Here is a 72089-nt window from a genome sequence, read left to right as displayed (position 1 = left end):
TTAAAGGAAAAAATTCTATTGCAGTAAAACATCTCTTCCTTGCAGGAAGGAGCCGTCAGTCTTGTCTGAGCTTCTTGGGCAGGGTCTGGTCCACAGCACAGACTCCAGATTTCATGACTGCCATTGCCTTCCATTTCTTGAGACATAATTTTCCTCACTAAAGCCGGAATTAGGTCAGAGAAACCAGAGCTTTGTTACTAAGGAACAAGAATTATAAATAATTTCTTTTAATTGTGTGAGTTTTAAACTTATTACATGTGGCACGCATGCCTTCAACAGCACAGAATAAAATCGAGGTTATTAACTCAGCACAGCCAGTTAGAATGAGGCCAAGGTCAGCCAGTATTAGGATAATAAGTAACACCTTACACTGCTTCTCTGAAGCCAAGCATTGCTTTTTACAGCTCTGGTCTTCCCTAAAGTTGGTGAGTAGGGCTCAAGGACACGGTCCTGACTGGAACTTCTAGAGCCCAGATATTCTTGCACCATTTTTAACACCGCCACACACATGATGCATGATGTCCCCATGAGGGTCAGACTCCACAAATGTACTCCAATTATGGGCAGCAGCAAGATAAAATAGGCCATGGTTTATGTGCAATTCCTAGAAATTCCTTTCTCTCCTTCTCAAGAAGGCACATTAAAGGCAAATAAGATGGGAGGGGTTGGGGGTGGCTACAGCGCAGTGGTAGAGTGCATGCTTAGCATGCATGAGGTCCTGGGCTCAACCCCCAGTACCTCCATTAAAATAAATAAATAAATAATAAATAAATAAACCTAATTACCTCTCCCCTCTAAAAGAAGGCAAATAAGACAGGTTGTAAGGGGGAAACCTGGAAATTTCTCTGATTTTTAAATGAATTAGATTGCTCAAAACTTTACACCTTTCTTACAGCAAATCATTACTGTCACAAGAGCACAGCTGAGCGTGTTACTCTAAATATTTAGCCTCAGGTGGCAGCTCTTCCAGTGACACTGCCTTCTGATGGCAAGAATACCCTGCTCTTCCCAGTGGTCACAAATCTCCAGGAAGAGCCTGAACTGTCTCTCTCCCCTCCCCCACTCCCTTGGTGGCAGTGGTCACTTCCAGCAGGTGCCACACATTTCTATATCGCTTGGTAACTCTCATCACGATGTCTAAATGTCACAAGACGAATTCTGAAGTTTGGAAATCAAAATCCTATCTGGATTGAGTTTAGGGTTCCCTGGTTAAAAGAGGAAGCAAGAATCTTTTGGTTCAGTGGCACTTTTCAAAAGAAGTTTAATTGAAGTCTGAAATGTTGCCTAAATGGAAGATATAAGTTTTAATTGAAAAATAATTATAACCACTTAATCATTTTTAAATGAGGGCTGTAATTGCAGTCAGCGCACAATAGCCACATACAGACACTGAGATTTGCGCAATAAAGCAGGGATGGTACGGCTTGATTTGCTAATAGCACTTCCACTTCTCCTCCCTTTGTCTCAAAGATTAATTCAGGCAAGGGCTATTAGTGCTGTTAATTGGTTCTGCAATTTAGACCTTGTGCCTGTGAATGAATGACGGATGTACTCGCTCAGCCAATAAATGGGAACACTCCGTCAACCCTCTGCATTGTCCAGCAGGGCATCGCCCCGCCACCGAGCCTCCCTCCCGCCAGCCTTTGGGGACAAAGGGCCCGGCGCCTCTTCTGGGTCACAGCTTCAGTAGGACCCGAGATAGGTCGACAAGATGTCTTTGAAGTGAGGCTGACTTATTGAATCTAATGGATATTCAACTGGCACTCTTTCTCCCTCACCAGAGGGAGGGTTGGGTTTTGTTTTGTTCTGAACCCTTCTCTCGCTCTGTTATGAGACTGCGAAGAAATAGGAGGCCCAGTTGTTATGAAGCTTTGGCAAAAGAAAGCACCAACTGTAACATTAGCTTCAAGATAAATACACCCCAGAGCTCGGGAAGAAAACCTTCTTTAATTGCTGCGGCGCCTTCTTGGCAAGGGCAGAACCCCCAGGGAGGCCTTGGAGTGTTATCAGACCCGATGGGGGACCCTACAACTGTGCCAACCCCTGAGGACTCTGGAGATAACTGCAAGCTGAAACACCACCGAAGAGGCATCCTGATTGAAGACTCACTCACCAGCAGTCATTTGCGGAGCCCTGTTGGATTTCACGACTCGGGAAAATTTCCATTGCTCCACGAGAGAGCACCCTGTACAACAGCAGGCCCCTCCCTCTCTGCCCCAGACATTCAGATCCATGCTTTTCAGAGTGAAGATATTGGAAATCCACAGCACCTGCCGTTTTAGCTCCGCAGAGCAGCCTCAGGCCAGGGGTTGCCAAAGATGAGGGTGTGGAACACCCTGAAACGGGGAGGGAATGAGGATGAAAGGCGCCTCTGTGATCCCCTTGACACTGAGCGTGGACGTTCCCTGAATTCTGTGTAGATTGCGTCTCGAGGTACATACGCATGCTTCTGCCCTGGGGGACATCCATGTTCAGTTTGGATCCCATTCACGAAGTGATTCTTCCCTCCACAACAAGAGTTGAAAATCTCTTCTATCCAGACAACAGGAACTGCACCCTCGGGGCCCAGGTGAAAGAGAGAAAGGGAACGTCACTGCATCAAGCAGCAGTTTCTGGAATAACAAGTTACTGCGTACAGATGTCCGACTACAAACCCAGATGTTTAAGAAAATAACTTTGTCCATTTTTTTCATAGCTAAGCATAACGTTTACTTTTAGCCTCATTTCACTCAATGACTGAAACTCAGATCTTCTTTCTATGTTTTCCTGAGCTTGAATCCAAGCTCCAGAGCTTATACGGTATCAAGGCATCAGGGAGGCATTGTCTGCAGAGAATGTAAAAGCAATAATAAAATCTACACCATATCGAGCTGCTTTTTTTATCATCATGTGACTATTCTGTACAATGTCAACGATGAACTTCTCCTCAAAGATATCTTTTGTTGGTCTAATATCTAAACCACTGCTGTGGATACTCTTGAGTATTATATATGGAGGCTCCAAATTAGGACTTTTTATTATTTCTCTTTCAATAAACATTTTCTACATTTAATTCAGGAAGTTTCTGCTGCCCTGTTGGCACCAACACACTCGAACTTAGCTTCCTGCATTCATTTTAAGGGTAAATTTTAAAGGTGCAGCATCATTGTGTTTTTTTGTTCCAGGTAGAGTTTAACATCTCCAGCTCCTGTAGGACCACATACCCCTGCATTTAATCAGTAGATTTAAATAAGCCATGACAGCACAGTTATTATAAAGACAAAGAACATGTGTTATTTCAATTCTGTCATACTAAGAGACCACTTAGAGGTTTTCTAATTTCAAACTTTAAAACAGAGTGCAAACAACAGTATGTTTTCTTTCTTCAAAAAAGATCCTAATGTAAGTAGAAAGTATTAAGTCGTTACTTTTCCCCTTTTCTGTATTTATTTTTATTTATTTTTTTATTTATTAGCATGATATGGAAGTTTGAGAAAAGTAAACTCTCACTGTTCATATTTTTCCTTTGGCCACTGTTATTGTTTCCTTTCATGATTATACTGAAAATAATTTGGTCACATGCAGGGAGGAAACATTAACAAGTGATTGTGGTGTCAAATATACTGGGCACACAGCAATGTTAGCGTTGACATACTAATCACTGAAATAGCACCTTTTTTTGGCCTTTAGGGGAACTTCTGTTTCTAAGGATGACTGGGAAGGCTACAGGGCCTGCCTGGGATGTCATCCGTGAGCAGAGAAAAACTATTCCAAGACTGGGTTAAGTGAACATCGGGGAAGGAAAATTGTCTTGGGCTTGCAACCTACAGATTCAGCTCCTTCACTGTATTTTGCAAAACATACCAGAGAGAAGAGAACACCTGAGCTGTACTCTCACGATTACACTGAACTGAAACATGACAGAATGAGCGGGGAAGATCAGCCAACCGCAAGTGCCACCATCACACCTCGTGTGAGGACGTGCCTGGGCACAGCAAGACCTGTGGAGACACACAGGGGGTCGCCAGAAACCTGGTCACTGCCAAAGGGCGGTGAATGGGCATTCGATTCCTCATCCCAGGTAGTGACTTTCAAAAAGCTCCTTCGTGAAGGGAAAATTAAAAGTGATCACAGAACCTGTCTCTATGTGCTTAATCAGATGGCTGTATTTATATGTAACCGTCTAGCAAAAAAAATTAAAAAATTAGAAAAAGAGTTCAATCTCATTAACAAACTTCTTTTTGGTCTTTCTAAACATCCCCAAAGACTGCTTCAAATAGATGTAGACAGTCTGGCTTTTAGAATCAGTGAGTCCTGCAGAGAGGCAACTCGTTAAGAAGCTCCCTCTCCCACCAAAGGCCACATTAACAGCCTTATTTCTGTCTGACGGAGCTTCAGGCCACACTCACATTCTTCTAAAAAATAAATAGAAATACCACAAAACCTTGATTACACAGAAGATAAGAATCTGAAAAGTACTCTAATCTAAAACGGTAATGGAGGCATTAATTTTATATATAATTGGAGGGTAGAGACCTCTGCCCACCAATTTGACATTAATTTCACTAAAAGAAGATATTAAGACACAACCTTGTAATGGAATTATTAATCTGATTAAAACTTTACTCATCAACGTGAACAAGCAAATCAAAAGAGAAGAAGTAAAAATGTCCACAAATACAGAAAAAGGTGCTTACTGGCAGGTAATCATCAAAGAATTGTAGGTTAAAATGGGGTACCACTTCCATCTATTCTTTCTCAAAAGTAATAAAATATTGATAAGCCTCAGTTTTTGAGAATATGGAGAATTATCATTTAAACATATTGTTTTTAAACATAGAAAACAAACTTAAGGTTACCAAAGGGGAAAGGGTGGGGGGAGGGATAAATTAGGAGTTTGGGATTAGCAGATACACACTACTATGTATAAAATAAATAAGCAAGGTCCTACTGCATAGCACAGGGAACCATATTCAATATACTGTAATAAACTGTAATGGAAAAGAATCTGAAAAAGGATATATATGTATATGTATAACCGAATCACTTTTCTGCACACCAGAAACTAGCACAACATTGTAAATCAACTATACTTCAATTAGAAAAATAAAAAATAAAAAAATAAACATACTGGTTTGTTAGCAGTAGTATAAGCTGATCTAACTTTTTGAGAGAACAATATGATCAAAATTTTAAATGCATTACTTTTTTATGCTTATACCAGATAGTTCACTTTAGGGATTTTATCTTAAGGGACTAATGAAACAAGTGGGAAAAGATGAACGTTCTACAATCTCAGTATCATTGATATCATTATAAATAATTATAATTAAAAACTGGAAACAAACTAAACATACATTATATGGAATTGATTGAATAAATTACCATATAGTCAAATGATGGAATACTATGCAATCTTTTAAAAGACGGGGGTACCACTGCTGACATAACAAAAATGCAATTTTATTTTCGGTCTGCTATTGTCATTTTAAAGTTTGGTCCGTGGGTGTAAATTTCTCCTGCAACTAGATGGAACCGGCAGCGAGCCATGATTTTTCTTCTCACTCTTGGTTAGACAATCCCACAGTCACTTTAAGCTACAATTACTGTCTCAAGTGAAAAATCAAAATGCCTGGTCCACAATATTAATCAAAACTGCAAACGTGATTTAATATCATTTATATACAAGACCTATTAAGATACTAACCTTTTGTCATTTGTCTTTTAGTTTCGTTTTTGATACATTTGCTGTAGAGCAAATCTGTTTCAGGCCAGAAATCTGCAACTGCAAAGGCTAGGGTTGTCTTCTTTGCTCTTTTCCACATAGAACTTCTCCTCTTTCCTTCCCCTGTGACACCCACGACCTCCCAGGAAGACCTGTCAGCTAAGTCTGGCTCCTTGGGGTTGAGTGAAGTGGGGTGGCGGGTAGGGTGGGAAAGGGTGGTGAGTGGACAGGAAAGGCCTTATTTGAATTTGCCCAATGATAAACTCATGGCTCAAAGAAAGTGAATCTGAATTAGGGGTTGAGGATTAACAGACACACACTACTGTCTATAAAATAGATAAACAACAAGGACCTACTGTATAGCACAGGGAACTATTTTCAATTTCTTGTAGGAACATATAATGGGAAAGAATCTGAAAAGAAAATATGTATGCATATGTATCACTGAATCACTTTGCTGAACACTGAAACTAAACACTGTAAATCAACAACCCTTCAATTAAAAGTTTTTTTTAAAAGAAGAAAATGAATCCAAAATCAGGGTGGAGCAATAGGGCACTAAAGCCAGAATCCATTCTGAAGTCCAAAGGAAGCAGGTAGCGCTGTTGGTTAAGCTGGCCCAGCTCTGATGGAGAAAGGAGCAGAGGGCATCTCAAGTAGCGGGAAAGGTACGGAGAGGCTGGGAGGCGAGGCAAACAGCCTGTGCAAGAAATAGTAGGTAGTCCAGGGAATTAGGAAAGAAGGGGCATTGGAGTTGGGGGTGGGGGGCAGGGACCATGGCTGCCCAGCCCTTACTCTGCCTTGTATAGCTCACCACCTCCTGAGCAAGGTGTCTTATGTGGTCTCCTTTGACAAATGGCAGAGCTGAGGCTCAGAAAAATTGAGTAAAAAGCAAAGCATGAAGAAAAGCCTAGGATCCCCCAATTCCAAATCCCATGTTCCTTCCACATGTCAATGATTACCAAACAACCCACAAAACCAGTATCAGGTTAGCTTCTCAGAATCTTCTGGAGAACTTCTCTAAAACTCGTAATCCATAATCCCTGGCCTCATCCCAGACCTACTGAATCAGAATCTCTAGGAGGATCAGAAAATGAGATTTATTCATCAGCTCCCTAGGTGATCCTGTGGTATAGCTGAGTTGGGGAACTAACATGTTAGGTGTGTCACATGACCTCCAACAAATCTGCAGGGTAGGGGATGTGGGGGAGTGAGCCACTGTTTCCTGGGCACCTACCTTGCTTTGCTTAATTACAAGCATCTCCTGGGTACTGCTCTAAGTATATTATCATATGTTGTCCTTCCCCGACAAGCTTTTGAGATTGAGAGTATCTCCACCCTAGTGAAGGAGCTGCCAACAGTTATGTGGTGCGCTGGAAGTGCCCTTAGCTGGTACGCAGCACAGTTGGGATATGACCCCAATCTGCTGGACCCCTAGTTCTCAGTCCTTGTGACTTTCCACACTCCTACACGGGGGAAAGGCCTTATGATGGTGGGAGAAGGGAGGAGAGATCAAGATGAAAGGGATAATTCCGGAGAAATTAAAGAGAGATGTGAAGTAGCGGCCCAGACTGTGGGAAACCTTGGCAGGGTAAGTGAGCGTGAGGGACACTGAGGAGCGGTCCAGCCACTGTGCTTGTGGCCTCTCCCAGCCTTTCCTGAGTCCCTGCCTGGTGAAGACCTTGTGGCTTTGAGAAGCCTTTTCTCCGAGGGGCTGGCTCCCTCTTGTGGCAACCGCTGCTCATCACAGACTGATCTGTGACCAGGCAGCCTTGCAGAGCGGAGGTGGCACTGGAATCATCTGGGAGGGCTGCTCACTGGAATCACCTGGGAGCTCTTAAAACCCACAGCCCAGGTCAATGAAATAGGAATATCTGGGGAGATGTGCACCTGTGCTGTCCAACACAGTAGCCACTAGCCACACATGGCTATCGAGCACTTGAAATGTGGCTAATTCAAAATGAAACACAAGTGTAAAATACACTGGATTTCAAAGACTTAATACAAAAAAGAGAATGTGAAATATCTTGTTAATATTTCTATTAATTACATGTTGAAATGGTATTTTGGCTATATTGAGTTAAAGAAAATATATCATTTAAATTAATTCACCCACCTCTTTTTACTTTTTAAAATGTAGTTATGAGAAAATTTGAAGTCACCTATGTGGTTTGCATGTGTGGTTCAGATCATATAGAAGCTCGGCAGATTTAGGAAATGAAAATACTGGATGCCCAGGGTCAGCCCATGAAAGGAGGTGCACACCTCCTGGCCCCAGAGTGATTGAGTAATAAATAAATTCAAGAGCAAATAGGAAGAAAAAAAAGAGCAAATAGGAGGATGATTTGGTGGACACACTCGTAGTAAACTGCACCCAGCTGAAGGAGGCAGTGGCTCAGAAAAAATAAATTAAGTGAATGAACACATAAAATGAATTGAATGAATGAATGTCCCTCTGTCTACCTGACTAAACTCTGGCTTTACTCCTTCTATCTTTCCAGGACTTCAATCTCTCAACTATTCCCTCACTCTTCTGAACCTCTATTCCTCTTCCTGTCTCCTGGTTTCCACTTACCAGCACTTACATGCTCCAGCCATGCCTTCTCACCCAACCCCCCCCCCACATTCTTTCAACCCCATATTCCTTTCTCATCTCCCCTTTCATCAAACTTCTGGGAAGAGACACCTACTGTAATTCTCTCCTTTTCCCCACATCCTATTCACTCCTCCACTCCCTGCATCTGTCTTCCCTGTCTCTCTACTGAAATTACCCTCAGAAGAGGACAGAAGAGAACCAGCGATCTCTTTTTCATTCAATCCACTGAATACCACTCAGTCCTCCATTAGCTTGACCTCCAGCAGCACTCGACAGTGTCCCACTCTCTCTTCTCCACTCTTTTCTCTTGCCTTCCATGACCCCACGTTCCAATTTCCTTCCACCTCTCTGCCTGTCCTTTCCCAGTGTCTTTGTCAGTGCCCCTTGCTCTGCCTGTCCTCTGGTATTGGGAGTATCCCAGGGTTCTTGTCTCTGGCCCTCCCAGCTACTGACACTATATTCCTTGTGATCTCATTCCTCTAATGACTGTCTCTTCTCTCTCATCAGGTACCGTCCATATGCTGATAACTCAGAAACCTATACCTCCAGAGCCCTACATCTCACTGTCTACGGGACCCCTCTATACGTACAACCCACAGATAGCTCAAAGTCAGCCCCTCCCCAGATGAACTCAGCTGTCTCCTGTCTCCAACCTCCAAAGAGTTCTCCTTCTGCCAAGTTTTTAATTGTAATAAAATCTACCATTGTACCCTCAAAATCTAAGCTAGAATTTAGGGATCTTTCTTAACACCTTCTTCTCTCTTACCCTCTTCAAAATCACTCACCAAAGCCTATCAGCGCAGCCACCGTTGAAACAGGTACTGCAAGTTGACTCATTCAAAGCCATTCCAGTTACTTTCTAGCATGAGTTCCTGTACAGAGATTGTACACTTCTGTTGCTTCCTTGCCGCTAGGGGGGACCTAGTGATGTTACTGAGTCTATTCTGTGAGTCTTCCTATACGTTCTGCGAGCTACCTAATATCTTACAATAAATCCTTTCCTGCTTACATCACCTGAAATGGATTCTGTTTTCTGCAACTAAGAACCCAGACTAATACAACCTTTTAAGTAAACCTCAAATCCATCTACATCTCTGCTTTGGCATTGCCACTCCTTCAGTCCAGGCCACCGTAAGTTCTTGCCTGGCTCACTCAAAAGCCTTCTGGATTGCCTGCTGTTAGCAGTTGCCCACTAATCAGTTTCATTCTCCCTATGCAACCAAAGTAAGTAAGATGTAAATACGAGCATGTCCCTCCACTCTTAAATCCTTCATTGGCTTGCCACCACATTTGGAATGGAGTCCAAAATTCTTAACAGCCCTAGAAGACCCTCCATGTTCACTCCATGGCCTACAAGTCCTCTATGTCCTGGCTTCTGCCCAGCTCCCCAACTCCCTAGCCCCTCTCTCAAATTCACCCCGCTTCACTCTGGGCTGCAGCTGTTCCAAACCTCCTTTAGCACCTGGTCCTCCCACCCTTACTCTTCATTCCCAGCTTTGCACAAACTACTCTGTACCTAAAACACTCTTTACCTGGCTCTTCCCACTTCCCCTTTTGTGGCTCATTTCCAATCATCCTTGTTGCCATTTCATTCAGGAAGTTTCCTTAAATACAAAGATCAAATGATATTTTCTGGAGTATAATCCTGTACTTCATCTATGTCATGTTTTTGGTAATTTCATAACTATCTACATCCTGCCTCTAGACCATGAGTTCTCTGAGGGCCAAGACCACATCTGTATTACCACTCAGTCCCTAGCACCTTCCAGAATTATTAGTATGCTTACTAATTTTTAAAATAAATTAATGCTTTAGCAAATACACTTGAACATAAATTGTACCTAATCTCTCAGTGCCTCAGTTTCTTCATCTGGAAAGCTGGGATAGTGTTGTTACGAAGATTAAATTAGGCAGTACCTCTGCCGTGTTTATAATGATGCCTGGCACAGCATGAGTGCTCAGTAAACGTCAGTGGCCATTATTATTGATTCTCTACATAAGAATGCTCCGTGTGAGTTAGTGCCACGGAAATTGAGGAAGACACTGAACTGAGATCTAAGTGTACACGGTATGGAGCAGGAACAGCTTCAGAGGAGCAGGATCCCAGGTGCAAAGGTGACATGAGAACATAAGACTGTCAGGAAATTGCAGAAATGGTGGGCAGGGCTTTGTAGACCCATGAGCTGTAGAATGAGAGACAGAATTAGTCTCTTAAGAGACTAAGTGCTCTGGGTAATCACGTTAACATACTTGCATATCCATATCCCCGGGAAAAACAAGGCTTCGGGCAAAAAGCAGTTTCATTTCAAAATGAGAAAAACTTTTTTTTTCCACTCCATTAACTTCTCTTTACAAAAAAAAAAAAAAATTCTAGAGACAAAATTCTGACTCAAGCATACAGCAAAAAAATGTATCTTACCCATCAGGATACTTGGCCTCTCAGTCTACAAACATCTATACTATGGTTGGTGGTGATGACACCACATTTTCCCCAAGAATTGTAAGTGAGCAAGTAATTTGCATGTGTGTGATTACATTGTTAATTCCAGTGGTGCCTATAACAAAATACAGCCTGTCTTGAAGCAATATTAGAGTCTCTTATCTCTGGTGAAACAAAAAACTACTTACAATTTAAATGTTAGTTTTTTTTTAACTTCTACCCATCCAGATTTCAAAAATCAGAGATTCTGGTTTTTCAAAAATCAGATTACACATAAAATGTAAACACGACAAATAGCCTAAACACTCAACAGTGGGGGAAAGGTTAAACAAACATGGTTCATCCACATAATAGGGTGTTAAAACTTATAATTACAATAAAATTTTGATAAAGAAAATATTATAGACAAAGTTAAATAGAAAAGCTTGATAAAAACTACACGTGTAGTACAATCCCAATGGTGTAAAAAAATATGTATTCAAGGAAAGATGACTAGAAGGAAATAAAGCCAAAATGTTAATAGTCGTACCTTTAAGAGGTAGAATGACAGTTTATTGTTTTATTCTCTATGCTTTTCTTGTTTTTTGGATTTTTTACATTTTATAATTTTATTTTAAAATTTTTTATTACAATTTATGTTTTAAAGCAGTATTAGGTTCACAGAAAAACTGAGGGGAAAGTAAGAGATTTCCCAGGTACCCCCTGCCCCCACACATGGATAGTCTCCCCCAGCATTAACATCCCCCACCAGAGTGGTCCAGTTGGTACAAATGATGAACCTACGTTAACACATCAATATCACCCAAAGTCCATAGTTTACATTAGGGTTCACTCTTGGTGTTGTACACTCTATGGGCTTAGACAAATACAAGCTGACACCATAGTACCACACAGAGTAATTTCCCTGCCCTAAAAATTCTTTGCTCCACCCATTCATCCCTCTTTGGATTAAAATTTTTTTTATTCTTTAACATTTTCTACCATTTCACATTACTCTTTCGATAAAAAAAAAAAAAATACTGTCATTGAAAGAAACTCTTCTGTGAAGGAAAATGCAGTTTGGAGCTTTCCTCTTTCCATGACTCAGAAACACTTTGAGAATATTTTCAGCTCCCCCATGTAAAAGCAGCAGAAGGTGAACAAGCAGTTTCTGTGCTGAGTATTAGGAGGAGTCAGGGGCCTTGCGGCCCCCAGCTAATCAAACAGAAACCAGCCCTCCCCACTTTGTTTGCTCTCTTGCCTCATTCTCTTCCTGAGAGCGGGAAACACGGAGTGCCACGGCTTCCTGATGTGAGTGTCGGCTCAGATAAGGCTGCGCTGGTGGTAAATGAAACCTCCTATGACCATCACTCCAACCACGCATCCTATAGGGGATTTCTTCTCATCTTACTGCAGACGTTAACTAAAGATGAGTCAACTTTATCTCAACTTTTTTTCATTAAAAATTTTCATTTAAATCAAAAGCCAGCGGAGGGTGCAGGGAGGGAACCCTCCTCAGTTCACGTACACATTTTCTTTAGTTGGGAAACAGTCATTATCCAGAACTTTTATCAGGAATGTTCCAAAGCATCACCGTGCTCGCTTTTACCAGCCCAACCTACAGAAATCTCCCTGGGAGGACTAGCAGTATATTTTCCTTTAGCACATCTCCACTCTTCAAAGTGAAAGCTTGACTTTAAATTCTTAAAGGAGATAATTTCCCACCATTTTACCACATTCCATTGGTTCTTCTCACTTTCTTGATGGTGTCCTTTGATGCGCAAAATTTTATTTTGATAAAGTTCAATTTCTCTCTTTTCTTTTGTTGCATACGCTTTTGGTGTCATATCTAAGAAACCATTGCTTACTCCAAGATCATGAAGATTTATGTCTATGTTTCCTTCTAAGGGTTTTTATAGTTTTAGCTCTTATATTTAGGTCTATGGTCCACTTTGAGTTAATTTTTGTACATAATGTAAGGTAGGGGTCCAACTTCATTCTTTTGCATATGGGTACCCCAGTTGGTCAACACCATTTTTGAAGAGATTATTCTTTCCTCTATTGAATTGTCTTGGGACCCTTGTCAAAAATAAGTTGACCGTAATGTGAGGGTTTATTTCTGGACTCTCAGTTTCATTCCATTATGCCTACACCACACTGTCTTGTTTACTGTAGATTTGTAATAAGTTTTGAAATTGAAAAATGTGAGCTCTTCAGTTTTGCTCTTCTTTTACAGGATTGTTTTAGCTATACCAGATCCTATGAATTTCTGTATGAATTCTAGGATAAGTTTATCATTTTTACAAAGAAGTCAGCTGGAACTTTTAGAGAGATTGCATTGAATGTGATGATCAATTTGAGGAGTATTGCTACCTTAACAATATTGTTTTCCTTTTCATGAACAGGGGATGCTTTTCTGATGACAATGATTTTTCACTACCTGCACTTCCACCCACCTCAGTCCCCGCCCCTCCAAACCAGATCACCCTAAGTCCTCAAGATCTCCCATCTCTGCCCCTCTATATCTCTTCCCCAAACTAGCACCTCCCTTCAGTATCACCAAAATTCCTGCCCTCATCTTCTGCTCAAGGATCATTTTCCTGGAGTCTATATCCTAGCATTGCTCCCCCACAACAAATCTTGGCAGTGAGCATCTCACTGGCTGTAGGACAGCTCCCAGTCCTCTAGCTGCAGGTTTCTGCACCCATACTGCTACATGGACCATGTATGTCCATGATGATGGTTTTCCCATCTAAAAAGAATTGAGGGAAGAAATGAAGACCGTGTGGAACCTACATAGCCTAGCTGTCCATGACTGTCCTTTATTCTGAGATTGTGGTTTTCCATAATTTTTATATCAAAATATTTTTCTCTTCTAAATGATGGTGATTCTAATAATTAGTTTTTGTCCTTACTGGGCAAAATAAAAATTTAGTGGTCTTCTTTGGGGCCTGGAACCTTTTATATGAAAATTTACTCATTCACATAATCCTAAAGTCTGGAGATCACCAAATCATTAACAAATACAAAATGTGTTTTGTTTTATTTGTTTTTAAGGTGGAGAGAGGAGGAGTTGATTCATGGGGTAAAATACAAAGAGTCCAGAAGAGGTTACAAACTAAGCTTTGCCATTCAACCATCACGCCTTAGCATATCTCTTTCTTAATAGCGGATTTTAGAGCTGGGAGTGAGTGTGAGGAGCCTGGGGCACTAAGCATCAGTGAGGAAGAGGGACAGGTGAGACGGGACATCTGTGATGTCATCACACCTGTGCAAGGGCTAATTCTGCCCTAGAACTCTGGCCCTAAAAGAACTACCTATAATTCAGGGGACACCTTGATATTGGCATGTGCTGGCAACAGGAAAAACATGGATTTTGTGGATAGCATCCATATTCCTGCCACATTTTGCTTTATCACCAAAGGGAGCAAGATTTGGATTTCCCACCCAAAACCTTGCTTGGCAAACAAATAGGGACCTGAAATGATGCATACTGTTCAAATTCTTTTCTGAATATGCTGGGCACTTTTTAAAATTAAAAATCCATATATTATTAGTCATTCCAACTGGGACTCAAAAACATAGCCAGGTCTAGAAAGCTGATGAATGCTGGGCAGTATTTTGATTAGTCGCGTTTACTGGCTTTCAAATTGAATTTTGAGACTCAAATGAGATGTATATTTGAGCCATTTATACCTCCTGTCCACAGTCAAGGGATATTATCTTGTTACTCCCACAAGCCAAACCAAATGGAAATGAGTCACTGCATGGCTGAGTCCTGTCCTTGGAACACCCACACGAGGCTGAAACTCCGGGTTCAATCGTCATTTTTCTTAATCATATCTGATTCAGCAGCATAAGCATATGACAAGGACATGCTGAGTTTCTCCTGCAGAATCTGGGATGGACTTATCACCAGGAAAGAGCAGGCTGGCTCTCCCGCTTCTGAATTTGTTTTTTCAGAGCCCACACTCAGGGCCGAAGATCTCTGGACATAGTGGTATTCAGCCTGTTATTTTTCAAAAATATTTCTATACTGTGGATAAGAAATATTCCTTATTCCTCTGGAGGACAGAGACCCAGTTTTGGTGCAATGATATAAATAAAGTCCCACAACGCTAGAGTTAGGACATGAACTTCTTTGTATGTTAGTGTACATGCTGAGATCGTTTTACCTCTGAGTTCCAGATTTGGTGAAAAAAAAAGTTTCTACAAGTTTTTAAAGAATCCCTTACCACTGACCAACTAGAGAGAAGATGAGATACCAGGCCTGTGCTCTTGGCCACAGGGCTGAGGTGTACACCTGGCAGCCAGAGGGCCAGAGCCCCAGGGAGCCAGCCTCGCAGTCACTGCAGGACATTTTGAGTCAGAATTCTCTCTTCCCAATTCAGGCTTCACAACTGCCCCATTACTGAGGGTTTGAACGTGTATTCTGACTTCATTCCTCCCCTGACTGAGCACATCACCAGGATGTGGTCCCTGCTCCTCCTGCTTATCATGTAACTGAGATTTCCCCGAGGGGTTCCCCTGTCCCGGAAGACCTATGTTAGACTGGTTTTTGTTTTTTTCTTCTTTCTTTTTTTTTTTTTTTTTTGAAGGGAGGGGTGTAATTAGGTTTATTTATTTATTATTGTTATTTTTTTAATGGGGGTAGTGGAAATTGAACCCAGGACCTCATGCGTGCTAAGCATGTGCTCTACCACTGAGCTATATCCTCCCCTCTATGTGAGACTGTTTTGAGCCCTCATTTCACACCTTGGGAAAGTCTCCTGCCCACTCCCAGATTTCCCAGAATTCCCAGGACCTACTGTATAGCACAGGGAACTATATTCAATTTCTTGTAATAACATATAGCGGAAAAGAATCTGAAAAGAAAATACATATCTATGTGTGTATGTATAACTGAATCACTTTGCCATACACCTGAAACTAACACTGTAAATCAACTACACTTCAATAAAAATTTTTAAAAATAAGAAACTACAGAAAGTTCCCATGTAAGTCCTACCTCCACACATACAGTCTCCCCTACTACCAACATCCAGCATCGAAAATGCACATCTGTTACAATCAATGAACCTACACTGATACATCGTTATCACCCAAAGTGCATAGTTTACATTAGGCGTAACACTTTTGGTATGGGTTTCCATAAATGTATCATAGATATCCACTCATTATGGTATCACGTAGAATAGCCTCACTGCCCTAAATATCTCCTGTGCTCCTCCTATTCATCCCTCTAGAACCCCAAGCCCCTGACAAATCACTGATTTTTTTTTTTTACTGCCTCTATAGTTTTGCCTTTTCCAGAATGTCATATAGTTAGAATCACATAGTATATAGCCTTCTCAGGTTAGCCTCTTTCACTTAAAAATATGCAATTAAAGTTCCCTCATATCTTTTCATGTTTTGATAGCTCGTTTCTTTTTAGCAGTAGATAATATTCCTTTGTCTGGATATACTACAGTTTATTTATCCATTTACCTACTGAAGGACATCTTGGTTATGTCCAGGTTTTGTCAATTATGAATAAAGTTTTTATAAACATCTATGTGCAGGTTTTTGGTGGACTTAAGTTTTCAAACTATATGGGTAAATACCAAGGAGTGCGACTGCTGGATCAGGTGGTAAGAGTTTGTTTCCTTTTCTAAGAAATCGCCGAACTGTCTTCCAAAATGGGTGCACCATTTTGCATTCCCACCAGCAATGAATGAGAGTTCCTGTTGCTCCACATCCTCATTAGAACTTGGTGTTAGTGTTTCGGACTTTAGCCAATCTAACAGTTATGTATCTTGTTGTTGTTTAAATTTGTAATTCCCTAAGGACATATGATGTTGAGCATCTTTTCAGATGCTTATTTGTCATCGGTATATTTTCTTTGATGAGGAAGTCTTCAGATCTTTTCTCCATTATTTAATCAGGTTGTTCGTTTTGTTCTTGTTGACTCTCAAGAGTTCTTTGTATATTTTGGATGAGTCCTTGACCGCAAATTTTTTTGGATAAAAAAAAATCTTTTACAAATGTTTTTCTTTTGCAAATATCTTCCTTTGGCAAGTATTTTCTCTCCATCTGTAGCCTATCTTATTGTCTTGAGGTGGATAGTTATTTTTATTCTCAATTTTTAAAGATACAATTCTGTCACCTGGTTTCTATGGTGCAATTGATGTAATGGCTGTAATTCCTTTCTTTCAGGTTTTTTAAAGATTTTTCTCTTTGGTATTTCTGCAATACTACAGTACATTCAGATATGGTTTTATTTTTGGTTCTCTTTCCTGGAACTACTGTACAACCTTCATATGGGATTAAAGGCTTTCATCAATTATAGAAAATCCTTAGCCAATAGCTTATCAAACATTGTCTTTCTCTCATTCTCTTTATTCTCTTCTTCTGGTATGCCTATTGGATGTATGTTGGAACTTCTCATCCTGTCCTCTGTGCCTCCTACTGCTATTTCATGTTTTCCATCTCTTTATTTGTGTCTGTATTTTGCAAACTCTCAGTTCTATCTTGTAGTCTATGAATGCTAACTTCAGCTGTATTTAATCTGTTAATTACCTGTTGTTGGTTTCCTACTGCTGCCACAACAAATTTTGAGAAACTTTGCAGCTTCCAGCACCACCCTTTTATTATGTCACAATTTCTGTAGGTCAGATGTCTGGCACACTGTGGTTGGCTACTTGATACTTAAATCAAAGTATCAACCATGGCTGTAGTTCTCATATGGGGTTTGAGGTCTTCTACTGAGATTGCTGTTGGTTAGAGGAATTCAGTTCTTTGCAGCTGTAGATCTGAGGTCCCTATTTCTCTGACTTGTGAATCCTTTCATCTTCGAATCAACTGGTGCATTGAATCCTTCTCATTCCTCTAATCTCTTCCTTTTGTCTGCGTTTCTCTCACTCCCTGTCCTGCCTTCCTCTTTTGCTTCTCAGGGCTCATAGGATTACACTGGATTGCCCTGAATAATTAAAGATAATCTCTCTATTTTCAGGTCCCCTGATTAGTAACTTTACATCTGTAAAATTCCTTTTGCCACATAACATAATATAACTGTGATATAACATAAAGAGGAGGAAATCATAGGGCCCAAAATTGTGCCTCCTACACTGTCCACTGAGTTTTTTGTTTCAATAATTATGTATTTAATTCCTAAGAATTCTAGGTTGGGGAGGGTGGTGGTTGTGGTAAAATCTTCCTGTTCTTTTTTCATGGTGACTTTTATTTACTTGTAATTTTGGTTCCTTCCTTTATGTCTTTAACCAGTATTATTTGATTTTCTTGGGGGGGGGATCCATTATAACTATTTGTTAAGCCTTGTGATCTTAGTCATAACCAAGTGATCTGCAGGAGTCTCCTGTGGGAGCTGATTCTGTACATCTCTTCCCAACTCTACATTCAATGATCTCACATTTGGTAGCTTGAAATCAGCCATAGTGAGAGTATTTATGCCACACAAACTGGCAAAAACTATAAAGTCAGCAATTGTTTTTTTCTTTTGAGAGTTGGCTTACCACCGTTTATCATAGATTTTGAATTTTGAGTTTTGAGCTCAAATTTGACAGGGCTTTAAATGCAGACATTTATTCAATCTACACTGCGGGCTCGTGCAATTGCTTCTACAAGTCATTCTTGATGTGTTATCAGCCCAGAATCACCTTTTCATGTTATTTTCTTAGTATGGGAGTTCCAGGACTGTGATGCAGGCTGTGTCAATTCAAACCCAATCGTGTATGAAACATAAACTCATGATAATATATTCTCAGAAGATTTTTCTTTTTTCCTGCATAGAGACCAGGTTGGACTAAGCCTCCTTGTTTTCTCCCTGGGCCAGTGAGCTGACTTTTCTAGTCCATCCCTTCACTGTATAAATTGATGAATACGTTATTGAATGAATCTTGTCTACTTGTTTTCAAATTTTGTCCCCTGATGCTCTGAGGGATTCTAATAAATGACCCAAGCAGCTACTTCAGGGATTAAGAGAAAAGTGGGAAGATTCTTGCCTCCATCCTGTGAACCAGGTGTACTGCCAGTGCTCAAGGCCTAGCGGGTTCACTCGGGATTCGAGCAGGCAGAAGAACACTCTCAGAGCCGGAGGTGTCTCCGACATGCCTTTATCACGGAGGAGTACACAGGCTTCAATGGTGGCGGCGAAAAATCCCATCTGCCTTATGTATCAAAGCAAACAAAGCCAGCACCCAGCCAGCTATTACCTAGGAGCGAACCAGTGTGCTTGCACAGTGCAAATCATGCTTACATAACACTACGTGGGTCCTGCGCATGCAGGATAACACAGCTGAGTCACTGGGCACCAGATGTCCGGCAAGGGAGACTGAGTGACTCCATTTTCCCTACACCAGGGTAGCACACCCCTCTCCTCCCTTGCACTGCCACACAAGCTCGCACACAAACACACTTTTTATCTACATCCCACATTAGTCTTTCTGACGATACCACAGACAACGAAAGGAGGTTCCTCTTTTTTTAATTATGAAATTTCTGGGATATCCTGAAACTTTTTCTTTATTTTCTTTCTGATACACAACATAGTGATTCACTACTTCTGTTCATAACAAAACCTTTACTTTAATAATGGGGAAACTGAGGCACAGAGGTATTAGCCAACAATGTATAATATCATCCTATGATTTGGTAAAGAGGATTAATGTATTGATGATTTGGGGAAGAGTGTTTGGTGGTATGCTGTTAAAAGAGCTACAGTGTCGGAGAATCTCTTTGCTGTGTCATGTTGCAGGAAGCCCCCATTGCTCTGCAACTTCCAAACCAGTTTGAATCATACAAATGTTCTCTAAACTTTTATTGTATTATTGCAATAAACCTTTTAACAGTAAAAAATAAATTAAAAAAATAAAACTTGAGACTTGAATCCAGGTTCAAGACAGGTAGAAATGATATTTGGACCCCCCCAATTTTTAAACCTCTCCATAACTAGGGACAGTGTGTGAGAAGCTGGAGTTTAGTTTCTAATCAATGTGAAGAAACACCATGTGAGAGTGATCTGTCAATCACCAAAGCTTTTAATTCTGTTACTGTCAGTCTGCCCTGCTAATGTTTGCTATTATTTTCTGAGTTCAGATCTCTGTATACAATACTTAGCATTTCATATGCATTAGCACATTTATGCTACAAACCAATCCAGGGAGATGATTGCTATTACTATCTCATTTTACAGGTGAAGACAATGAGGCTGGTAGAAGTGGAGTGATTGAGCTCTCTCACACGGCCAGCCAGCAGCGCGGGGAGGGGGAACCTGGCCTGTCTGGCTCCAGAGCCCGCGGTGTTCCAGCTCCTTCCCTCCGGCGTCTTCCCTCCTCTGTGGTCACTGGGCGAAGGCGGCGTCAACACCACGGAGGCTGCAAACAGCTTGACCACGTTCACTGCTCAGTTCCATCAAACCTCTACAGTCGATTATTTGCAGATTCCCATTTGCGGATTCGCCTACTTACTAAAACGTATCATAACACTGCAGGTGCCCGCTCAGCCATGACTGGACACGTGCACACGCGGAGGGCGGAAGGCGGCGGTTGCGGGTGCTGCGTGCTCCCAGCTGAGGCTGGCAGAGCAAGGCGACCCTCGGCTTCCTTGTTCGGTTCATCCTGTAAACACGAGTCCTCTCGCACTCTATTCAGTGCCATGTTATTCACATTTGTGTGCTTTTGGTTGCTGATTTTTCTACTTAAAATGTCCCCAAGCGTAATGCTGAAGTGCTGGCTCGTGCTCCCAAGCGCAGGCCGGCTGTGATGTGTTCGCGGGGAAAAGGATGCGTTTGGTGAGCGTCCTTCGGCGCGGGTTCTGGTGCTGTAGGCTGTGAGTTCAATGTTAATAAATCAACAATGTCTATTAAATAAGGAGTCATCAAACAGAAACACATAAAACATGGTCTTACATTGACCGGTTGATGAAAATGGGACTAGAGGCTAACAGAAACGGACATCTGCATCCCCTCAGGAGCAATGATTCCATATTCGCTGATTCAGTGACTTTCATAGACCCTTACGACCGTGGTTGATGAGAATCAGCTGTACTTCATCCTGCCTCATAACCTGCCTTACCTGGGTGTTTAAAGTGGCAGTGGGACGTTGGTAGGGCCACAGGGATGAAGCCCTTTCACCTCCAAGTATTTTGAGATTTTAGCCGCTGGGGGCCCTGCCTCGCCGGCCTGCGGGGTCTGCAGGCAACGCCCTCTGCTCTTGCTTTACCCTCCACAGACGGGAGCCTGGCTAATCAGGAGTGAAACTCCCTTTGAAGGTAAATAGTGAGTGGAGTGTACATTTGGTGGGAAACAAATGGCTCTTGGTACCATGTTGTGGAAATTATCTCACCGAGGTAGATAAAGGGGCAGGGTGAGCCCAGGTGGCACTGTGGAGTCCCCTCCTCCATCACATGGCTCGATGGTGACGTGGGTGCCAGCTTCTCGGAGAAAACTCCATCCGATGCTCAGCACTCTCAGAACTGGTCTGTCCCCCAGTCCAGCGGCGCCCCGTGTCCACTCTGCACCCCGCCATGTCTGTGACCGCCTGCCAGGGCTTGGGGTTTGTGGTCTCACTGATCGGCATTGCGGGCATCATTGCAGCCACCTGCATGGACCAGTGGAGCACCCAGGATTTGTACAACAACCCGGTGACGGCCGTCTTCAACTACCAGGGCCTGTGGCGCTCCTGTGTCCGAGAAAGCTCCGGCTTCACCGAGTGCCGGGGCTACTTCACCATCCTGGGGCTGCCAGGTAGGCGCCGGCCAGGCAGGCTGGCAGGGAGCCGGGGGCTGGCAGGAGGTGGCCGCCTCTGCCAGCGGCCCTGCAGAGGGACCCAGGTGGGGGACGGGGGGAGCAACAGCCCCCACCACCAAGGTAGGAATAAAAGTGCAGGGGACTTCCGGAGAGCAGCTTCCTGGAGCCGGGAGGGCTCCTGTACCCCTAATTGGGTGGTACCCATTTTTCCTCAACGGGCCCATTTTAAAAATAACTCTCACGTGAGCAATGGCATTGGGTCTTAATCACCCACAGGAACAGCACTCAGGAGGCCCAGACTGTAGCCACTTCCTTTAGCCCCAAGACCCTCCTTCCCTGAGTTGGGGACTGTGAGTCTCCGGAACAGAGTTCCACCTCCAGGCCCCCTTTTCCCTGGTCCCTTTTTCCAGGGGGCACCTACACACGTGGCAGCAACAGAAAGGGGAAAGAGGAAAGGGACAGAGAAAAAGAACTGAGTGGTGTGTTTCTTTGGGGGATGCCAGATGGGTCCCTCCCTTCTCTGTACCTTTAGGCTCGTGACCTCCAGAAAGTACTGGCCACATGGAACCAGATTCAGGGAGCTCTCTGCACAGAGGACCCTTGTAGAAAGCGTAGGGCAAAGGGATGCAGGCTGTGATGCCCGCCTCCCCAGACTGGCATGTTAGCCTCACAAGGATTTGCTTGCTTGGTAGATGGGCTGTGTTAACTTGAAGAATGAGTAGAGAACGTTAAGTGTCTTTCACTCAGGTAACAGAGTATAAGATCATGAATACACTTGTCATTTTTATTTCTTAGTTCTTTTTTCCTTCCATAAATACACATCGAAGTCTGGAGAGGGGCTTTGATCTAAGGGGGTCACAGTAAGGAGTATCAGAAATAGAAATTAGGGCTTCCCCTCCAGGAATTTCCCATTTGGCCGTAGGGTCAAGACAGACAGGCACAGAAGGTGAGCAGTGTAGACTCAGTGATTCAGTCTTTTATTTATTCCACACTTATGGATGGAGAGCTCACTACAACCTCAGGATTCTGTGGGCCTAGCACCCCAAAACATGTGAATATGCACCCCAGGCTGGGTAGGGCAAGATACCAAGTAGGGAGGACAAAGGGTGGTGCTGCAGGAGATGAAATGAGGGTGAACCACTCAGGAAGAGATCCAGCCAAGAGGGAATCCCACAGGGGAGCCTTGAAAGGTGGTGAGGAGTTGGAGGGGCAGCATCACAGGAGGAAAATCTTGGGCAAAGACATGAGGGTGCTTCCACCCGAGTCCTTCTTAGGAGAAAATGAAAGAATGACCTTGGTTAAAGGAGAGGGTTTATGCAGAGACGATTATAAAGAGCATCGAATGCCAAGCTCAGAGAGGAAGGTACCGGGTATCAACGGGAACTTAAGCCAGGTCCCAGCTGCTGATTCAGTGGGGTCTCCCTCCACCAGGGACTGGAGGAAGATGAGCCACTCCCACGTCGCATGTCCCGCTGATCCCTCCTTAGATCCAGGTTGAACCACCTGCCCTTGGGATTCTCCCTCCCTTCAAAGGCAAAATGCCCAAAATCCCTTTGGAGGCTCAAACCTGGGTCCACGAAGGAGAAAGTCAGCTTAACACTGACCTTGCACACACCGAGAACCAGCCTGACCTCTGAGGGGTTCCAACTGATTCATGAAGGAAAGATAACAGTGCTGAACCGAGCGCTAGCACTTGAGCCAACAACTGCCTTGCAATATTCTGTGTAATCTCTACGAATCACCCCGGGAACTTGCTGCTATCATGACCACCTTTTTAGAAACAGGAAACAAGCTGGGGTAACTTGCCCAAGGTCACACGCACAGGTATCTGAGCTCACTGTGCCAGTGTGACCAGGTGGGGAGAAAGTCCCCTGACTGTTTCTGTTTGAAGCTATCACTTCACCGTCTCCTGGTGTAAACATGATCATAAACACCAACGTAAACATAAACCGTAAGTGGGCAGCCTGAGGATCTGGAACATACTTGTTTCAATTTCTTTTCCATTGCCACTGAAATGAAAGAACAGAATTTTAAAATTCCCATTGAGAAGCTACGTGTTCCCAAGAATGCAAGCACAGACACTCAGGCTCAGAGGGAGGGAGTCAGGCACAACCCAACTCTCTAGAGAAACCAGAGGCATAGGACAGGCAGCCACCCTTCCTCAACAAAGTCATTTCACCAAAACTATAACTGGCAACCAACCTGTCCTGGGCAAACCAGTTTTGGACAAGATCCCCTCTTGGCAGGGATGAGGAAGGAAAGACAAAGTCTTTGGTCCTCCCACACTTGCAGAAGTAATAGGGAAATAAACAGTAACACAGAAATTGTGGCATTAGGGAGGAGAGTGTAGCTCAGTGGTAGAGTGCATGCCTAGCATGCACAAGGTCCTGGGTTCAATCCCCAGTACCTCCATTAAAATAAATAAATAAACAAACAAACCTAATTACCTCTTCCCTCCTCCCCCAAAAAATGTGGCATTAGAAAGAACTTTATTGAGCACCTACTATGCCCCAAGCTGTCTGCAGATGTGGGACATAGATATCAAAAGGCTTACAAATCTAGAAAGAGAGGCCAAAGGTAAACAAGCCATTGCAACTCAAAGTTTCTCAACCTTGGCACTATTTACATTTTAAGCCCATTTCTTCTATCCAGGATACTGTTCTGTGCAGTAAAGGATATTTAGCAGCATTTCTGTCCTCCATCCACTAGATGGGAGTAGAAGCACCCTCCCCCTTCCTGGTTATAACAAAAATGTCTCCAGACTTTGCCATATATCCCCTGGAGGCAAAACCAGCCCCAGTTAAGAATCTCTGCAGTAAGGCATAGCAAATGCCCTGTACAGTCCAAGGGGCAGACGTGAGGAGAGGAAGACTTCCTAAAGGAAAGGACAGCTGAGCTGAGTGAAAGTCATGAATGAGTACCCAAAAAGATGAAGAGGTAAAGTATTTTCCAGAAGGAGAGAGAACATCTTTGGAAAAGACACAGTGGCTTGTGTAGTGTATTAAGAGAATTAAAATAACTTAATTCTCTTTGTGTGTGATGAGAACCGGGGAGGGAGCCAGTACAGCACAAAGATATGTGTTAAACACAAATGAATAATATCTTTAAATATTTGGCAAGAATCAAAGCGAGAAAAGAGGTTTAGCAAGAAAAATTTAAGTCGGTTAAATGGAAATATACACTACAGGTTCCTAGATACGATGATTATAAAGATGTGAATTTTTTCCTAATTAATGTGTAATAATAAATAGTATAAGTATACAATAATAATAAAATGTATTGAGACCTTAGTATGTGCTAAAGCATTGGTTCAAGAAATTAGCGTGTGTTAATTTACATTTTTAAATATAATTGACATACTTGTATACATTTACATAAATTACCTATACTGACTTTAATTTTCACAACAACCCTGTGAAGTAAGGAGTAGTATTATCTCCATTTTATAAATGAGGAAACTGAAGTACAAAAGGGCTATAGAATTTGCCCAGTGACACTGTAGTAGTAAGCGGAAGGTGAGGATTCAAACCCAGGCAGACTTTCTGCACAGCCCAAGCTCTTCCTCATTATAAGAATTCTGATCAAAATACCAGTAAGCATTTTCCTTTGGGAACTTGACAAAGTGGTTATCTATAAGAAGTAGAGGAAATCGATTTTTAAATTTTTTTTAAGAACAAAACAAAAGTAGGGGAATAACTCTGCCAGGAAGATATTAAGCCAAATTCTAAAGCTGCAATAATTAAAAGGGTGCTTTGGCCTAAATGTGGACAGACAGGTCATGGAATAAAACCTTAAAACAGAAAGACATATACGTGAACTTAATATAGACAGAAGATTTTACAAAGCCATGGGGAAAGGGGAGGTTATTCAGTATAAGTGCTGCAAAAATTACTGATTAGCTTTTTTGAGGGAAAAAAGAATTACAGCATATAAACCAAAGTAGATCCTAGATAATTAAGTATAAAAATATATAAAATACTTTGGAATTTTCTAAAATTCTAAAATAATTCTAATATAATTTCTAAATGGAAAATAACTTCCTAAGCATAGAAATGATGGAGAAAAACAAAAAAAGAAAAGATTTCACTACATCATTCAACAAATATTTATTAAGCACCTATTATGCACCAGGTACTGTGGAGCATATGAATGGAATACAGTATTTTTCTCTAAAACCATGAAAAAAATTAAAAAGCAAATAATCAATGGGAAAAGTTTTTTGTCATCTTAGCAATATAAGATCCTTAACAAGTAAGTAATTCATATACATTTATAAAAAAAAGTGCTAAAATTCCAGTAAATAAATAAGGAAGAAGTACAAACTGACAACTCAAGAAAAGGGAAAAACAAATGCTCCATAAATATTTGTTTAAAAAAATAGTTTCAAGCTCATTAAGAACCAAAGTAATGCAAATTAAAACTTACCAAATTCACAGTGTAGGGAAGGGTGCAGTGAGGTAAGGGCTTTCAAATACTGCTGCTAGGAATAAAATTCATAGACAAAAATCTGGTTCTACATAAAAAAGATATTTTTAAGCTTTACTCCCTTTGATATCTTAATTCCACTCGTGGGAATCTGTCCTAAAAGAGTAATCAGAAATGCTAGCAAAGAGTTATGTGAAAAATGTTCATCATAACACTGTTTTTCATACCAAAAAAAATTGGGGCAGGGGAATGATCTAACTATATAAGAATAGATGCTGTTTAGGTGAATAAGAGCACTTCTACATAATGGAACACTAACATACTCATATTAAATTAAATGTTTAACATTGAATATATTAAACAATGTTTATGAGGTGCCTTAATTGCACATGTATGCAGTTAAGTGAAAAGAGTCAAAACATTAAATGGTATAATCTCTTAATCATGTAAAAATATATATACAGAGAATGGGTAAAAAGAAAGTATGCAAAATACTTTCAGGTTATGAGTGATTATTAAAAATTCTCCCGACTTCCAAATTTTCTACTGTGAACACCAAAAGGTGGAGCCGGAAATTAGGATATGTAGGATATATATACGATACCACTTACATGTGGAATCTAGAAAATGATACAAATGAACTTACTTACAAAATAGAAACAAACTCACAGATGTAGAAAACAAATTTATGGGTACCAAAAGGGAAAGCTGGGGGGAGGGATAAATTAGGCATTTGGGATTAGCAGATACAGACTACTATATATGAAATAGGTAAACAACAAGGTCCTACTGTATAGCACAGGGAACTATATTCAGTGGCTTGTAATAACCTATAATGAAAAAGAAAATACATGTATAATTGAATCGCTTTGCTGCACACAGAAACTAACACAACACTGTAAATCAACTACACTTCCATTAAAAAAAGAAAAGAAATTTGGAATATTAGGTGTGTTAATATTTTAAAAGAAAAAAAATCAATAGATGTAGCAATTATTTTTCTTGCTAATATACTAATTTTACTCCTCCCTAGCTGTAATATTATATAATATTATATTGCTAGGTGACCACCATTTTGCCTAATTACCATAGATGGTGTTATATTAATATTCCTATAAAGAAGTAAAGAAGAGGTAGGGGACAGGTTTTTGCCAATGACAGTGAAAGAATGTAAGTCCCTGGAAATGCACAGCCTGACATGGCACTACCAGAACCATAGTTAAAGCTGAATATATTCTCCCTACAGGTGATACCCCCTAAAAAGCTAGCAAAAAATTTGCTCCATTTTAAAGGTGATTAAACAAAGTTGTAATAACCCCATTATTGTTCAAAAGAATTAGAACATGAATTATCATTATTTTATTATATATTATTATAATCAGACCATGAACTGCCACTATTATTAGAGATACATTTAATATATTTTAACAAATTCTATTTACATGAACAAGGAAGCCAGATTTTCCTCTGTGGACCCCCATTCACTCTTCGGCAATGACAGCTAAAGCAGTGGTCCGCTCATTCCAGCGCACAGAAAATTTGCCAGGAAGTGGAAATTCCCATTGTTAAGATGTTTTAAAACATGTCAATATTTATTTCACATTTTTTTTTAAGTGTGTAGACTTACAGTTTCCCTCTACTCATTCAATATTCTGCCTAGGTAATGGGAGATTTAGTTTAACCTTTATAATTAACTTTTCCTTCCTCCAAAAAAGGAAAGTCACTGTCACCATTTCAAATAAGAAAGAAAGCTTAATTCATTATTACCTAAATAACTATTTTTCCTGTTTTGAAGTTTTGCATAAAAAAATTTGCATATGGAAATAGGAGGGAAAACTGTCATGAGTGAGACTCGATAACTATAATAACCTTTTCTTTTTAATTTCTCCATTTTCAGTCTACTGTTTTGGTGGCATTGTCATCAAGGCGGGGGAGGGGGGCAGGGTTTAGACAAATGTTATAAATGAACAGCTGGAAACTAAGCCCTTCTAGATCTCTTTGTGAATATAAAGCCTGCCTCTCAGTTGAAATAGGAGTAATATGAATTCTGTCCACAGAAACGGTGGCATAATCACTCCTGAATGATTCCAACATTTTTCAATCAAATTGGTCAATCACCCCACCTGGTCCACCAGCAGAGACTAGGGTCATTTTGTCTAGCTGCCCTGTCCCCACCTTTTAGACTTGGCCTTGTAGTTCAGTTCATGGGATACAGAACCACCAACACGACTTCACCTTAAGTCATACAACCCTTTGTTGCTCTCTTCTTTGGGGTTTTCTGGATCATTCTTTGTCCACAAACACTGATCACAGAACCGAGAGCAAGGTGTAGGTTGAGGGGAGTGTTACCTCCATTCAAATCAGAGGGGCGAACTTGCGTATCTGCTTTCTGTGTTTGCTGGGAATAAACTCGTGGGAGTGGTAGCTGGGTGCACCCAAGATAACATTGAAATGTCTAGATGCACAGGCTTGTTTCCTGGAGAACCTGCACAGGTTAGGGTTGGGGTGTGGGTGGGTGTGGGTGTGTAGCAGGGCCTTGACAACCAGATTTGGGGAAGGTCTCATCAAAATGTATCTGAATATACTTCAGTTTATTTTTTAAAAAAAGAATAAAAGGTATCTGAATTCAGAGGCTGCCACCCATGACCCACAGGCAGCAGCAGGTCCATCCACGCACTAACGTAATTTGAAAACCAAATTATGTAGACAAAGTGCAATGGCTGATCTCCGGCCAAGCCGATCTTTTTCATGATTGTGTTATTCCTGATATTTTGGCCAACTGTAGTGAAAACTTTTCTCCCAAATGTAGAAGACTACAGTGTGTGAGACCTGCAAGGGAGCTAAGATATTCTAGTTTAGTCTGCCCGTGCTAGAGATGAAGGAACTGTGACCCACAGAGGCTGAGCAGTTTGCCCCAAATCACCCAGCAAACAGCATGTTAGGGTCAGCGTCGGGAGTGGATCCCAAGCCTCTCAGTAACCAGGTCAGGGTCCGGAGCCCAGCCTGCCCTGCTCTCTCCTACTGACTTTGTGGAACTTCCTTGTCTGCCTGCCACATGGTCTTCATGTGGTTCTTGTAGGAGGAGTGAAAGGATGAAGCAGGGGTCCACACGATGCCTGCTTCTCCTCATCCCAGTTCCATGCCTGTGGACCAAGAGCCTATCTATAGGATTTGGCTTCCTGTTCTTGAAAATAGGGACAACTTTGCCTGCTCTTGCCACTCCATATGGAAACAGAGAAAGAGTTGAGGTGCAAGCCCCACTTTCGCCATCTTTAAAGCATCTGTGGTTCAAAGTACTTGGACAAGTTCCTTAACCTATTTGTACCTCACTTGATTCACCTCCCCCCACCGAAAAAAAAAATGTGGTGGATAATACTGCCCTATCCATTTCTGTAAGATTAAAATGGAAGATGTCAGTGAAAGGTGGTTTATGAGTTGTGAGGTAAAAATGTGAACGTCTGCTGTAAGCGGAGATTTCCTGGGGCCATTGTTTTTAAGTGAGGTCAGGCCAAGTGGTTTTCCGTGGTGAGCAGAGCCTCAAGGACGGGCTTGTGGGGGCTCTCAGCGGTGCCTTTTCCCCAGGTGGTGGCCTGCTCGGGCGCAGCCCGACCTGGGATGGGGCGGAGGTCCACTCAGACCGCCGCGCCCTCGAACTAGCTGAGACTGGGCCGCTCAGCGGGACAAGTGCCTCTTGGGCTGCTTCGCTAACAAATGAAAAAATAATGCCCTTGAATCTGGAGTGAAACTGAACTATCTAAGGAAAACACTGTGAGCAAACACCAAAGGCCGAGGGAAATCATCTGATCAGAGCAGCTACCCCAAGAGCGTGGCAGGACGAAGGCGGCAGCTGGGACGGGGGCCGAGGCCATGTCCACCACCGTTTACCAAGTGGTGGGCTTCCTCCTGTCCGTCCTGGGCCTGGCCGGCTGCATCGCCGCCACGGGGATGGACAGGTGGAGCACCCAGGACCTCTACGACAGCCCCGTCACCTCCGTGTTCCAGTACGAGGGGCTGTGGCGCAGCTGCGTGCAGCAGAGCTCCGGCTTCACCGAGTGCCGGCCCTACTTCACCATCCTGGGCCTGCCAGGTACGCGCGGGGCAGGTGCGGCCGGAACGGGGCCTCGGAAACACGCGCAGGGCCTGACCCTCGCAGCAGCGCTGGCTCAGGAGCAGAGGTGTGAATGAGAGAAGCTGGCCCCGGGTCAAGGAGGGGTATAGTCACAGGGGAGAACAAAGGAGAATTCATTCTCAGGACAAAGGAAGCCAGCCCTGAAAAGACTGGGTCTATGGTGAGGGCAGGACCGTAGTACTGGAATAGACAATGATTCTCAAAGAGGAAAGTAACTGTGTGCACGTACCTGCGTGTGACCTGCTCTTGCCCCCACATACATGGGAGCAGGGATGTAGGATGGTGACTGTTTTCTTACGCCGAAAACGTTTTTTGGGAGCTAATGTCATTTCATTTGCATGTCAATGCAATTTTTCTTTGAAAAGTTGGAGTCTCCGTAGGTGCTAGAAAGTCTATATTGCCATTAAATTATGACTATCCTTTTCCTGCTCTTGTGGGGAGAGGTTCTGGTTTGCACGCCTAAAACACAAGGCGTGTCAGAATATAAGTATAAAATTATAATTATATGATAAAGATTTCAGAATATAAATATAATTATAAATGTGACATCGTTTCTCCCTTGAACATGAAAGTTGTTAAATCCCTGCTTCTAATACAGATAATTATTTCAAGTAAGCATCATAAGAGCTTTGCATTCTAGATCTTAAGGGAGCTCTACTTGTTTTTGTTGTTGTTGTTGTTTTAGAAAAAAGCAAAAAATAAATAAATAAATAAAAGGTCAGGCTAATCAGTGGCTCCAAGGACTGACCAAAATGTGAGTTTGGTGAGGAAAAGAAAAGTGCTGGGTTTTGCCTCTCTGAAACAAACACCTTGTGGACAGGTGGATGGGAATAAATTTACACAAAACTGTTAAGAGCTTGTGAAGTCCTTGAAACTGAATTGTGAAAGCCCTTCAACTAATTCATCTTCATTTGCAGAAAGAAATAGAATGTGGGTGTCAAAGTAGAAGAATTGGGGTATTTACTCCATTTTTAGAAGCCACTTGTATTACAGGACAAACCAATCATTGAGACCTGCTTAGAGAAAAGCAAAGGGAGGTAGAACTCTGCCAGAGGGAAGAAATCTCCAGAGGAAGGACGGGAGGAGGGATGATGCTGTAGTGTGATGCGAAAGGTCAGAAGAGAGTAGATGCAAGACCGTGGGTTGTTAAGTTGCTAGCTACACCTAACTTTAACTATTCAATGAAAAGATAAGATTGATCTTATATTCAAAATTAAGGCACAACATTCCAGAACTCTGGCTCAATAACCTCTTCCCAAGGCCCCATCACACGTTATCAATCTCTTGCTCATTCTGTATCTTTCCACCCATGGGGGTCCCAAATATTCCCTCTCTCCTAAATGGCCAGCCCCTACTGCTGCCTCTCATGTGTCTTCCCTGTTCTACAGAGGGATCCTATCCTCCCTAAGCCCTCTCAGAACCTCTCCTCATCTCCCCACCAGCAGTTCGACTCTCTGCAGAACAAAATCCCTTTTCTCTCTCCCATCCAAAGCCAACCTCTCTCCCCACCCCCATCCCAGGCTCTGGAGACCCTACACCCACCATCTGGTCATCTCCACTGATGGGCCCCCCCCCCCTTCTTGCCTCTTTCATCTCTCCTCCTCACTCATGCTTATAGCCTCCTTTCCTGGAAAATCTTCTCTTGCTTCTGATCACTGTCAAGTTCTGTCTCTTCCTGTGTCCCTAACAACCAAATTAAAAGACTGAATTTTTCTACCACCCCTCATTCTCAACCTTTTGCAATCTGGTTTCTCTCCTTCATCCCTTTAAAGGGTTTGCCCCTTTGCACTATGGTAGAAGGTAGGGCAGAATCTTTCAACCACCAGCTTCCAGTTCTCAATTCTCACCTCCCTAGAGATTTCAAAACACAAACACCTTCCATGGTTCCCTTCTGTCAGCCTAATTAGGTGCAGGGGTAACAACCTGACACCATGCCCTCCGACATCCCTCACCTGCCTTCCCTGACCCACCTCTTACTATTCCTCTCCCCCAGGCTGTGCTTCTCCCTGTCCATTTACTCTACCCTGTGCTTGGCCTCGGATGCCCACTGACCCCACTGCCCAAATGCCCCCCTCTACCACCCCAACTGCCATCTCCACAGATCTTCCCATATGGGAGGTCCAGCTCAAACACTACCTCTTCCCTGATGCCTCCTCACATCCCCCAATTAAGTAGGCTCCCCCAGATCTGGGTACCAACCCCCAAGCACTCGGATAGCACTGAGCATATCCCGTCCTGATACTGCTCACAGATCTGAAAAGCTCCCGGCAGCCTTCACAGAGGTGTACCCCCACCCTGCCTGTCTGCATCGGGGGAACAGGATCCCACCAAAAGCCAGGGAAGACGTTTCTTGGGACTGAGTTTGTAGAAAAGGAGATACTTTAGATCATTGATCATGTGTGTTCATGGAGACCAGTGTGAATTTAAGAGGAGCCAGCCCTCACACAGCAGGAGTGACTACAGTGTAAGCTGGCATTCCCAAATGCAAATACTTGTTTGATGACTTAAGATATGGCTAACTAATGAGGGGAGGGAAGGGTGGGAAGAATATCAGGAAGAACAGGCTAGGAAAAAACTCAAAAGCTGAGGGCAGGGACATAAAGCAATGAAGCAGCCAGAGAGGAGGCCAGAGGGTGGCTTGTGGACACTTGTGGGGCTTCTGAGAGAGCTGAAAGGAGTGACATTAAGCAGCCAGGAGTGGACTTGGCTATTGGGAACAGCTGCTTGAACATGACCAAGGGCTTGGGGAGGAGAGTCCTGAACTCAAGGAGCTGAGAGGAATGCTTGGAGGTAGAAATGGAAGGTTGCAGAGAGTTTCATTTTGACCTAGGACTCAGAGGGGAGTACCACCCTCCCGCAGAGAAGCAAGCCTAAATGTGCTAGAAAGGCAGGCGGCAGATAGCATCCTAGTACTTTACTTAGTAATCATAATCATCACTACCAGTTATTCAATTTTCCTAAGTATAAGCTCTTTTCTTGCCAAAATTTCACTTAACTCTTCCTTCATCTGATAAAAATGGATCATGTTTAGTTGGAACTGACAGCCATAGAATAACTTAATTCTATTCAACTAGCTGTATTCTCTAACCTACAGATGGATGGAAATGAGATAAACAGTGATAGCAGCAGGACTGTTTATCTGTATGTTATCAGCTCTGTATAATTTACAGCCCAAGATTCTCCCTCACTGGATTCTGAACAGTCAATGTAGCATGGAATTCTCCAAAACCATGCCCAGAAATAAAAACAGATATTGTTCATTGGATTGCACAAAAAGTCTCCAGTTTAATCTTCACAGCAATATAAGGAAATGTGTATTAGCTTGATTTTTACAAGATTGGAAAGGCCCAGGGAGGGAGGCACATGCCCAAATTCCCATGGATAGAAGATTGGGCAGAAGCAGGGTGTGAACCCAAGGCTGAAAGTCTCCCAGGTCATGTCCTTGACTCAACTTGAGTCGACCCATGCTCATTCCAGCTAGAAGGGGCTCCCTTTAGAATTGAAGAGCTTGGTCTGGGCTTGAGCAGATGAGTAGAAGGCACATCGGCACCTTCACCGACTTATAGCAACGTCATTAACAATGCACAGTGAAGAATGTCAGGTTTAAAGAGTGGATGATTTGTGTGTCATTCCCATTTCCCCTCCCTGGGCACAGTCGGAGGGAAAATCAATGGGTAGTTGAGGAGCAGGGTGGAGAGGAGGCAAAGTCCTGCAAACTCATGTCTCTGGCCTCCATGATGATATCATAGTCAAGTCTTGTTTCTTCTAACATGGTTGCAAATATTTGGACTGAATTTGGTGCAGTGGCAGAGCCCTATGGTTAGAGGCAGGTAGGTTGGGATCAGAGGGCGTAGCTTGGCCACCTGCATCTCTTGACCTCACCTTCCCCAAGTGTGAAATGCCTCACAAGAAGGCATTTGTGTGAAAGTGCTCAGCAACCCATTTACAAGATGGTTCTTGGTGTCATTAAATCATTACTGTCATATCTACACCACCAAAGATCTGTTAGGACATTTGATCTTCCAGGTTTTTTCCTCCTCCAAAATCAAACACCTTTTGTGACTCCAAATATCCAAAGTAAAGATTAGTTAGGGTCCTTCTTTCTCCTTTCCACCCCCGATTCCTGCTGTGTTCTGGACATTTCACTGGTTCTCAGCCCCTTTGCAGGCACTGAGGGTCTTGATTTGTTTCACACAATTGGCTGCATTTACCCTTAACTAGCTCAGTGTGAAGAAAACAACAGCCAGTGGGGAACTAGGGAATTTCCCATCAACCTGTCAATCATATTTACACACATGGCAATGGGGGATTTTAATGAAACCATATTCTTTTTAATTGAAGTATGGTTGATTTACAATGTTGTGTTAGCTTCTCGTGTACAGCATAGTGATTCAGTTTTCTGTATGTATATTTCCTATGAAACCACATTTAACCCAAAGAACAGTGCCACAAACTCTAAAGCAAAAATCCATAAGGGAAAAAAATATGAAACTGCCCTTAAGTATTCTTTCTAAAGGAACTGCCTCATCTGTTTCTTCTTACTATTGGCTGAATGCTTCACATAAAGTGCAACGCTCATGATCCTGTAAAACCAGCTTGTCTTTCCCCGATGTCAGGTGGAAGAAACTGATCCCAAGAGGCAGAGTGATGATAAGTTAGTTACAGTGTTGAAATGAGATGGGGGGAGCCTCTTGGTTTTCAGTCAAGCTGCTTTCCTTTTCTTCTAAAAAGAGACAAGTTTTAGCATCAATGTGCCTTTTTAAATATGAGGACAAACATCTAAATGTGCCCATACTCTTGTATATCTGAAGGAGAGCCCACAGAGATCTGAGAACACATCTACAAAGGCTAAGAGAACCTATACCTTAGGTGTAAACTGGGGCTGCTTGCTCTGATTTCTCAATAATCAGAGCTATGTAGACCCAAGAATCAGACACCTCCTCAGCTTGTGGTGGTAGAGGTTGATGCTTTGAGAGCAGGGCAGCCACCCGCAAAGCATCACATCCTAGCATGGACTAGTCAGTGGCGGGGCATCATTTCTTGGTGGGGTTTTGTGGCTGGAGCTCGCCCAAGAGATGAAAAGGAAAGGCATTGAGGATGGAAACCCCTACACTGCCTCACCCCTCAACCCACCCCCTGCTCAGTGCCTGACCCCACTTTTCCTGATCTTCCTCCCTACCTTTGCCTGAGCCTTTCTCTTCCTCCTCTTGTCAAATCTTCCACTCCTGCCCTTCACACTCCCTCCTGCATGGCTTTTTCAAATCCACCGTGTTTTATCACCATTCCAGCTTGTACACAGTACAAGCCAAAGCCACGTGGGGTTGGAGAGAGAGAACTTCTTTTTAGGGAAGGGGAGGAGACTGAAACTTACTGAGCCTGGCTTAGTTCTATGATGGTGCCAAGTAGCATCTGATCCTCACAACATCTCTGTGTAAGAGATATCTCCAGGCCACTCCAGAGTTGAGGAGACTTGGCGTCCATGAGGTTAAAAGACTTGCCTATGATACTCACTTGGTATCACATCTGTAGGATTTCATGAGAAACGAAGGACCTCCATATTGGCCCCCTGGGCTCTCTGGAGAATCAAGGCCCTCCCACCTTATTGTGAAGAGCCTTTTTTTCTGAGGTCTGGTCTCAGACTTCCCTCCTCTGAGCTCCCCCACTTTGGACGCCTCTACCAGCCCTTCCTGCCTCCAATCTGAGGCCAAGATGTGCCTGAAGATATGGATCCTCTCACCTCCCCCACCCCGACAGAGGCCCCATGGCCAAGTCTTTGGCTTTTGGTGACTTGCTGTCTCATCAACCACACCCCCCATCCCCCTTCCAGCTCCCCTATCAGCTCAATGATGTCAGTCACCAGGAACTGTTTCCTCTGAAGTCCCCATTCTGAGCACCTCCTCCTAAACCTTGATTATCCCTTGCAATTTTGTGTCATGGGGCAATTAAGTAAAAATCCCTAGGCATTGGGCTGAAATGTTAGTATTTCTTTAAAAGTTGCCCCTTGCAGGGTGAGGGTATATTTCAGTGGTAGAGAATGTGCTTAGCATGCACAAGGTCCTGGATTCAGTCCCTAGTACCTCTAGTGAAAAAGAGAGAGAGAGAGAAAGAAAGAAAAGAAAGAAAGAAAAAGAAAGAAAAAGAAGAAGGAAAGAAAGGAAAGGAAGGAACGGAAGAAGGAGAAAGGAAGGAGAAGGAGAAAGGAAGAAAGGAAGAAAGACGAAAGGAAAGAAAGCAGAAGAAATAAGAAGAAAGAAAGAGAGAGGAAAGAAGAGAGAGAGAAAGAGGAGATAAGAAAGAAAAAGGAAGGAAGGAAGGAAGAGAAAGGGAGAAAGAGAGAAAGAAAGGGAGAGAGAGGGAGGGAGGGAGGGAGGAAGAGAAAGCAAGCTAATTACCTCCCTTCTACCAAAAAAAATTTTTTTTTAATTTTTTTTAAGTTTCCCCTTAGATGCTACTGTGCAGCCAGGGTTAGAAACTACACCCAAAAGCACCTTGCCTGTCAGTCCACAACTACTTTTGGAGAATAAGATATTTTGTAACAGGGAGGGAATACTGAGTTCCCATTTTTCTGTTTGCTTGTCAGCCCTGAATCCTGCCCACCCTTTAGGTCTGATAACGCCTCTTTGATCACTGGAAAGACTGCTCTAGTCACACCTTTGGTGTAGGGAATCTGTCTACAGAGCCTGTTGACTCACCTGTTATCAGCTGATAAGCCTATGCCTCTTGCTCAGAATATCAAATAAAAGACAGTGGCTAAAAGAGAAATCTACCTCCTTTGCGAGCAGTTCCTCTGGTTACTTATCTATGAAGGATTAGAATCCCAGGTGGTAGACTCTTCCAGATGGAAAGGAAGTTCAGATCACCACCATGCATCTCCATGGTCATTACTAGACATAGGGGATTTCTAACAATGAGCAGTCAAGAACATTTCCACTCATTTCCTGGCAGCTGCCCCCATCACAGCTCCCACCCCCAGAAGAGCCCCCTAAAGAGGTCTCCAAAGCAGGGAAGAGCTTGGTTTATCCATCCAGGTCCAGAGTTATGGCTCTGGCACTGGCCTCACAGATATAAAACAGTGTTCTGTCTTTGTCCAATCACAGGCTAAAAGAAACTGGTAGGAGTGAGGTAGATGGAGATACTAAAAAATAAAAAAAGAGCCCAGGGTCAGGGTCGACCCCTGGTTCAAAGCAGGAACTAGTGTTCATCAGAAATCCAGAGATCAAGAGAGAGCAGGATCCCTTGTCATGCAAATCTGACCCAGCAGGGGCAAGAGGGTGTCTGACAGCCTGAGGCAAAGGCTGAGCAAGACAGGCTGGCTAGGGCTCCAGTACCCAAGGGATCCTGTGGCAGAGCAACTCTCCACATCCGGTAAGCCCGCAGTGTTTTCACCTCCCCCTTGCCACATCCCCATCCGTTCTAATCAGCAATGTCAAGGAAGACCACGTACCTCAGCCATAGCACATGTGTGTTGTTTTTAGGCACAAATAGGAAAACTACTCAACTGAAGGAGATTCAATGACTCCATCCTTACCAAGAGTCTAGGATAAGTGTAATTTTATAGAATGAGGAAGAGACATTCTTTATACTACTTGGTTAATACTGTCTATTTGTTTGGTTGTTTGGTTGGTTGGTCAGTTGATTGGATTTTGGTTGTTTTACCAGATGCCTTGCCAGGTGCTTCTCAAAAGGGATAAATGATTTTGTCCTCTGAATGGTCTATGGCTTAAAACAGCAGAAGAGAAATTTTTAAAGCCTCTAACAGGTTCCTGAGTCAATTTGAAGTTCATAAGAGGCCCATGGGGACAAGATGGTAGAAAAGTGAAGTCCCTTCCTCCTCTCATATGTCCAGTTTTCGTGTGGCAACATACAAAAACAGAAGAGCCCTGAGGGTATTTCCTGAAGACTGGGACTGCCCCACAATGTCCTCTCCATAGCTGTCCTGAACCACAGGCTTACAGTTTAATTGTGTGTGTTAAAGAGAACAAGAATGACACTATGAGCTACTGTCAGAAAGTCATTCTACTATGATTACTTTAGCCAAGGTACTCCTGAGGGGAAAAGAAATTTGAGGTTCAGGATTTCCAATGAAAACTATAATCTTCCCAGGGTGTAAGCTGCTTGAAGACAGAGATTATTTCTCATGAAACTTTATTCCTCCTACAGCATCTGGCAAAGGATTTTGCAGAAAAATCTGAGCTTAATACTACTTGATGAATGAATGAATGAGCATATGAATATGTTAACATGAGAGTACACTAACATGTGCTGGGTGAATACACAAAGGCATAAATGCATACCCAAGTAGATGACACATGCTTGCATTTAGGGACTGGACGGGGTGTCTGTTCCCATATCCTGTGAGGCCAGCAAAGCCATTCGGCAAGGCTTTGGAGAACACACCAGAGCCCTCTTATATTAGGAATGGTTCAAAGGCCATTCTAAGGCCATGAGGAGTTCCCTTCACCTTACTGGGGTCACCGTGGCTCCAGCATCAGAACTCAGCTGCGAGCCCAAGAAGCCAATGTTAATCAATACTCCCTGGAACGAATGGTCAGATCCTGGAGGACTGCTCCACACCGTAAGCCAACACACTTTTCCGGGAATATCATTGTTAATAGGACCAAGACTGATGGTGGATACTTATAGAAGTCTCTTCCCAGCAGAGAAGCAAAGTTAAAATCAGAAGTTTATTTAGGGAGAAGAGATTCAGAATCAAATGAATGGAGGTGAAGGGCACAGAACAGAGTAGCTGGATACCGTCATCTACACACAGGGAGATGCCTGGTGAGAAGGTTGCCAGGGCCTCCATTCCTCAGACACTGCAGAAACTCTTTAACAAATTCTGCATGATCTACCTATTCTTTTTTTGGTATCTTTCATTGATTACCAACCCTTCCATCATGACAAATTGCTTTGTGATACACGCCTTAGAGTGAATGAGCAGGCAGCTCCACTGATATTGGCCATATTTGAGATGGAAATCTTCCCGAAGAGATTGGAGTGAATCCCTTCCAGGGGTCCCTTGTCCTGAGAGTCATGTTTATAAATAATCTTCTGGGACAGGTAATTCCCTGAGATGACTTGGAGAATATTCCTTTATACATTCCTAGCATCCATTTCAGAGGATGACATTTGATGGTGAGTCTCCAAGTTTGGAGGATACATTCTGTTAGGAGCTTACAGATCCCTGTACCTTGATGGCAGCTAGAACTCAGCCTGTTTTTCCAGGATAAGATACCTCAGAGCAATGTACTATGATGGGACAGGAACGATTTTGAGACAGTCTGGATTGACCCCCAGGTCTGCTTTTCCCTTGATGTCTTCCTTTGGGCAAGTTACTTAACTTCTGAGTATCAATGACTTCAATTATAAAATAGAAGTAATATTCCCTACATTGCAAGGTGGGTATGTGGATTAAATTTTTTAATGTCTGAAAAGTCCCTAATAGCTTTCAATTAAAAGTAGCAATTGGCAATGACAACTAGGCACTTTCTGCTTTGCTTCCCATGGTTCTTCAGTTCCGCTTTACCAGAACTACCCACACTAGGGTCTTTCCCTCTGGAAGACCCAAGGATGCATTTGTCTTCCTTTGTAAAATTCGTTGTGCTTGTAGTGGACATGTTTAATGACAGTCTTTCCCCACTTTGGCATAAGCCCCAAGACGGCGAAGACCAGCTGATCTGTTAATTACTGTCATCCCTATGCCTAGTCAGGGGGGGCCTCAGTAAGAAACTGCTGAGGTGAGTCACTGCACTTTAAGGATGCACTAGAATTCACTCTGGAAATATCTGGAGAGGAAGTCGTTGCAGGAGAGCCCCCAGAAGGGCATATTGCTTCCATTGATTCCTGGAAAGGGAACTGCTGATAAACTGTAATTGGGCTAAAAGGCCTGAGATCGATATAGTAGTCTTCATGTATATATATCCCAAAGCCTACAGCTCCCCATGACCTTAGTAGTCCCTGTGGGAAGAGGCAAAAATTACAGTGTTCTTGGTTTACCACCTAGAGGCCTTGCTTCATTATATGTTGTAAATGAATACTGGGTTTTTCTAAAGCGGACACAACTCTATGAACCATTGAGCCCCAATGGAAAGCTAGAGAAGAAAAATGTTTGGGTTAAAAGTCAAAGCAACACAGTTTTACTATAGATTCTATCAATAATTTTTAATATTACCTTAGTCAAGCCGTTTCCCCTTCTTGGACCCCAGATTAGCAAGTTTTAAAATGAGGAAATGAAATAGCTAAGTTCCATTGGCACTCCCAGATCCAACAGTCCATAATTTTCTCATTCTACAGACATCTGTGTGCATGTCTTTCATTAATCAGAGGATTGCAAATGATGGTTTTGCATTTTCCACAATTTCATATCCCCTGACAGTGACAAGGTTCACAGTCATTGGACTTGCTATTTCTCAGAAGTTTGGTGCTGGTTAGTTGTGGTTGCTTTGTTGTATTAAACCAAAGCCTCATCAATCATGTTGAGGTGGTCTTCTTTGTCTGGCCCTTGTTCTTCAGCCATGCTACAGGCAGTTCGAGCCCTGATGATTGTAGGCATCGTCCTGGGGGCCATTGGCCTCATAGTGTCCATCTTCGCCCTGAAGTGCATCCGCATTGGCAGCATGGAGGACTCCGCCAAAGCCAACATGACTCTGACTTCTGGGATCATGTTCATCATCGCAGGTAAACAAGGAGCCAGGGGCTCCCTCTCTCAAATGCGCATCCAGGAATGTCAAGCAGAATCACTCTGGCAGAGGAAACACAGTTTCTCCCTACTGAGCTTGGTTTGAACATGGATCAGAGCTTCACACACTGGGATTCAAGATCTGAGATTAAGGCTCAATTACACTCTACAGATTTATCATGAGTACTAAGGTTCCCTCTTACCTGCCACCCTCGTCTCAGTATGAGAGATTCTCAACTCTAAGGCAGCCATGTGACTCAATCCCTAAAGGCATTATTTTGGTGAGTCTTCAGAAAACGACTTTAAGGGAAGAGCTCTTGATGCCATCAAAGGACGAAGCCCCAAATATTTGTACTATTGACCCCTGGTCCCAAGATGGAAAATCTCTTTCTGCACACATACAAATCCTTCCACAGCTAGAGAGACGAGAGAGTGTAAGCACCTCACACAATGTCTAGCTCACAGTGAGAATTCAGTAATCGGTGCTTGGGTTGACCATCCTGTTACAGGAGTGGGATATGCTAAATGCAGCCTACTCATCTGAACTCATTTCAACACACATTGTCTCAGAAACAACACAATCCCTTTAAAGCTGACTCCAGAGCTTTCTCGTTCTTTGCCCGCAGGTCTTTGTGCAATCGCTGGAGTGTCTGTGTTTGCCAACATGCTGGTTACTAACTTCTGGATGTCTACAGCCAGCATGTACACCGGCCTGGGTGGGATGGTGCAGACTCTTCAGACCAGGTAACCTCCTAGTCTAGTCTCAGTAGTCTGTGGTGAAAATTGTAAAAATCCAATGAAACACATACACCTAATGTTACTGTCAGCGCCTGAAATAGCAAAAATTTATCAGAGGCAACCACACCATATCATAAATCAACAATGATCTGTAAATTCATAAGCTTCTATCCTTGGTGATATGACTTGAGGCTGATCTGACATTTGCATTGAAATACAGCGACAGTTCACAGTATTTATCTAACACTCTTACACAGGCCCCTTTGTGGGGGCAATGAAACAGGCCCTATTAACCCAAGCGTGTAAATGAACATCAACCCACGTCTCCAGTCCATGACGGGAACCTGGCTAGGGACACGGAAAAGCTTGAATAGAAGTGAGCAAGGTGCAGTATAGGTGAGCGAGGTCATGTTTCTTCCTTGTACAGCTGCTCGGTCTCTCATTCATCAATTCATTCATTCTACAAATGTATCAAAACCCTGCCGTAAGCCAGGAACTCTTCTGAGTTCTGGGGATAAGGACAAGGTCCCCGTTCTCATGAAGGTTATGGTCTAGCAGAGAGACACAAAACCCCACTGTCGTCTGGTGTCTGAAGCAGGATAGAACTTTTAAAAGATGGAAGAGCAATTCCAATACCCATTTTCATTTAGCCACTTCAAAGGGATGTATTTCATAGCAAGAAGCAGCAGCAAATTCCTGAAGGAGAAAGCTCTTTTTCTGGGACAGCAATGTAAATTTTATACCTGAGTGGCCTTTGTGTCATGTACCTAAGTGTGTCTCTAAGTGTGGATACGCTTGGTTATTTCTCCAGCAACACCATCATGGGAGGCAGGATGGGAGCACGTGATAAACCCAGCACTCTCTGGATCCCTGGAACTCCACTCACCATCCTTTTCAAGAATAGGAAAGACATGATCCCCACCAGCTACCCTCCTCCTCCTCTCTGGTCTTCCATGGACTCTTGGTTACAAGGGCAACTTAGAAGCATGCTGAGCAACTCATCCTGGTTTTCCTGGGACATTCCCAGTTTTAGCACTGAAAATCTCACATCCTGGGAAACTCTTCTGTCACAGGCAAATCTGGATGGATGAGATCCTACTTAGAAGAGCCCACCTTATCTGCAGTATCTGGGTGTCTAGTGTCACTACCCCCGCCCAGAGGAGTCACCCACCCACCTGGCAGCCAGCACTAATGCCCACCATCACTCTCTCACACCATCTCCCTAGAACTCACCCCTGTCCCTTGGACAGGCAACTTCAGAGATTTTGTTCTCAGACAATCCTGTTTGGATGTGACTGAGTCCCACTAGAGGCCACCCTCAAAGGGGAAGGGCACCAGTTTGGAGTCAGATGACCACAGGTTAGAATTCAGTGTGGGCTGGGTCAGAAGCACCGTGAGGGTGGGCTCTGTGTCTGTCTTGTTCACCCTTCTCTCCCAGTGCCAGGCATGTAGTAGGAGCTCAGTCAATACTTGTTGAACAAATGAGTAAAGAAACGAATGAAAAACTCTTCACACTTGTTCTTTCTGAAGATAATGCTCCTACCTGCATGGATGGTGGTCAGGGTTACTTGAGGTAGGAAAAATGGAAGTTTCTTGACCCACAGTAAGAACTCAAGAGACTAAAATACCTTCAGAAAGAATAATTTGAGACTGATTCCATATCTCTCAAATTTCCCTTGCTAAGCCTTCAAGACACTCCCCTTTGCCACTAGGGAGGAAAGGGGATTTCCTGAGATGTCTCTCCGAGATTAGAGACTTAAAATTCATTCTATGCCTGAGTGATGCTAGGGGTCCAAGAATCCCACCACTGTTTTGCTGACTGACTTCAGTCTCAATTCTGTTCTCCAGGGCACCTGATTCAGCTGGCTGTGGTTCAAAGGAGCATGTGCTCTGGGGCAGGCTGAGTTAGGTGTAGAATCCGAAACTGAGGACAGAGAGGACGGGCATGGCCAGGAGCAGTGGGTGGAGCCTGGAGAGTTGAGTCAACCACAGTCACAGCCCCTGTCTCCCCACCCAGGTACACTTTTGGGGCAGCCCTGTTTGTGGGCTGGGTCGCCGGAGGCCTCACGCTAATTGGAGGCGTGATGATGTGCATCGCTTGCCGGGGCCTTGCGCCCGAGGAAACTAGGTAAGTCTCCCCATCCTGATGCAATCAGACGCTTGATCCAAGTCCATTTTAACATATAATTTGCAACCAGAATGATCAGCATAGGTGTATGGAAGAAGTTCATTGACAAAAGGATCATGTACCTTCTCGTTCACAGGGAATGCAAAGAACAGAATAGGACTATTTCAGCCTGAGCAGATTTAGAAGTGATCCTATTGAAGGGAAAACCAGCCCTCTAAAAGGCAAATCAAACTACAGTGAGGTATCACCTCACACCAGTCAGAATGGCCATCACTAAAATGTCCACAAACGATAAATGCTGGAGAGGGTGTGGGGAAAAAGGAACCCTCCTACACTGCTGGTGGGAATGTAGTTTGGTGCAGCCATTATGGAAAACAGTATGAAGAGTCCTTAAAAAACTAAAAACCCCATGATCCAGCAATCTCACTCCTGGGCATAGATCTGCAGGAAACTCTAATTCAAAAAGATACATGCACCCCAATGTTCTCAGCAGCACTATTTACAATAGCCAAGACATGGAAGCAACCTAAGTGTCCAACAACAGATGACTGGATAAAGATATGGTATGTGTATACATATATATATATATATGTGTGTATATATATATATATATTTGCAATGGAATACTATTCAGTCATAAAAGGATAAAAATAATGCTATTTGCAGCAACATGGACAGACCTGGGGATTGTCATTCTAAGTGAAGTAAGCCAGAAAGAGAAAGAAAAATACCATATATCACCCATATGTGGAATCTTAAAAAATGACACAAATGAACTTATTTACAAAACAGAAGCAGACTCACAGACATAGAAAACAAACTTCTTGTTACCAGGGGGAAAAGGGGAGGTGGAGCGATAAATTGGGAGTTTGGGATTTGCAGGTACTAACTACTGCATATAAAATAAACAGCAGGGTCCCACTGTAGAGCACAGGGAACTATATTCAATACCTTGTAATAGCCTATAATGAAGAAGAATATGAAAAGGAACATTTATATATGTATAACTGAATCACTATGCTGTACACCAGAAATCAACACAGCATTGTAAACTGACTATACTTCAATTTTTAATAAAATAAAAACAGAAAGAAAAAAAAAAACCAGCCCTCTAGGCTCCCTCTGACTCCAGTATTTTGTAACTCAGTGGTTCTCAACTTGGAGCAATTCTGTGCCACCCCAGGAGGTGGAGGCCAGGGATGCTGCTGAACATCCTGCAAGGCACAGGGCAGGCCCCCACCACCTAGATGCACCCGTTCCAGAATGGTAGTAACACTGCTGCTGGGAGAGCCCGCTTTGCCTCCATAACTGGGCCTGGGGTTGGGAGACCTGGACCACTGTTTCTACTGCTAACCAGCCCTGTGACCTCTACCTGTCATTGCCCTCTCTGGGCCTGTGTTACCTCATCCACACTCTGAGCAGATTAGGGAGGATGGGTTTCACATCGGTACCTCCCAGCTCACAGATTCTACGATTCTTTGGCATCACTATGTTCCCCTGGATGTTGTTTCTGGTTCAGCTTCAGATCTTAATTGATTAACAGAGGGAACTCACTAGTCACTAGCTACCAGCTCTAATACAAAGCAAGAAATTCTGCTCCACTGCCGAGGCAGAAAATCCAGTGTTCCCAAAGCCCAGGGAAGCAGCTGACTGAGTTTGCCCAGGACTAAGGGTTTCCTGGAACACTGGACTTCCAGTGCTTAAAGTCAGACATCCTAGAATAAATGGGTGCTTTGTTCCCCTACCAAATACGTCTATAGTCATGGACTGTTTCTTTTTCTTTCAGTTACAAAGCCGTGTCTTACCATGCCTCGGGCCAAAACGTCGCCTACAGGCCCAGTGGCTTCAAAGCCAGCAGTGGCTTTGAGTCCAGCATGAAAAATAAGAAGACATATGATGGTGGTGCCCGCACAGAGGATGAGGGACAGTCTCATCCTTCCAAGTATGACTACGTGTAGCTCTCCGAGACACCTCAGCATGGACAGAAGAAACCACCTCTTCCATTAGAGCTCACCCAAAAAGACAAGGAAATTTTACCTTGATTCCCGATTGCTTTTGACTCGCAGTTGGAAGTTAGAAAGCCTTGATTTCATCTGTGGTGCAGCCAGATGGTCTTAGCCACTGGTCTCTTGTCTCTACATGTTTTATCACAAAACAACTGAGTTATCAGATGTGTGTTAGAGGTGATAGCCCACATTTTCCAATCCTCTTACTCCTTTTTTTTAAATATAACCTTTTAACCTGATGATAGAATGTGGTTTGAATTCCTATCAATCACCTAGATAATGTAGACAGACAATCCCTCCTCCTTCCAGCCAACAGCCCATTGATGATCTGTTTCCCAGCTCATCCCCCAGAACAATTCGGAAAGGAAAAACAGAATCAATCAAAAGACATCATTTTCTGCTACTTGATTTTGCCCCCCTCCCACCCTAATTTGGCTTCTAATAAAAACACTGAAGACAAGGTGACAAGGGAAAGATATTTCCCATCTCTCCAGCTCATTATCTGAATTTTCTTACACTGTGATCTTGAACATGACTTGGACCAAAGTGATTTCAGTCTGAGGAAAGCAGCCTTTTCCACTTCTGCTAACATCTGCTGATTCCAGCTGTACTCTCCCAGGAGCTTCCTGGGCTCGCCACCGCAGGTCCTCTTTCTGTCACAGCAAAAAGTGTCCCTAGAGGAATGAGAAAAGGATTTTTTTCTTTCTCTCTCTCTCTTTTTTTGTAATCTAAATATATTTGGTATTCTAAATATAGTTAGAATAAATATGTATTAGTGAAATGATACACTGTCTCTGTGAATTAGCCTCACCCCTGCACATGAATAGAAGGAAATGAAAAAATAATTGCTTTGATGTTGTCTATATTATACTTCGTAAAATCACATTTAAGTCTGAATTTCATGAAATGCTCACTGATCCTAATTCTTTCCCTTTGAGGTCTCCTGGACTCTGATTATAGATGATAGAATCAGTGTAATCCATGTAAAAAACACATGATGGAACACAGCAGGTCCTAAGAAGTAAGGACCTGAGACTATTTCTTAAAAAAAAAAAAAAGTGACAATGAGCCTGAGGGTAATGTAATGTTTCCAGGTGACACACTTACGTGGCTACACTGTTAGTTGAGAGCAGCATTTACTGGGCACTGTGGTCAACTCTGTGACCCTGAGACTGCTCTTCCCTTCACTAAATTCACCTAGAGTGGTTGGACCATTGGATGTTCAAGAACTGGAAGCTCTCTGCAGCCACGCACCTTCCTGTGTTTGCATCACTGCTGCAGAGAGCCTAGCCTCCTTCTTCCAGGCCACCAGAATCCTGCCCCAGCACCAGGGCCAGAATAGCCCCTCCAGTGAGGTAAGGGCAGTCTCTCAAAACTACCTAGTCAGAGAGCAGCGCTGGCACGGGGGGACTCTGACCACTGGTTTACTATCTGAGGGGGCAAGGTCCTCACAGCAATAGTGCTTGTGAAAGTGGCCTCCAAGGAGATGGTGAATATTCATTGGGGTCTTCAAGCTGGACAGACTCTGTCTGGGGAAAAGACCAGATCACGGCTCATTAAATAGAAAAGAACTGTGTTCACTAACAACCAAAACAGTAACTCAGAGACCCTGGTCACTGAGGCAGCAATGGTTTTAGGCAAAATCAGACAAAATTACTCACGAAACTCTTTGTCTAAGATGGGGTAAAGGATGAACAGATAAATCAAGAAAAAAATTGGGGGTGGAAGTAGAGAAATCTGAGCAGTCTAGGACATGGAGATTGTTAAGGGGTCTCAGGATTTGAGTTGAAGACCATGGGCACAGTGAGCTCACCCTCCCATCACCAGAAAGTCCCTGGTCAGGTCGGAGGCACTGAGGTGTGGCTCGATTGGGTTTTTAATGTACACATTCTCTATCCAACACTTAATTATTTGAAAGCCTCCATGTAGTTAGAGTGTGCTTTGTAATTTTTTTTGTTGCCCTGTCTTATTGTATATGCATTGAGTATTGACCTGTTTTGTTACTTACATATTAAAGATACTGTTATCTCACATTTGAACAACTTCAGCTGTTTTTTCCAAAGTTTCGGGAAGTGGAGGTGGGAGTCTCAGTACCTCAAAGCTGAGGGCATCTTCCGAGAGTGTTTCTGTTTGCAGGATCTGTATCTTCTCGGCAGCAGCCTGGCTGCCTGGAGGCCAACTAGGTCTGCTCCAGGCCAATTAGTAGTTCCTGCAAGTTAGGAAACTTAAATAAAAAGGGATTCCCAGAGTTTCCAGGCACCCGAAAACCAATTTTAGCCTGTCCGACCCTGAGTGCGCCAGCCTGAAGTATCTGTCATCAGTCAGCACAAGAGCTAGGAAAACAAGATAGCCGGTGCCCGTCCTCATGAGGATGTCAAAGGCCAGCTTGAACAGCTCATTTAGCCGTGCTCAGTGAGGCTGCATCAGACTACAGAAACAACATGAGCTACAGAATCAGAGCATCCCACCTCATTTCCAGGCCCCATCACTTGGCCCAGCTGTGTTAGCTTGAGCAAAGCCCTTAACCTTTTTGAAGCTCAGTTTCCTTATCTTTAGAATGGGGATAATACGGCTAAGGGACTGAAACAAATAAAAGATCTATTTAAACAACAAACACTCAACTTGAACAATTTTAAGACAAACAGGGACTTGACTTGTGTAAGTAGGATATGAGGCCAAGGTTGGATCCTTGGATCAAGGGATATGATCAAGACTGCCGTTTTCTGCCCACATCTTAGTTCTGCTTTCCTTGCAATTGGTGTGCTTCTCAGGCAGGTGGTCCCCACAGGATAGCAGTGATGGCTACTCATATTTCCAGGAACAGGCCATCTTTCAGCTAGGCAAACTTGCTAAAATGAAGGTCTCTCTTTCCTGCTATCTGTAAGAGAAAAAAAAAATCCTGATAAAACTCATTGGACTATTGGAGTCATGTATCCATCCCTAAACTTCTTCCTATAGCCAGAGCAATGGTATTTCGCTTGGCCAGGCCTAAGTCCAGCAGTCAAAACATGGGGATTTGCCGTAAATCACAAAGACTGTAAGCTAAGGACCCAGAGTCCTTAGCAATCAGGCAGACTCAACACTTTGCCTAATTTTTATACATTTGGCTGAATTCCAAGAAAAGCCTCAGAGGCGCCACCTCTGAACTTCACTGACCATTTACCCAATGGCACAGCATTTACAGTACAGAGAGGGACAACCTGAGAGACTACTTTTGTTCTCACAGGAAACTGATAATTACAACCTAAAAATGGCTGAAACAAAACAAAACCCTTCACATTCCATTTTACACAAGTGGGATTACCAAACAGAAGACCAGAAAACTGTCCTCAGCTATACAATTTTGAGCTATTCAAACTTAGATTTCCTAAAATTAGGGATATTTTGAAGGCTCTGTGCAAAGACAGACATGGGGGAATCAAGTCATAATGTACATGCTCAAAATATGACTCACCACTCTTCTCCATAACAATCCCTCGGGAATCCCGAGGAGCTGGTCGGTGTTTTGCCGTCATCCACCCCAAGGTCCAAAAGAAAGGGGGTTAATCAGTGTTTCCATGGGATGCCCAATTATTTTACTCTTTGCTTGGGTGATAGTCAGCCCCATCCTGCCTCCACAGACATTACACAGAGTGAGCAACGGCAAGGATCACAATTTTTGCCAAAGTTCCTGGCCTCTCAGAGTTGGAGCATTTCACTAGAGAGAGCCCTGGAGTTAGAATCCTGCCTTTGAGGAAACCAGAGCATCTGGTCCCAACTCCGCAGCCAACCAGTTGTGGGACCTTGAAGGATCAATTACAGTGATTCACCAACATATTGTCGTTATTTTGCTTCTTTACCGAATCCTTGTCATCATGAGTACTGCGTTCAGTGCCTTACAATGCTTTATCTCTAATCCTCCAACAACCCTGATCTCCCCCCTACTAACCTCCATCCTGTGCTCAGTCTGAGTGGCCGGAAGCTCCCAGACACTTGTCAAGGACCACACTTGCGTAAACGCACACTCACAGACACTCACACTCACTCAGCCGTATTTCTGGATCCTCAACAGCGACCAACCTCTTTGATTTTTCAATTCTCAGGCTTCTGCTGATGCCTCAGAACTTTGAACAATTCCATTTGTCCAGCTGAAGCCAGGCTGACTTATCATTCATCCGATCCACATGTCGTACAGACGAAAGGGATTATCTTCTTCAGAACAGCCTAAAGCAACATGAAGTGAGCAGAAGAGGGATTAGGAGTGGAGAGTAAACAGCGGTTCCTTTTGGTTTAATATTAAGTGCAGGATATTATATTGTGGAGAAAAAAGTCACTAAAATTCTTTAAAAGTATTTAATTCCTATCTTGGAGCAAAAATATTTAATTTAGATACAAAAAAAGGAGGGTCTAACAGTGGTGGGTTTTAATAGGCATACCACCCCAATACTCAATGCTAAAGGCAGCTACTACCTAATGACCAAGTAAGATGAAATCTCTTAGCCACCCCTACGATAGAGGGCTGCTAAAAGGAATCAGAGATTTCTAGGGGGAGGGTGTAACTCAAGTAATGGAGTGCATGCTTAGCATGCACGAGGTCCCGGGTTCAATTCCCAGTACCTCCTCTAAAAATAAATAAATAAACCTAATTATCTCCTCCACCCCCCGAAAAAAATTTTTTTTAAGAAATCAGAGATTTCTTCCTTGGAGAACCTTTCAGGGAAAGTTGGGTCCTACTTGGAGATGAGGAACATACAAATCCCTTCTATAGAGAACATCATACTTTGTCTTATTTTTTAACTTAGGTTTGGGGGGGAAATGTAAAAATAATGTAATAGCTAACATGAAAGAAGGCTAAAAATATTTGTCCTTTAATCCAGCAATTCTCTTTTTATCATTTCCCCTAAGGAAATAATTATAAATATTTCTGCCCAAAGATATGTATCAATAGTTTAGAATAGTGAAACTGGATCCACCTGAAATCCAACTAAATAAGTAATAGTTTATATGTGTAAACTAATAGACACCCATTAAATTAAGATTTTTTGAGATACTAATTCTTTTAAATAGTGCATTGAACAATGCCCTGGAAAGAAATATATTCCAAATATTTTAAAGTGGTTGCTTTTAAAGTGATATGATTCTTTTTCTTTATACTTTTTAGTACTTTTCAAATTTTCTTCTATGAGAATGTCTTCATTTTATATCCAGAGGATAAAAACAAAACTAAGAACTTACAGAGAATCAGAAACTTGAAAATAGTAATGAATAATATTATGGTAAATAATAAATAATATTACGGTAAATTTTATGTTATGAGTTTTTTTTTACCTCAATTTAAAAATGATAATAACATCCCAGCAGGAAATCCACAAGGGCAGGTGCAGCCGGTTACCTGGAGACCTGACCATCTCAGGCAGGTTGGCAGAAGGGGGCTGATAAGTCCTGGCTACGAGTAGAGCTCTCTGTTTATTCTGAACCAATAAAATAAAATGCTCACAGGCCCAGAAACTGACCTCTATGGTGCTGTTTAGTTTTTCTCCCCCTTTGGAGAGACTTTGGCATTTATTTCTCTATTTCAGCCCCTCTACTCATCCTTGAAGATGGGAGAGCAGAAACCCACACTCACAAAGTGGACAAGGACCAGCAGAGAGTCAGGGGAGCCAGAACAAACGTTGGAGTCCACACCCAGGTTTAACCTCTTACTTTCCCCTCAAGGCCACACATTCCCACTTCACTGGCCTCCCCAGTTTCCAACTCCTTTTTCTGGACAGAAGGGCCAACCCAAAAGAGCCAGGAGAGCTTGCTGTGGGATCAGGTGACCTCATGTAGGCAGGTGGCCTGGACCTCCACTCCCCTGTGTAGAGCAGACTCTCAGCTCCCAAACCTTCAGTTCCTGGAACACATCAGACCTGCATCCAGTAAAGAAGGGGCTGGTGAAAGCCATGTGTCTTGTATGTGAAGAGGAAGACTGAGGGGCCTTAATGAGTTCCTCAATGTTTCTAAAGGATAATCTGGATCTCAGTTGGTGTGGTACCCTTAGACTCCACTCAGATGTTAGGAAGCAAGATTTAGTAGCTTTTTTTCTAATTAGGAAAAGCAACGTTTTAGAAACCTAGACTTACATTAAAATGAAGAAAACAAAATAAACTCCCCTCTCCTGAACAAACGTTAGAGATTAAGGAAAAGCATCGATGGCAGAAATGAATGATGGTGAAAGATCACTCTGAGGCTTAAAAAACACAGAAAATTACTAATATTAGTATTGCTATCATTATCATCTATTGAGATCTAGTAGATCAGTTTCAGGCCTTTCTTGTTCACTAGTTCCAATCCTCAAAATAACCCATGGAACAGGTATTATCATCCTCATTTCACAGATGAAGAAAATAAGGCTCAGAGAGTCAAAATGTCTTGCCTAAGTAAGGTGATCAACTGTCCTGGTTTGTCCAAGACTGTCCCGGGTTTAGCACTGAAAGTCTTGCCTTCCAGGAAAACCCTCAGCCCTCAGCAAACTAGGACATCTGGTCACCCTATGTCAAAACCACATAGCTAATAGAAAAGCATGAATTCCAGTCAAGGCTTATCTGGCTCCATACCTCACTCTCTTTCCACTATGCCAGAGTGAATCCCACTAAAATACATACATACATACATACATAGAAAGGGGGGAAGGAAGGAAGGAAGGAAAGAAGGAAATCTACTTTAAAGGAAAAAGTATTTGTCTACGAAACCAAAAAACATAATACCTAAAACAAAACATACTGTAAAATTTCAATCTTTAATTCTCAAGTTTAAAAAAATGTCAAACAAGAGGAAATCTATTGTAAATGGTGGACAGACAGATGGATGGGGTGGGGGCGGACATCAGGCTAGCTGGTCCCTCTGAGCTGACGCGTTCAGCCTCTGCAAAACTCTCAGTGAGCTGTGTGGCATGGATATACATGTCAGGGCTTCTCGGCTAAAGAGGGCTGGGGTGTGAAGCCACCCAGAGGGTCAGGGAAAGGTCCAGGGCCCCCAAGATGCACTGTCCGCAGGTGAAATCTCTGACCCCTCCAGTGGTAGCAGCCAAACGCCACCCAAAGATCACAGAGATCGGGTGTGAGCTGAGGCTCATTTCATCTCAGCACTAATCTTAGGTTCGGACTCCCCAGCACTCTGGGATGTGAGTCAGTTTCCCCCACCATCAGGAGTTTTTTCCATTCCTTTCTTGTCTCAAGTGGAGCTGGATGTGACCTGCTCACTCTGCTCTCATTTTTGTGACCAGTCCAGGCTTTTGCTGTTATCAAAGCTGCCGCCCTTAGCCCTTGTTGACAATAAAAGGCTTATTTATCTTGTTCAACAAGCCAACTTGAATTTCCCCAAAGAACTTTTTGAAAGGTAAAATATCAAACATATTAATCATCTAGGACGTTGCCACCCATACTCATTGCCCAGAGGAGGACAGTTGCCATGGCAATGGCTCTGGTAAAGAGGATGGAGTCTGGCTGAAGGGTGAATAAAATACCATAATGGGACAAAGACTGCCCAGCCAGCCAACTCCTTATGATACTGGGAGTGTTTGCCCAAGTCTTAGGAGTTAAGTCATAATTAGGAGAGCGTGAGAAAAAGAAAAATGTCCAGCAAACATTTTGAAGGGTGAGGGTGGGAAGGTCGAATGCAGATAGAGATGATGTGAAAACCAGTGGTGGGTATGTGACTGTGTCTTCTCCTGAGGGCTGGCAGACCCCTCCCACCAGTAGCCCTTGTGCAGACAGACCAGTCCAATCCATCTGCAAATGGGCACAGCCAATGGGACAGAAAGAAGCCAGTAAAGGGTTCACTGGAAAGGTGGTGTCAGAATGACCCTCACGGCCTCTTTGGCAACATACTCCAAGTTGCTACCTGGTTCATTCTTTGTGACCAAGTGGTCCCATTCCTGGAAATCTGCCAAAAGGAAAGCATCCTGACTCTAATTTAAAAAAAAAAAAAAAAAGCTGTGTTTCTATGGCTAAGGGAGCCATCACCTGAAGGATGGCATGCAGAAAATGTGAAAAGAAACTTGGTACTGTTATCATGCCAGGTACATGTCTTCCCACGTGCAAGAAATGCCATCCAAAGTGGTGAGAGAAAGTCAAACAAAAATAAAGCTCTGTACAAAACAGAAACAGACTCACAGATGTAGAAAACTTATGGTTACCAAAGGGGAAAGGTAGAGGGAGGGATAAATTAGGAGTTTGGGATTAGCAGATACAAACTACTATATATAAAATAGGAAAACAATAAGGTCTTACTGGATAGCACAGGGAACTGTATTCAATAGCTTTTAATAACCTATGAAGAAAAAGAATACAAAAAAGAATACATGTATAACTGAATCACTATGCTATACAGCAGAAACTAACACAACATTGTAAACCAACTAGACTTCAATAAAATAATAAAACTTTGACTTCTAAAAAAGCAAAATTCAATCCACTTGGAGAGAATAAATCCTCAACTTGCAGGAGCAGTGAAAGTTCTGTGCACCAACCAGGTTTTCATTACTACCAGGGCTGTGCCTAGAAAAACAGCATCTATGCAACGTGAGGAAAAAGGGGTTTAGATACCAAAAGCCACCAGCAAACATCTGTCTGGATATATTGATGAAGTTGCTGGCTTTCTATATGATTTTATTTTCTGCTTGGACTTTTCAAAGGATAACATAGATGTTCAAGTTAGAAAATAACATGTCTTAAGACAATTAAAGCAGAGAAGCTGATAAATATTCTTTTGCTCTTAAGAAGTTCTGAACAGCAGCAATGTAACTAGTCTTCTGCCTTAAATCATTACTTTCCTTATAAGCATTGTATTGAATGGCAATAAATTAAGTGGCAAATTTAATAGAGAAAATTTCCTGGTTTATATGCATATTTGATTTAACATTTTCATATAATTCTTATTATATGAATAATTCTTTTATCCTCTCCCTCTATTTTATTTATAGATATTGCAGCTGTGAGCAGATTATTAGCATTTTTGCTAAAATTCTCCCCTTATTCCCTTGTTGGTCTCATAGTTCTTCAAATCAGCAGTCCCTTAATTAATTGTAGTTCCACAGACTACTTAAATATCTGAGACCATTATTGCTAAATGGTTCCTTTGTAATCAGCCCTTCGTAATCAGTCCAGACCCAAATCAAACACAAGTTTTATTTATGATTTTTTAATTTGTTCTTGAAGCCAAAATATCAATACCTTTCATATGAGATCAAGAACAGGAGGAACCCTTCACATAGGCCCAAGTGAATACACTGGACCTCAGAAAAGCATCTATCACACATCTTACATTGAACTCAAACTGTCATGAAAGCCAGGAGAACAGGGTTTACCATGAGGGTGTGTAACGTAAATGAATCATCACTCTTTGGGAAAGTTCTTTGAAACAGAAACCAAACTTTTTTTACTTCCTTCTCTCACCCACCAAAGTAGATGATTAGATAGATAGATAACATAGATAGATAGATAGATAGATAGATAGATAGATAGATAGATAGATAGATAGATAGATAGATAATGTTAGTGGATGGAGGGACCCCTAAATTAGGAGGCCCACCAAAGTGTGGGTTCTTGCTGCCGACTGAAAGAATTCACACAGCAGAGGCAGAGGGACTAAGTGAACAGCTGCTTTATTGCTCAGAAGGGGAAAAGGAAGGAAAGTTCTCAAGCAGAGAGAAGAGGAAAAAAAAGCACTCAAGCAAGGAAGAGGTGCTCAAGTGGGAAGCCATCAGCCAAGTTGGGCAGTAGGGACAGCTCGCCCAGGTCAGGCCATGTGGACTTTTATGAGATGCTTCCACCATCATGTCCTTGTTCTGGTTGTGATGGAGACCATCAGGCCTTGTGTGAGTTTTTCAGTCCTTGTATGGGCTTTTCTGGTTGTTGTCATGGCAACCGTCTACTGTCATGGCGCTGGTGGGTGTGTTACTTAGCATGCTAATATATTACGATAAGCATATGATGAGATGCAAGGTCCACTGGAAGTCAAATCCTCCACCATCTTGGACTGGATTCTAAACATTTCTTGTTTCTTCTCTGCTGCTGCCTCCTGATACTTAGACAAGAGTAATTGGTTTCTATTTGAGGGAGGGGCAGGGGTATGACCCTGGGAACAACAGCCTTGGTAACAAAAAGAAAAGTTGCTTTTAACCAGAATACCTGCAACCTTGCGGACTCGGCAAAGCCGTCGCCAAAGATTCTGTTCAGACATGAAAGTTTTAAAAGGAAATGAAAGAATAATCTCAGTTAATCGTTGAGATACGTGGTGAGAGTCATCGCCATTCCCCAGTGCCTACAGGCTTGTCCTAATCAACTGCTTAAGCCTGCTCTCGTATGACTCAGGGAGGCCTAGGAGACTTCAGCTTTCCAGTAAACAAGAGGCAAGGGGGTTTAGGGGGTAAGAAGGCTGTACAAAACTGAACCAAAAAAAAATTTTTTTTTTACTCTTTAGCCAAACTGGAGCAGGTCACCTGCAAGTGCTGGAAATGAAGAAAGAACTCAAAGTCAGATTGATGAGTGAGAGTTGATGCCAAATGGCCCACAGGGGGGTTTCCACAAGATACCCATCATGTAGTTTGTATTTTAACCTCCTCTGGGAAGTCTCAGACCCCACACATTTGATATTTGAACTGAGCTCACTGCATAAAGGGGAATAGAAATAATGCCCTCATTGGCCCACAAACACTGACCAGAAATGTGCCACTAGTCATGGACCAAAGACAGAAAAGGAATCACCTGTGAGAAAACTGAACCCACATTCCATGTTGTATGCAGGACTTCATGTATATAGGTCTTCCTCTCATGGTCTACAATCTGTGCTTCTCCACATGTTTTTTGACTTCAGGTTTTTGCCTGGCACAAAAATTATTACCAAAGTGGTTTGAAGGAGCTTCCAGTATGGCTTAGAAACCTCCTACCGGACCGATCCTCCTGCAGATAACAAATATAAACTCTGTAGAAAATAGAAAAAGCAACCACCTGAATCCACTAAAGAGTGCACAAAGACGGGCATATTCAGGAGGGCAGGTGACACTTGGAAGAAAGGAAACTCATGCCAAGCGAGTTTTTGTGGCTTCTGGCCCAAGGAAAGGACAAAGTCAGGCAGCAAAGAGCAGCTCAAACTTTGTTAGAAAACCAATAGTTTTTGTGGCCTGAAGAATCGAAGCAGAGTTCAAAGTAACTCTAGCTACCATAAAGGGCGGGAGGAATTCTGGAAGGAAGACACTCAGAGGGATAAGGTCTAAGACAAACTTTCCTCTAAATCTCTGACTAAACTCTGAACTATACAACAACAATGCTGACTGGAAACAGCTGGCTTAAGTTAAAAAAAAAAAAAGAATGGAGATTTGAAACGTCCCCAAGAAACAGAGTTTGCAATTTGAATACAAGCAAGTTAACTGTCAACTCAAACAAACAAACAGATCGATACTCTGGAAAAGTAAAACCTTTAGAATGTAACATTTACAACATCCAAAATAGAATCCAAATTATTTTATATGCACATGACATGAACCATTTTTAGTAGAAAAGGCAATCAATGGAGACTGACTTCAATATAACCTAGATGTTGGAATTAGACAAGAATTTTAAAGCGGCTATTGTAACTATGCTGAAATACATAGAAGAAAATATGCTCATAATGAATGAAAAGATACAAAACATCAGCAGAAAGAGAAACTTTTTTTTTTCAAACGAAATTCTAGAACTGAAAAATAATACCTGAAATAAAAAATGAACTTACAAGCAAAATGGAGATGACAGGAAATCATCCGTTAACTTGAAGATAGATTCGTAGAAATTATCCAAGAACAGAAAGGAAAAACATCAGGGGCTTGTAAGACAATATCAAAAAGAAACAATGGAGGCCAGAAGGCAGTGGTTTGATATAATTAAGGTGCTGGAAGAAAAACCTGTCAGCCTAAAATGCTATATTCAGCTTGAATATCTTTTAAGAGTGAAGGGAAAATACAGTTTTCTGATAAAAGGAAATCACGAGAATGCAGTGCCAGCAGATCTACTATACAAAAAAATGTTAGAGGAAGTTCTTCAGACTGAAAGGAAATGATACCAGATGCAAACTAGGATCTTCAGGAAGAAATGAAGAGCATCAGATACAGACCTCATTAAACAGGACGTTATGGATCACTAGGTATAATGCATGGCTCAAAGCCTGAGAATTTGAGACAGTCAGTGTACTGCATCCAGCCTTCCAGCATCACAGCATTCCTGGGCAGCCGTCAGGGTTCCCACACTCCCCTACATAACTGGGAGTAGCAACAGTCACATTAAGAGGGACATATCTGCTTATGTACAAAGATGAAACACAAAAGCATTGAGTAAGTAATAGGCAAATCTTGGCAGCCCTTAAACCCAACACTAAACCAGGAAATTCTTAACTTTGAAAACTTAATTGAAAGTATTTCTGAAGATGTCTCTGAAGATGTTACTTTACATACATCTGATATATAGAGGTGGACGCTTCCAGGATGAGAATTTCTTCACAATCTCCATAACTCTAAGGTACCTCTTCACAGGTCTTTAGGTAAAAAACAAAGGCAAACAAAGAACTAATCAATGGCCATTACCGGATGTCTTGTCTCCTATTAGGAGACAGTGTTAGCTTTAAAAAATTTTTATTTTCAATCTATACTCCTCACCAAACTATTGGTTTAGACATCTCTTCTTATGTTTTGATCTCCCCCTTTTTGTGTGTTAATATTTGAATATTTTGTGCAATACACGAGCTTCTTTGTTTTGTGTTTACGGATTAAAGGTGTATCAGTAAGAACAAAGTCAATTTCATAGTCTTTGATTCTCAACCAGGATGTGCTAAGGAATGGGAGACCTCTAGACTATAATAGAAGAAAAAAAAGTAACTTTATGCCTAGCACAGAGTTGATTGACTGAAAGTATCTGATAAAATAACTTCTTCACACTAGGGTGATGGTGGGAGAATTGTGTATATATACGAAGTTTTAGGGAAATAAGATTTTAAAAGAAATGAAACTAAATTCACTCTACTTTTAATCACCTAGGAACTGCTTTTAAAAAGGACTGCAAATGAAAATTCCAGCTGAGTTTTAAATTGTGACTGTCCTGAGTAGCGTGATGAAATCTCATGCCGTCCCACTCTTATCTCACTCTGTCCCATCCAGGAAGTAAGTCATCCTCATCCCTTTGTCCAGCATGTACTGCCCATTAGTCACTTAGTAGCCATCCTGGTTATCAGACTGACTGTCATGGTATCACAGTGCTTGTGTTCAGGTAGCCCTTATTTTACTTAATAATGGCCCCAGATGCTCGAGAGTAGTGATGCAGGCAATTTGGATATGCCAAAGAGAAGCCGTAAAGTGCTTCCACTAAGTGAAATGGTGAAAGTTCTTGACACAAGGGAAGAAAAAATATGCTGAGGTTGTTAAGACTTAACGGTTCAGACGACTCTTCTACCGTGAAGTTATGAAGAAGGAAAAAGAAATCCCTGCTAGTTTTGCTGTCGTAACTCAAACTGCAGAAATCACAGCCACAGTGCATGATAAATGCTCAGCTAAGATCAAAAAGGCATTAAATACATACAATAAAATATTTTGAGAGAGAGACCACATTCACATAACTTTTATTACAGTATATTATTCTATTGTTCTATTTTATTACTAGTTATTGTTTAACAGCAATCTCTTACTGTGCTTAATTTATAAATTAAACTTTATGATAGGTATGTAGGTACAGGAAAAATATAGTGTATGTAGGGTTAGGTGCTATCCGTGGGTACAGGCATCCACTGGGGGCCTTGGAATGTGTACCCCATGGATAAGGGGGAACTACCACACTTCACTAAAATCTTACTGGCATCCTGAGAGGTTCTAGAAGCTTTGGTGCCATGACCTGGCCATGTCAGGAGACTAGACTGAAGCTTCCCTGGAGGGAAGAGGGGGGTCTTTGAACCTTGGGTACTAAACGGGCACAAAAGTCTCCCCTGTTCGGAGCCAGGGACAACAAATGACTGGATCTGAAATGTCAACTCAGACTGATTCCAAGTGACTGGTGAGAAGGACTCAAGCATGCCATGACCAGGGAGCAGTGTCTGTCATGGAACTGGCTGGGGACAGGCAGCACACCTGCCACACGCTCGCCCTCCTGAGACCCTGAGATTCCAAGACCTCAGCCAACCACTCCTGCCTCACAGGGAGGATGCACTCCCTCCAACACGTATTCAAACATTATGTATTCAAAGTCTTGTGTTTTACATGTTTTAACTGCTCTTAAACAAGCATACACTAACAAAAGTGCACTGTTTCCAGCCAATTCATTGTTGGACAGCCCTCCAAGCCCAAGAGCCATTCTCGTCACAGTTTTTGTCCCTTGCCTCTGGGCTCTTGGCAATCCTCAACTCACTATTTCTTGAAAATCAACAGCACTCCACCTGGCGAATTTTACTTCAGAATTTTAGGATTATTGTTATTTTTAGGATTTTTCTTGTCTTCCTGCTTCATCCTAAAGATTTTAAGTGTGAGGAGCTCTGACATCCTTCAAAACTGCTTTTGATCTTTCAGGGAGCTTTTGGAGAGGGTCCAACTTCACAACGTCCCTATGAAACAAGGTCATGGAGAATCCTTTGAATTTACGTCCTCAAATATTTCTTGAGTACCTACTTTGTACCAGGTGCCATGGCAGATGCAGAGATGAATAAAGAAGAAAGAGAAAGTATCACTTGTTGAGATGCTGTTGGACTCTGTATTGTGCCAACACCACGCCAGGACTTGCAAGTGCTTCAGCTCATTTCATTCCCACAGCAACCTCCCAAAGCATCATTATCACAATTAGAGCTGAGGAAACTGAGGCTCAGAGAGGTTACATGACTCGCCCAGTCATTCTTCTAGTGACTAATGGAGCTGGCAGTTGAATCATGTCTATCTGACATGTGGACAAAAAAATGTCACCTGCCATATCAGTAAACAAAGGATGTTGCAGCCCTCAAGCCATCAGCCCCTGACTGTGAACCCTAAGGGGATTCAGGATGGAGGAAAAACAGGACACTGGTCCTAGATAGTTAAGGTGAAGGTCAAAGGAATGATTTCAATGAGCCCAGACTCTTACATCTTCCCATACATATAAAAGGGCTAAAATCAACTTGGGGTCCCTGGTTTTCTGTAGTTAGCAGTAATCTTTTGATGTTCTACAACTTGGGTTTTTTGTTTGAACTCTTGTATGTCCTCACTCCTCCTTTATCTCTTTTTTTGAGGGGTGGAGGGAAGGCAGGTAATTGGGTTTATTTACTTATTTTTAAAATAGAGGTGTTGGGGCTTGAACCCAAGACCTCATGTATGCTAGGCATGCACTCTAACACTGAGCTATGCCTTCCCCCAACCCTTACCTCTCTGGAAAAGTCCTACAGAGCTATCTGAGAGCCTGTCTCCAGGGCTTAAGTCCTTAGTAAGTCCTGAAATAAAACATAACTCTCAACTTTTATGTTATGCCTTTTTTTCAGTCAACAGACTCAAAGCCGAATTCAGCAAGGTAGCAGGTTACAAGATTAATGTTCAAAAATCAGTTGCATTTCTTTACACTAACGATGAATCAACAGAAAAAGAAAGCAAAGAAACAATCCCCATTAAAATAGCACCCAAAGTAATAAAATACCTAGGAGTAAATCTAACCAAGGAGGTGAAAGACTTATACACGGAAAACTGTAAAACACTGATTAAAGAAATTAAAGGCAGCTTTAAAATGAAAAGATATCCCATACTCCTGGATTGGAAGAATCAATATTATTAAAATGGCCATACTGCCCAAGGCAATCTACAGATTTAATGCAATCCCTATCAAATTACCCAGGACATATTTCACAGAACTAGAACAAATCATAATAAAATTTATATGGAATTACAAAAAACCTAGAATTGCCAAAACATTACTGAAGAAAAAGAAAGAGGCTGGAGGAATAACTCTCCCAGACTTCATAAAATACTAGAGCTACAGTAATCAAAACAGCATGGTATTGGCACAAAAACAGACATATGGACCAATGGAACAGAATAAAGAGCCCAGAAATGAACCCACAAACTTTTGGTCAACTAATCTTCAACAAAGGAGGCAAGAATATACAATGGAATAAAGACAGTCTCTTCAACAAATGGTGTTGGGAAAACTGGACAGCAGCATGTAAATCAATGAAGCTAGAACACTCCCTTACACCATACACAAAAATAAACTCAACATGGATCAAACTCTTAAACATAAGACAAGATACAACAAACCTCCTAGAAGAAAATATAGGCAAAACATTATCTGACATACATCTCAAAAATGTTCTCCTAGGGCAGTCTACCCAAGCAATAGAAATAAAAGCAAGAATAAACAAATGGGACCTAATTAAACTAACAAGCTTCTGCACAGCAAAGGAAACCAGAAGTAAAACAAGACGACGACTTACAGAATGGGAGAAAATTTTTGCAAATGAAACAAAAGCTTGATCTCCAGAATATATAAGCAGCTCATATGACTTAATAAGAAAAAAACAAACAACCCAATCCAAAAATGGGCAGAAGACCTAAACCATCAATTCTCCAAGGAAGAAATACAAATGATCAATAGGCACATGAAAAAATGTTCAATATCACTAATTACCAGAGAAATGCAAATCAAAACTACAATGAGGTATCACCTCACACCACTCAGAATGGCCATCATTCAAAAATCCACAAATGACAAATGCTTGAGAGGCTGTGGAGAAAAGGGAACCCTCCTACACTGCTGGTGGGAATTCAGTTTGCTGCAGCCACTGTGGAAAACAGTATGGAGATTCCTCAAAAGACTAAGAATAGACTTACAATATGACCCAGGAATCCTGCTCCTGGGCATATGTCCAGAAGGAACCCTACTCCAAAATGACACCTGCACCCCAATGTTCATAGCAGCATTATTTACAATAGCCAAGACATGGGACATGGGAACAGCCTAAATGTCCGTCGACAGATGACTGGATAAAGAAGAAGTGGTATATTTATACAATGGAATACTATTCAGCCATGAAAACCGACAACATAACACCATTTGCAGCAACATGGATGTTCCTGGAAAATGTCATTCTAAGTGAAATAAGCCAGAAAGAGAAAGAAAAATACCATATGAGATTGCTCATATGTGGAATCTAAAAAAAAAACCCAAACAAATACAAAACAGAAACAGACTCATAGACATAGAATACAAACTTGTAGTTGCCAAGGGGGCAGGGGGTGGGAAGGGACAGACTGAAATTTCAAAGTGTAGAATAGATAAACAAGATTATACTGTATAGAACAGGAAAATATATACAAGATTTTGCGGTAGCTCACAACAACAAAAAAAAATGTGATGAATACATATATGTTCATGTACAACTGAAAAATTGTGCTCTACACTGGAATTTGATACAACATTGTAAAATGACTATAACGCAATAAAAAAAAGTTTAAAAAAAAGAAAAGAAAAAAATGTTTAAAAAAAAGAACATGTATCAAGAGCAAAAATCTTCCACAGGAATTAAAATTTTTTATGTTTTCATAAAAAGAAAAAAAAAAATAAAACAGACTCAAAGCCTGTTGTGCTTCAATGCAACACTACAATGGGCCAAGTGAGAAGTAAGGCCCAAAGGAAAGGGGGAGGAGGGACCCCGGAAATTTGGAGCCAGAGCATTCCCTAGCGAGCTGTACAGAAGTGGGCCTGTTACAAACCTCTCTTGGCCCCAGCAGCCCCGTCAAGTAGACTGATACCTACCTCACATGGTTGTTGGGAGGATTAAAAATAATATGTGTAAAGCATCTAGCACGTAGTACTAGTCTACAAAGAATAATTACTGTTATTCACAGATATGCAAATTATCATTTCTCAAAGAGGCAGGAGCCATTTTCCTACACACCAACTCCTCAGAACTTGCAGTGGGTATAAGTTATGAAATCTAGGATCGAAGTTAACAGGATTTTGCTACATGGTTTTGAGAAGGTTTAGGGTTGTCTCAAGAATCTCTAACGAAAACGAATATATGTATGTTCACGTATGACTGAAGCAATGTGCTGTACACCAGAAATTGACACAACATTGTAAACTGACTATAAAAATTTTAAAAAAAAATCTTCAATAAAAAAAGTACAAAAAAAAAAATCTTCCAGAAACACTAAGAAACAGTCCTATGGTATGGCTCTTGCTCTCAATAAAAATTCTTTTAAAAAAAAAAAAATCTCTGGAAAATCTTTAAGAAGAGAAAATCCCAAATCAGAGGCAGGTTCAGAGACTGGCTTTCCCACTTCCGTGTCCTCATGCAGTGGAGATACTAGCCAGGAATGCCAAACAGACTCCCCATTGTTGCAACCCATTCGTGAGTTTGCATGAAAAGTGATAAACAACATAACCACAATCCTGGCCCCCTGGAATAACCACGGGCATCTTCAGTGAGAAGGCGGCCATTATCTAAACTGCCTGGAATCCCTGCCTCAAATCTTTACAGAAAGACACAAACTCACATTGGATCACCCGGGAATGCTGACTTTGTTTGCTAAAGCCACACCAAAGGCATCCCTGAATGAGGGAATTGACAGGACACCTGTCTCTGCATTGAAACCTAATTAGAAGCAAGACCAGCCCCTACTATTCTCTCAGGAATCTTCACAGTTTCTAAACTGTTTAGTCCTTTATGATTCAGTCATTTCCATGGCAGGGAGACTCCATCCTTGTTTCTTCTAGTGACCTTCCATCCACAGCACAGCAGGGATACTCACGGAACGAGCTGCCTCCCAGAGAGGTTTGCTAGGGTGGAAGGACTTGACGGGAATTGAAAATGCATCCCCACTGGAAGGACTTGACAGGAACTGAAAATGCATCCCCATGACACCAAAAAGAATTCTTCCTCACCTCCTGTCCCTGATGCTGTGAATTCTACTCTGGTAGCAGAGTGTCAGGCAGGCAGCATCCCAAATTCTTTCATAAAAGGACCTCTTTAATAAGAGGGTAATTAATAGTGGAAGGGGAGGGCATAGCTCAGTGGTAGAGTGTGTGCTTAGCATGCATGAGATCCTGGGTTCAATCCCCAATACTCCCATTAAAATTTTTTTCATAAAATTTTTAAAAAACTTATACAACTAGAAAAGAGGGCAACAGTGGGGATGGTTGCACAACATTGTGAATATACTAAAAACTACTGAGTTGTACACTTTAAAGTGGTGACCATTATGTTACACGAATTTTATCTCAAAATAATTTTTTAAACATAAAAAAAGAAAACAAGAGAAACTCGGCCTTGGGAAGCCTGAAGGGGCCATCTCAATCCCAGCTCTAGGTAGGGAGTCTTGTGCACGTTGCATTCTGCTTCATAATATATCTGTATTTGTTGTAATGTTTTAAGGGTTAAAGTTATTTACCTGTTAAAATGCTTAACGTTTATCCCCTCAGACAGTTAAATAAAATTGATACCCCACAAAGATGCGCCTTACTTTCCTGGGGGTTTGGAGAACCCTGTGGCAGCACCATCGCATGAGGGCTTGAGAAGCGTCAGAAGCCAACCAGGCTTACCAGGGTGTGCTCCCGGTGTGGTCCTGGGTGTGGTCCCAGCACCGAGTTGCCTGGCACTCTAGGAAACAAGGAAATTCTTCCTGCCTTCAAGCCATCAGCCACCATAGCCGCGCCCAATGTGGTGCTTTGTGACAGGAATTCTGGATGGAGAAAAATAGGATACTGGCCTTAGATAATTAAGATGCAAATCTGAGAAATGATTTCAATGAGCCCAGATTCTTGCATCTTCAAAAAGCACTAAAATCATTAACTTGAGATGTCTTTTTTGTGTGTGACTAGCAAAAATCTTTTGATGTTCAAATACGTGTTTTTTTTTCAACAAGAAAACTTCCATATAGCCTGGCTCCTCCCTTACCTCTTTGGAACTGTTCCTCTGACATGTGTGAGAGGCTGCCTTACCAGACTATAGTCCTCAGTAAGGTCCCCGAGAAGAACGTAACCTGCAACTTTTAGACTGTGCATTTTTCTTCAGTCCACAGTCCCAACGTGTGATTCCAGGTTGGAGATCCTTACCGTGGACCTTAGTTGCATCAAGTCACTCAGGACATTCATTTCTTCCTCTGTTGTTGCGGGAAAATGTGCTACAGCTCAGTTGTGACAGCATCCTGGATCCAGGTGAGAGACCAAGCAGGACGCGGACACCAACCGGCCCAGAAAAGTTAACACTTCAAACTCTGAACCCCGTCTGTAGCTTTATACAGGCCTTTTATAGGCTGCCAGTTTTACACTTCGCAACATCGTATGCAAATAAAGTACAACAGAAGTTGACCAACCAGGAACAAGCTTTGTAGAAATAAACCAATCAGGAGTGCATTCCATGCAAATGAAGTACTACAAATGGACAAATCAGAAGTTAGGGAAGTGGACCAATCAGAAGTGAGAGTAATAACCAATCAGAAGTGAGAGTAATAACCAATCAGAAGTGAAAGTAATAACCAATCAGAAGTCAGAGTAATAACCAATCAGGAGTGAAGGAGAGTGAGCTCAGGGAGCCAATAGAATTCTAGGTGTAAGTTAGCCGCTTTAGAGGCAAAAAGTGAGATAGAGCCTCTGGGCCAGGGAATTGGACGGTGCGAAGAGGAGAGCAGCAGCCTTGCATAGGGGTCCTGCTGGTCTTTTTATGGGGCTTCCCGCCTCACTGTTAAGTTAGGAATCCAGCACCTACTGTACCATGAAACACACCTAAATTTTTTTAAAAATATATTTTATGTCACAAGAATAATTGGCAAAAGACAAAACAATAACACCCACAACAGCCCCCAAAACACCACGTACACAGACATTCATGCTCACTAGGTGGTATCTCCAGCTTTGAGAGCTTATCCAAGGCAGGAGGCCTCCCTCAGGTAAGCAAAGAGCAAACATTTAGTGGAAGGTTTCCAGGTGAAGCAAGAAAGTAAAGCTCCTCCATCCAAGAATAGAGCCCTGTTGAGGCCAAGGTCAGGGCAGACTCCGCAAGATGGGAGAAACGCCCTGTCCTCAGTGCAGATTCAGGCTGTATGTCAAGAACAAAATAAATGTTTCTTTTTGTGACAGTATTTCCTTTCATTGATCCACTGGTAAAAGAAGTGACTACCCCAAATGGAAGACGTAAGTCAGAGGACCCACATCTACCCTCACTCACCAAACAAGAACTCACCACGGCCTATCGTCTCCTCCCGTGTCCGTGTGCAGAGGACCAGAGCTCAGCTCTACACGTGCACCTGGAGATGTGGGCACCTGAGTGAGGAGAGGAGCAGGAGCAATACACGCTTGACCTGGGCAGGAAAGGGGCCCCAGGCCTCGTGGGGGTCTGCTCTTTCAAGTGCCTTCTTGGAAATTTCCAGAGTCCCCCTCCAGGCCCTAGAACTGGCTGAGGCCAGCAGTGCCGACTGAGAAGGCACCTCAAGCACAGACTGGGACACAGAACTCAGTACCTGTTTCTTCCTTTCTCAGCACTGATTCTCCACTCTGAATGTGGGATTGCTCAGATGCCCTAAAGAGCTCTGGGACACATGCCTACGTGCCACCAGTTTCAGTGGCTGAGCCAGTAAACCCCTCTTCTTATTTAGTACAATATTTCTCTGGAAGATCATCCAAGATTGGGCCCCTATATAAAAGTAAAATTAAATTAAAAAGCAAGGACACAAATGAACTACTTATTACTTATAACTTAGATGACTGATTTATTGAATATGTGTAAGTACATTTCACTGTCCTTTACAATTGGATTACCTCATTCTGTTCATTCTTATTTTGTGGTTGGCTTTATTCCTTTAATAACTATATAAGTTTAAAAAGCTAAAGCTCTAAACTGTTCTTAGAAACAATGATCAGTACACATACGTAAACTAAAAAAATATGTGCTGTATATTATTTACAGGTATTTACATGCAATATAATGTATATGTGCAGTCAAACTGTAATAATTCTGCCTAATAAAATTGAAAAAAGGGGGGAAAGATTGGGCCCCTAAAATGGTGTTAACACGCTGATTTGGGGTGACACGTTTTTCCCAGAATTAGTTCAGGGCTCATGCATCAGTCCTCATCCCTCCACATTCTACCTACGCCATCAGGGAGCAGCAGGTGTGGACGCTACGTTTTCTCCTGCTGCTGGCACCCAGAGAAGCCTCTCAGGCCCTCACAGGATCCATGCCAAGTGTCCAGCAGTCCTCGAGGTGTCTCACCTACATCCCCCGGGGCCTCTTGAAACTGTTACTTTGCAGCACTGGCGAGTCCTTTAATGGACATCCTCTCTTGCCGCCAATTGATGTGGCAACATTGTCCTCCCCAGGGCCAGTCCTTAGCCACCACAGAGGACAGAGGGACATGCCTTGCAGAATACCATGCTCTTCTCACGCCACTCCCAGCCTCCCTGCAGGCAAAAGTGTGTCAATATTGAAATGTTACCAAACGCAAGTTCGTGTGCCCAGCACACAATAAGGCCAAACAAACCGAAACATCGGAGTTTGGAGCAGGTTTATTGCAGGGCCAAGCAAAGAGAGCAGGTGGCTCATGCCCCCCCCAAAAACCCCGAACTTCCTGAAGGGTTTCAGCTGAGCATTTTTAAAGGCTGGCTGAGGGAGGGGCATCCCAGGGTTTGATCAGCTGTGCACAATTCTCTGATTGGTTGACAGTGATGGTGAGCAGCCCTTAGACACTAGAAAGTCTGGGGGCTACATTGCCCTTGGTCATCAAGTAATTAATTTCTTCCATTTGGTGGTGGTTTTTAAAAACTCAGGAACTAGAAATGAGATACTATTACCTGGGTACTTCACAGAGGAGCTACAGCAGAGGACATAGGGGAGGGGTCTGTCCTGGGAAGGCCCCATAAAGTCCTGCTTGGTTACAGAGAGAGACCACATTCTAGGAAGGCAGTGACTAAAGCCTAAAAATTTCAAGAGGAGACATGATCGGAAGATGGGTTCTACCTTCATGTTATAAAATTCCAAATGGTAAAGGTAACAAGACCAGAAAGTTAATCTTTCTCATTTTCTTGTATACTGCAAATGAGGTCTGTATTTGTGCTCACCAACAACGAGGCACCACAGCATTGGAGAGGGTCATTGGACACCAGGACTCACAGGTGTCATGAGGCAGATGCAGCCTCGTAAACAACGATGTCACCAGCTTTAAATAACAGGGATCAGGGAATTGCAGGTACAAGCAGATCTATTTTGTTTCAGTACAAACAACCACAGCAATGGGGGCAATAACATTACCACATTTCCTCATAATGAGGGGTATGAAATTAGCCAGGAATGGTGCATTTGACAGTGAAGAACATGAAGAGATAATTCCTGGACCTGAACAGGGTGTGATGTCTACAGTCTTCCCATGCACCAACTGGACAATAAACAAATCCGTAAGTGCTTCTTCTCCACCCTTTTTTCTCTATTGCCAACAATCAATCACTCTATCACACGAGCCCATGGATTTTAAATTCTTCAAAATTAACTTAATTTAAATTTTAAGTTAATTGCAATTATTTGTCTTAGTCAAAATGGTTTATATAGACAATTTTATGAAAAATATTTGCTCAGGGCCCTGCACACCCTAGAGGGTCCCTGGGCAGGGGCGCATCTTTCTGAGGTAGAGGAATAGGGTTCGTGGGAAAGATGAGCAGAAACATGCTTGAGAAAGTAGCTTCAAACCTGAAGACAGGAGAACCTGGTTATGAGTGGGGGCCTTTGTCCTCTTCAAGTAATCTCCGTTAGCCCCCTAAGAGCCTCCCCAAATACAATAAAATAAAATTTTTTAAAGAAAAATGAGCAGACTAAAGGTTTAAAAACTTTAGGCTAATATCAACAGGAAGTATAGCAAGGTAGTGAAAAACAGTAGTTGCTAAAGCAAATTGCCCTGCATTCAAACCCTACCTCTACCATGTGCAGTCACGTGACCTTGAACCTATCCGAACCTCAGTACTCCATTCCTGTAAAATGGGGGGATAACAGTATCCCGCACTAAGGTACTTACCGCACAATAAGTGTTCCATCAGTGTCAGCTGCTCTTATTTGCGGGGTGAACTAGCCAATCACATGCAGAAAAAAAAAAAAAATCCCGGATCAGCTTCCATAAAACCAGTAAATTATCCAATTTACCTTTATATTTAGAATACTTTGATTTTTTTAAGTTTTTTTTAAAGTTATAAATCCTCCAGTTTAAAATCATACTCTATCTTAATAAAGATACACAAAAAGCAAATGAGTCCAGACTTAAAAATGCTGTGGTGAAATGGTAGAATTGCAGCAATAAAGAGAACATCTTAAACTTAAATCCAGAAAAAAGGCAGATTGACTGCAAGGTGATGGCATCTGGAGTAATAACAGACTTTTCTGGGACACAGTGGAATCACATCTTTAACGTCATGATTGAAAACAGTCATCATCCTAGTATTCTATACCTAAATATTCTATCATTTAAGAATGAGAGTCAAATCTTTTTATTTTTTATTTTCATTGATTCTAATGCCTTGGCCCCCCAGTCAGAGCATCACCTTAAACCCCTTCTACAGGGAAACTGGCACCCACCTATGTGACTAAAGAATTGAGAATGCCTCAATCCACAATCTGGAATGAGAGAAATATACATGTTTATGAGATATTAAATCCAAATACATCTGCCACCTAGACTACAGTAGCTGATGAGTAGAAATGATGTGATATTTTATACACGGTCACACCCCAAATATTGATGCTCCAAGCCCCTATGCCCTTGATTAAGAAGTCCCATTCTTTGCTTCAATAATCCCCCTAAACTTTTCAGATATCTCAGAATTTACATATGAAACCCAAATATACCTAAATCTACCCATCTGTGGGTCCTAGGTAAGGTCCTGTCCTTCCTGAAGGGCCCAGATTACCCCACAAACACACAGAACCTCTGCCTGCACCCCCTCAGCTCTCGCCCTCCCTGTGCTCCCTGACCTGCCACCCTCTGCCAGGCTCCCTGGTGTACTCATCCCTTCCCCTCTGGAGTCCAGACTACCATTTTCTGGCTTATTCCAGGCCACCCCCAAACCACTATCTCCTACAGATCTACAGCACATCACCTGCCTCCAACCTCAGCTGCTCTGTTCTCTCTCCCCTCATACTGGGGCTGCCTTCCCTTCTGAGACCCAGTTCTCTCTCACTGCTTTGTGGGCTCCAAGTGATACAGCTGTGAGCCCCATGGTTCCCAAAGGGCTTTTTCAAAAGTCATTTTGTTTCTGCTATACATTAACCACAAAAGAACTAATTCCAAAGCAAAAAAAAAAAAAAAGACAATTATGTGAAAAATGGCTCAGAACCATGAAATAGATGCTGATTATAAATATAGGCTTTAGGCATTATAAAATGAGGCAGCTCTAAATTTTCAAAGAACAAAGAGAAAGCAAGAGAATTTTTTAAATATCAAAAGGACTTTCAGGTTATAATTAGTAAATTGACTAACCTTTTTAAAGGTAAGAGTGAATTTCGAAAGCCTAAGGCATTCATGGAATTATAGAATACTGTAAGTCTAGAAGACCGTCTCTGCCAAAATCCTCACTTCATAGGTGAGAAAACAAAAGGTTATGTGACTTTCCCAAAGTCTCAGAACAGGTCTGTGGCTGTCAAGATATGAAGAAGGGCTCCTAGCTCTCTTTCCACTCAGTCTACAATAGAAGCCATGCTCACAAATGGGTGACAATCCCCAGAATTACATGGATAAATATATGTTGGTGGTGGTGATGGTGGTGGAGGACGTGGTGGTGATGGTGGTATGCATATGTGCTGGAAAGTTGAGAATTAGGAGACAGTTCAAGGGCAGCTCCAAGACACGTCAGCCAAGGCTGAGATTCAGTTATGACTGGGTATCTCTAACAAATTGATGGACTGAGGACTGGGATGCAGCAAGTATAGGCAAATCAGTTAGCTGTATCTATAACAAAGGAAAGAACCAGTACAGCAGCTGAGCAAGCAACCAGGTCATAAGGACTTTGCAGCATGGGATTGCTCTGTGCATTGGGTACTTCTGGAACGGGGAAACCTCCTGACAGTGAGTCTCCTCCAGAACACAGGTTGTAGAAACCAATCAGTATTTGTTGACTGCCTCTTCCATGCAAGGCTTCCTGCTAGGCCTTGGCAACACGAGGGTAAGCAGGAATGCAGGACAAGTCCCTGCTTTATACCTGTCCTCAAAGGGTTTTGATTTGGGATTTTGTAATGCTAGGGGAGTTGCCTGGCTGAATAAGACAGTTTGCCCAGGTCCTGCCCACCTGTCCTGGAGTCGTGGTGCAGGCTGGAAGAAGCCTGGGTATCTGTTGCAGAGAAGTCCACATATCACTGAGAAGGCCTCAGGCACCATCCACTTTGCAGCCCACAGTGCCATCATGCAGTAGACACCTGTTGGCACAAACTAAAACAGAAGCAGGAGCCACTTTGAAGCCAATGTATCACTTCTGGTCAGGAGCTCAAAGCACTTTCTCTGGGTGACTGTCGTGCTGAACCAATGCAAAGAAAAGGCTCTTGAATCTTGAGGTTCAATGGACCCT

The 72089-nt window shown here is 42.5% G+C and overlaps 1 protein-coding gene, 1 long non-coding RNA gene and 1 pseudogene across 5 annotated transcripts; 2 read left to right on the top strand and 1 right to left on the bottom strand.

The window, feature by feature from the left end:
- The first annotated feature begins 21109 nt into the window (after positions 1-21109).
- Positions 21110-46090, top strand: CLDN18 (claudin 18). Of its 2 annotated transcripts, none has more exons than XM_006177459.3 (5): positions 21110-21460; positions 40530-40694; positions 41322-41439; positions 43451-43561; positions 45348-46090. In XM_006177459.3, exons 1-5 carry the CDS (start codon positions 21241-21243, stop codon positions 45517-45519), a joined length of 786 nt encoding a protein of 261 aa, XP_006177521.1. In that variant the 5' UTR covers positions 21110-21240; the 3' UTR covers positions 45520-46090. The 2 variants fall into 2 exon arrangements, with proteins under 2 accessions (XP_006177521.1, XP_006177520.2); XM_006177458.3 differs by lacking the exon at positions 21110-21460 and adding an exon at positions 29728-29975.
- On the bottom strand, positions 40158-65842 carry LOC116666013. Of its 3 annotated transcripts, XR_004322864.1 has the most exons (8): positions 65610-65842; positions 65097-65236; positions 49627-49770; positions 48190-48445; positions 47576-47776; positions 46084-46241; positions 45599-45696; positions 40158-41466 (listed from the first exon to the last, which is right to left on the bottom strand). It is a non-coding gene; the product is annotated as an uncharacterized LOC116666013 (long non-coding RNA). The 3 variants fall into 3 exon arrangements; XR_004322862.1 differs by having other exon boundaries at positions 47576-48445; XR_004322863.1 differs by having other exon boundaries at positions 47662-48445.
- Positions 53557-54224, top strand: LOC102520883 (annotated as a pseudogene).
- Positions 65843-72089: the final 6247 nt, after the last annotated feature.

The sequence above is a fragment of the Camelus ferus genome, chromosome 1 (genome assembly GCF_009834535.1).
Source record: "Camelus ferus isolate YT-003-E chromosome 1, BCGSAC_Cfer_1.0, whole genome shotgun sequence".
In the NCBI taxonomy this organism is placed as follows: Eukaryota; Metazoa; Chordata; class Mammalia; order Artiodactyla; family Camelidae; genus Camelus; species Camelus ferus.
The sequence above is the reverse complement of the archived record's forward strand: the minus strand, read 5'-3'. Positions and strand labels throughout refer to the sequence as shown.

What these genes read in the sequence shown, in the direction of transcription:
- CLDN18 (XM_006177459.3), top strand. Translation starts at nt 21,241, where the DNA reads ATGTCTGTGACCGCCTGCCAGGGCTTGGGGTTTGTGGTCTCACTGATC. An exon ending in CACCATCCTGGGGCTGCCAG is followed by an intron (nt 21,461 to 40,529) that starts GTAGGCGCCGGC and finishes CTTGTTCTTCAG; the next exon opens with CCATGCTACAGGCAGTTCGA. An exon ending in CTTGCGCCCGAGGAAACTAG is followed by an intron (nt 43,562 to 45,347) that starts GTAAGTCTCCCC and finishes TTTTTCTTTCAG; the next exon opens with TTACAAAGCCGTGTCTTACC.